The 57,650-nt window shown below is 34.5% G+C and overlaps 1 protein-coding gene across 4 annotated transcripts; it reads left to right on the top strand.

Annotated features, from left to right (window-relative positions):
• The first annotated feature begins 16,581 nt into the window (after positions 1 to 16,581).
• Positions 16,582 to 48,820, top strand: LOC114387670 (3-oxoacyl-[acyl-carrier-protein] synthase II, chloroplastic-like). Of its 4 annotated transcripts, XM_028347873.1 has the most exons (14): positions 16,582 to 16,880; positions 20,757 to 20,959; positions 21,039 to 21,242; positions 26,739 to 26,849; positions 26,964 to 27,059; positions 27,196 to 27,241; positions 27,328 to 27,407; positions 32,864 to 32,932; positions 33,229 to 33,316; positions 36,433 to 36,587; positions 47,822 to 47,902; positions 47,977 to 48,036; positions 48,147 to 48,306; positions 48,495 to 48,583. In XM_028347873.1, the coding sequence occupies exons 1-13, from the start codon at positions 16,751 to 16,753 to the stop codon at positions 48,273 to 48,275; spliced, it is 1,452 nt and encodes a 483-aa protein (XP_028203674.1). In that variant the 5' UTR covers positions 16,582 to 16,750; the 3' UTR covers positions 48,276 to 48,306; positions 48,495 to 48,583. The 4 variants fall into 4 exon arrangements, with proteins under 4 accessions (XP_028203674.1, XP_028203675.1, XP_028203677.1 ...); XM_028347874.1 differs by lacking the exon at positions 48,147 to 48,306 and having other exon boundaries at positions 48,495 to 48,820; XM_028347876.1 differs by lacking the exons at positions 47,822 to 47,902; positions 47,977 to 48,036; positions 48,147 to 48,306; positions 48,495 to 48,583 and adding an exon at positions 37,221 to 37,602 and having other exon boundaries at positions 16,584 to 16,880.
• Positions 48,821 to 57,650: the final 8,830 nt, after the last annotated feature.

Here is a 57,650-nt window from a genome sequence, read left to right on the forward strand (position 1 = left end):
CGACTCGTTAGATTCACGCTTTGCCGGTATGGACATTCGTCTTACACAACTTGAAGAGGATGTCGGATACATTCGTCAGAGTTTCGATCTTCCACCACCACCTCCGTCTTCTTAGATTTTAGTTTCTGATTATTTATCTTTTATAAGCCGTGTATTTTGGCTTTTAGTTTCTTAGAATTTTCATTATTATGCTAAGTACTTTGCTTATTTATCTTGTGGTTTTTTAAATTTCAGTCTTGGATGTTTTGTGGTTGTTGACATTTTCAGTTATTTGGATTTTGGTTTGATTGTTTCTTGTTTGTGAGTTTGGCTTATTGTGTTTAATACTCTGATATTTATATCTTGCAACTCCATTGTTATATCTGTGTTGATTTCCGAGTTCTTTGGCTTTTTGATGTTGCCAAAGGGGGAGAAAAGGTAGCTTAACAAACTTAGAAATCAAGTGATCATGTATTCCGAAAAATAGGGGGAGTAAACGAATGCACATTTTATCTATATACAATTGTTTGTTGCTTGCTTGAATCTTGATTTCAGGTATTGTATTGTCATCATCAAAAAGGGGGAGATTGTAGATGCAATTGGCTTTGATGTTTTGATGATGATCATGATGATGTGTTGCAATTGATGCAAATGGGCTTTTCAAGATTAAAATTCAAGACAATACTTCAAGATTACAAGTCACAACATCAAGATGATCACTAGAATATTAGGAAGGGAATTCCTAATTGAATTAGCAAAGGTTTGGCCAAGTGATTTAAAATAAAAAGTGTTTCTCAAAGGTTTTACTCTCTAGTAATCGATTACCAGAGGATGTGATCGATTACCAGTGGCCAAATACGTTTTATAACAGCTATAAAAATTTGAATTCGAAATTTTAAAAGCTGTAATCGATTACACAATCTTGGTAATCGATTACCAGCAGTTAGTAAACGTTTTAATTTAAATTTTAAAAGCTGTAATCGATTACACAATTACTGTAATCGATTACCAGACAGGATTTTCAGAAAAATAATTTCAAGAGTCACAACTTTTCAAAGGCTTTTCTCATGACCACCAATGGTCTATATATATGTGACTTAAACACGAAATTGCTCAGAGATTTTCAGAACAACAAAGTGTTTATCCTCTCAAAAAGCAATTTCATTTTATCCTCTTACGAATTCCTTGGCTAATTCAATTGCAATTCATTAAGGAATTAATTGAGTGCTCAATCTGTAAAATCCATCTCTTTCTAGAGAGATTTGTTCCTCTTCTTCTTCTCATTCTCTAAGGGATTAAGAGACTGTGAGTCTCTTGTTGTAAAGGATCTCTAAACACAAAGGAAGGATTGTCCTTGTGTGTTTAGAACTTGTAAAAGGAATTTACAAGATAGTGGAACTCTCAAGCGGGTTGCTTGGGGACTGGACGTAGGCACAAGGGTGTGGCCGAACCAGTATAAAACTGAGTTTGCATTTTCTCTTCCCTTAATCTCCTTTATTTATTATTGCTTTATATTCATAATTCAAGTTGCTTCATTTGAATTAATATTTAAGAAGATTGTCATTAAGGGAATTCATAACTTGATTAAAAAGTGAAATAGTTGTTTTTAATTAGGGGAAACGGTTTGGAATATCTTAATTCAACCCCCCCTTCTTAAGATATCTGAGGCCACTTGTCTAACAACCATATGGTACCCCCGCATGTCACCTGACTTCACGGGTCAGGATGACAGAAAGAGTAGAAGATGACATTAGTCTCTGCGTGTCAATGGGTTTGTTTGCCCCTGGTTGATGAAAGGTGCGGATAACCATACGGTACCCTCGCATGTCACCTGACTTCACGGGTCAGGATGACAAAGGGTGCAGAAGATGATGTAAGTCTCCGCGTGTCAACGGGTTTGCTTGCCCCTGATTGACAAAGGGTGCAGAAGACGATGTTAGTCTCTGCATGCTACCGGACTCTGAGTCTGACAGATAGCGAAAGAGTGTTTATACGGATAACCACTTGGGTATCTCCACCTGCCACCTAACTTCACGGGTTAGGATTAACATAAATTGTTTGTGCGGATAACTACTTGGGTATCTCCGCATGTCACCTGACTTCATGGGTCAGGATGACAGAAACCGTTTGTACGGATAATCGCTTGGGTATCTCCGCATGTCACCTGACTTCATGGGTCAGGATGATAGAAACCGTTTGTACGGATAACCGATTGGGTATCTCCGCATGTCACCTGAATTCACGGGTCAGGATGACAAAGGTGCAGAAGACGACGTAAGTCTTCGCGTGTCAACGGGTTTGCTTGCCGCAGATTGACAAAGGGTGTAGAAGACGATGTTAGTCTCTGCATGCTACCGGACTCTGAGTCTGACGGATAGCGAAAGAGTGTTTATACGGATAACCACTTGGGTATCTCCGCCTGCCACCTAACTTCACGGATTAGGATCAACAAAAATCGTTTGTGCGGATAACCACTTGGGTATCTCCGCATGTCACCTGACTTCATGGGTTAGGATGACAGAAACCGTTTGTACGGATAACCTCTTGGGTATCTCCGCATGTTCCCTGACTTCATGGGTTAGGATGACAGAAACCGTTTGTACGAATAACCGCTTGGGTATCTCTGCATGTCACCTGACTTCACGGGTCAGGATGAAAAAGGTGCAGAAGACGACGTAAGTCTCCGCGTGTCAACGGGTTTGCTTGCCGCAGATTGACAAAGGGTGCAGAAGACGACGTTAGTCTTTGCATGCTACTGGACTTTGAGTCTGACGGATAGCGAAAGAGTGTTTATACGGATAACCACTTGGGTATCTCCGCCTGCCACCTAACTTCACAGGTTAGGATTAACAGAAATCATTTTGTACGGATAACCACTTGGGTATCTCCGCCTGCCACCTGACTTCTCGGGTCAGGATTAACAGAAATCATTTTGTACGGATAACCACTTGGGTATCTCCGAATGTCATCGGACTCGCCGTCTCTGGATGACAAAGGTGCAAAAGACGACGTTAGTCTCTGCGTGTGAACGGGCTCGCTTGCCCCTAGCTGACAAAGGGTGCATATGATGACGTTAGTCTCTGCATGCTACCAGACTCTGAGTTTGACGGATAGCAAAAGAGTGTTTGTGGGTTACCGTCGGGTGTCTCCACATGCTACCGGACTCTTGAGTCGCTAGATAGCAAAGGGTGTTTGCGGGTTACTGTCGGGTGTCTATGCATGCCACCAGACTCTCGGGTCGCTGGATAACAAAGGGTGTTTGCGGGTTACCATCAGGTGTCTCCGCATGCCACCGGGCTCTCGGGTCATTGGATAACAAAGGGTGTTTGCGGGTTACCGTCGGGTGTCTCTGCATGCCACCGAACTCTTGGGTCACGGTAACAAAGGGTGGGGTGGTCGACAAAAGCAGGGCTTTTGCTCCTACGTATCCTCAATTTGTGATGAGGAACTTAAACCTACGTAGTTCTTGAGAAAGCGGTGTGAGACTAAAATAGTCTCTACCGGATGATGCTGACATCTCCGGAAAGGGTGCAGATGAACACATTGGTCTCTGCTTGTCAATCGGACTTGGGGTCTCTGAATGACGAGATGCGGATAACCGTAAGGTGTCTTCGCATGCTACCAGATTCTCGGGTCGCTGGATAACAAAGGGTGTTTGCGGGTTACCATCGGGTGTCTCCGCATGCCACCAGACTCTTGGGTCATGGTAACAAAAGGTGGGGTGGTCAATAAAAGCAGGGCTTTTGCTCCTATGTATCCTCAATTTGTGATGAGGAACTCAGACCTACGTAGTTCTTGATAACTGTGAGACTAAAATAGTCTCAGTGTTCTTTCACTAAAATGCGAACATCCTTTAGTAGAGAAATAAAACCTCCAATCGATCAGAGCAACATATAATTTTTGGAGAAAAACAATATGCCTATTGGGGAAGAAGAGTGTGCTGATAAAATCTTCTCATAACCACAAATGAGATTTTGGACGTTAGCGTTTCGTTTCTAAACGACCATTTAGAGGAAACACCGGGTCCAACTGAAAATAGAAGAAAATCACTCAAAGTGTATAAACCTCACACAGGCAAGTGTTTCATCCTAATTTCGAACCATAGATATGTCATGACTTGATTTTGCAAATCATTTCCTATCAAATCAAAGATTACATGCGTGATCATGGATCAATAGGACTTTTTTGGGAATGGTGTTTTGGTGAGGAATTTGACTCTGAGTGTTTGGGCCTTTTCCTTTTCTGTTTTTGTTTAGTGCGGGGCGAGAAAGTCGCTAGCGCACAAGATTTTGGTTGGCAATCAAAGGGAGGGGACCATTTCAAGTCTTGGTTTTCTTTCTTTTATTGTTTACTTGTGACAATTCTGTATTGTTCAGATATTGTCTGGTCCAAAGACCTTTTTGTATATTTTGTTTTCTTCCGATCTTTGATCGGGAATTTTTCTTTCTTTTTTTGCTTTCTTCCAATCTTGATTGGGAATTTTCTTCTTTTGCTTTCTTCCGATCTTTGATCGGGAACTTTCTTTTCTGTGTTGTCTTTCGAGGGCAAGGATGGACTTTCTCACCCTGGGTCAAGGTTTATGGTAAGTTGGGATTTTGGCTCAAGGCTTGTAGAATGGCTGGACATGATATATGTCAGGGTGTGGGTTTGGCCAGCGGTTCAGGGATAAAGGGGATGTCCTACATTATTTCCATGACACACATGCAACAATGATCATTTGGAAATCTTATGCAAAACTAGTCATGCACGTACCCATGTGGACACTCAAGCATCAAGTTTTTATGGTCAGGTGACACTAGGGCTCAGGATTCATTTTTTTCCTATTTAAGTCAACCCAGTGTTTCCAAAATATGCTCCTTTATCAATTCATGCATTCATCCGAGTCCATTTCGGGTGTTCGGGAAAATTTTCACAACATTCACCCTTCAGATGCATACACATTTTTTCAACAAAACCCTTGTGCTCTGAATGGCAAGTTCATTTCCTTTCAAAAGCATGTTGGCTTTTTAGCTAACCAATTTTATTTTTATTTTACTTTTTTTTGTTTTTTTTCTTGAGGTATTTTGCTACCTAATCATATGTATATTTTTGTGAGGTGTTTTTGCTATATACATGTGTATCCAAGGTATCTTGTTACCTAAACATACATACATATATTGTGAGTTATTTTTGCTATATACATGCATATCCAAGGTATCTTGCTACCTAAACATACATACATATATTGTGAGTTATTTTTGCTATATACATGCATATCCAAGGTATCTTGCTACCTAAACATACATACATACATACATACATACATACATACATACATACATACATATATACATACATACATACATACATACATATATATATATATATATATATATATATATATATATATATATATTGTGAGGTATTTTTTGCTACATGCATGCATATCTAAGGTATTTTCACTACCTAAACACACATACATATATTTTGTGAGGTATGACTACCTTCCGAGCTTGTGCTTGTTTTATTTAAATTCCTAGGATCATGAACAACTAGGTGTGTCCTACTATGACTTAGAAACAAAAGGTGATCAAATAACAAGCAGAAATTTAAAAGGTACTAGGTTGCCTCCTAGTAGCGCTTCTTTAACGTCTTGAGCTAGACGCGATATGACTTATCGATCACGGACCTAGTACTTTTGCTTACCTTTGGCTTTGGAATTGGTCGCCTGCTGGTCGACCACGGGTTGTAGGCAACGCTCCAGCTTTTGGAGGTGGTGGCGATGCGTCTATTGCTCGTTGTCGACCATCCCCAGGCTGTTGTGGTGTCCCACCCTGCGCCTGCCTGGGGGCGCAGTACTTCTTGATGAAAGCTTGGTTAGTAGGGGGCCTGATGACCTTGGTGGGGGCGACGTGCACTCCATAGAACTGACAGAGGCCCGTAATCAGAGCTGAAAACCCCAGGACCCTGTTGGACTTCTCCGAGTCCACTGGGTGTCTTGCGGGCGCGATCCCTACAAACAATAGATGACATCAGAAATCAGTTGAGCAATGTGCATACTTACCTATGTCACGATGGCGTGACCTTACTGGGGGGGACAGGCACCCTATAGGACTGACAGAGGCCCGTAACCTGAGCTGGAATCCTCAGGGCCCTGCTGGACTTCTCCAGGTCCACTGGGTGTCTTGTGGGCACGATCCCTGCAAATAGTGGATGACATCAAAAATCAGTTGAGCCATGTGCATACTTACCTATGTCATGACGGCATAGACCAACTGTTACTTCCGCAGGGGGAGATCGGTATTGTGGTCACTGGGAAGAATGTTGCTAAGTAGCAACGTCATCCATATCTGTGTAAGAGTGGTCATGTTGGTGCGCATGATCCGCACTCATCTCTTTGCAGCGGCACGGGTAAAATCTTGCCCTGGTATGTATAGTAGCTACGCGATAGCCTCCGTCTCTGGTTGTGCTCGCACAGTTGGCCTCCCTCCAATATCAGGGGGTGGCCTAAGAACTGATAAAAGCAAACTACTAGCCCCTCACCCGGGAGTGCAGGCCTCGATTAAGCATTAATGGCAAAGGACCTTGAGTTCTTTGAAGGCGCAGATGTGGAGTCCTATGAAGGCGAGGGCGTGCAGCCCTACGAAGGCGAAGGCATGCAGCCCTCTGAAGGTGAAGGCGTGTAGCCCTATGAAGGTGAAGGCATGTAGCCCTCTAAAAGGGAGGATGTGTAGTCCTCTGAAGGGGAGGACGTGTAGCCCTCTAAAGGCGAGGACGTGTAGCCCTCTGAAGGTGAGGACGTCTAGTCCTTCTGAAGGTGAGGGCATGCAACCCTTTTAAGGCGATAGGTACTAGTACCCAAGGGTCCACCCTTATGAGAAAGCAAGAGATCGACTCATCGAGAGGGTCGGTCATCCCAAATTTACAAGATTGGACATTAGAGGTAGGAAATATATGCAGTTAACATGATTTTTAGGGATGCTGATGCATGCAACCTTTGTCTTGAAATGCGGACTTCGTATGCAACAATGCAATGTAATGGAAAGTTGTACAATGTTCATGACATTCTTTCCCTATTTTATGGTTTTGATTTTGATTTGTTTGTTTTGGAAAACACAAATTGACTGTCGTTTTGAAAGAGGTGATAATTCATGTAACCTTATCCTATCTTTTGCAAATCTCTCCTGGAACTCCCTCAGAGTGTATGTTCTATTTGATTCAGTCACTTGACCATTTAGGAGTGATGAAAATGGAGTTGTTTAACGTTTAATCAATCCATTGAAATCCCAGGGTTTGTCCCCCGCTTTTTTTGTTTCGCTTGAGGCTCATGCACAGTGCCCCTCATTGCCCTAGTGTAAGGCTTTGAGGTACCAATTGTTATCTTTTGTCAGGACCTTGTAGCTGGGAACCTATTGGGCGAGAACTTCTAAACTTCCCCTAGGTTCGCTTGAGGTTTATGCATGGTACCTTTCATTGCCCCAGTGTAGGGCTCTGAGGTATCCATCATTGCTTTGTTTTCACAACCTTGTAGCAAGGAAGAACGAAAGAGGCGGTTGATTCTCACAAAAAGAATTTTTGAAGGATGAGAAATAGTTGAAGGATTTTTTCAGTTGACGGGTTAAGTCAAATGACTTTTATTCTTGATAATTCACTTCTCTAAAAAAAAGATAAACTTTCCGGAATGATAAAATGAGGTCACATGAACGTCTATATTTTTACTTGAAAACACAGTCAATCAAATGCTTTTTCCTTTTTCTTTTTGAACCTTTTTTTTCGCTTTACTCATCGTTTTACGACACCCTCACCAAATGTGTAGTACGAGTAATTTTTGATTGAACGGTCTTGGAAGTCCAAACTCAGGAGCGCAGGTCGCTTGAGCAAACAAACTAATGGCTTGCACCCACATTCTAGTGGAAGCAAAGATGTAATTACGAGAGGATGAGGGACAAAGATGTCAAATTTATCCATTTTATTTAGCATTGTAACTGTGGTTTACCATAATGGCATAAACTTGAAAATCCTGATGAGTCATTAGAGACATCTAACAACAGCTTTCAAAATTGCCCCATGTGTGGTGTCGTTTGTCAATGTTAGGATTCATAAGAAATTCTTCTCAAATTTCAGCCAGCCTGCCTTAATTATACTTTGCACCTTACGCTTCAAGGTCATACAGTGCTCAATGGAATGTCCCGAAACTCCTCCATGATATGCACATATTGCATTTGAGTCGTATCCTCGGAAAAATGAAGGTTGAGGAACTCTGGCAGGGGTTACTGCTACCATTGCATTATCAAGTAGATGTGGGAGCAAGTTAGCATATTACACTAGAATTTGGGGTGAATCCTACAGGCTTTTTGCTGCAAAATTCCTTTTTGGTTTGCGCTATAGGTGGTGTTTGGGCATTGGGCGTGTGGTAAGCAAGCATGCCTTGTGGCTGATTTGGGGATGACTTTTGTGGATGATTGGGTGATGGGTAATGAGAAGGGCCGATATTGGCTGAGCGATGACATTGTTGGGCTGGTGGGAAGTTTGGCCATGTAGGAATGGCAACCACAACATGGGTTCCTTCCTCTTTCTCATCCTCCTCATTTGCCCCAGTTTTCTCATTCATTAAAGCAGGATGATCAAATTTGCATCTTTTCATACCCGATTCGATCCTTTCCCCGGTGAAGACCAAATCCGCAAAGCTTGAAGGTGCGTACCCTACCATTTTTCATAGTAAAACATTGGTAATGTGTCTACTATTATTGTGATCATCTCTTTCTCCATCATTGGAAGTGCCACTTGAGCTGCCACCTTTGGGCATATTCTTTGAAAGATTCGTGCCCTTTTTTGCACATGTTCTGTAGCTGCATCCTATCCGGAGCCATATCAGAATTGTACTGATACTGCCCAACGAAGGCAACCATTAGGTCTTTCCAAGAATGGACTCGGGAAGGTTCCAAGTTAGTGTACCAGGTAACAGCTACCCCAATAAGACTTTCTTGGAATAAATGTATCAGCAGTTCCTCATCTTTTGCGTATGCCCCCATCTTCCAACAATACATCTTTAGATGGTTCTTGGGGCAAGTAGTCCCCTTGTACTTGTCAAAGTCCGGCACCTTGAACTTGGGAGGGGTGAAGATATTGGGTACTAGGAACAACTCTTCTAGGTTAATAAAGGCATAATCTTTGCCTCCTTCAATGGCCCTGAGCCTTTCCTCTAAATGACCCAACTTTCCTATTTCTGCCATAGCATGAGGGTTTTTAACCGCTGTGGAATGTGAGGGGTGTGGTTGTGGGTGATACTGAGGGCCCTCCAAAGTGTTTTGTAGGGGTATACCACCAACTGCTTGCCCTTCAGTGGCATATCCGAGGCAAGGCTCAAAGTCCACTAGATTATGGTGGGGCATTTCATGTGTCTCCCCCATGGGTTGAGAGACATGTGCATGATCAGTTTGAGGTTGTCGGCTTTCAATGAGTATGTGAGCAGAGTTATTGACATTCTCACTGGGAGTGTATGCCACACTGGGTGGTGTATAGTTGGGAGGCAAGCCATATGGTGGGAAGGTGTGCTTGTTTTGAATTTGCACATAATTGGGGCCACTCGTACTTCCCAAATCTTTGCCTACCATAGCTAAGGTTGGATGATTCATTTGGTTGAGGCCAGATGGGGGCATCAGGTTCACCTTAGCAACAGCGCTGGTAGCGGCAACTGCAATCGCATTTGCTTCCATTATCTTCTCCATGCTCATCATGGCCTCCATCATTGTGGCCATTTGCTCTTTCATGGCCTCCATGTCGACCTTCATCTGCTTTTGCACCTCCTTTACTTCACCCATTACTCTAGCTCTAGCACGGGTTCGGTAAGGGCGCCGTAAAGCGTGTTCTTTCCTTTTGATAACTATGATTAAGTTCATTTTTTTTTCAAGGAAATAATGCAATGAGCAATGCAACCAATGAAAAGCATGGATGTATGCGAATGATGCACAATTGAAGTATTGCGAATTTTTACGCAAGACATGGGGTTGAATCAATTTAGATTTTCAACATGGTCCATGACATCTTTGCCAAGGTGAAACTAGAAGTAACAAGGACATCAACAGTCCTAAATGTGTTTGGCAGTAGACGAAGCAACAATGTAACCCGATCCATCTTTTGCCCCAATTTTTGCAATATGGTTACTTCCATACTTCAACTTGACTTGATGAACCTTTTTCGTAAAAGCATGAGCTTGGTTCAACCCCATAACCCAAGGAATGGCAATTTCAATTGCCAATAATTTGACAACATTTCACAGAGATGACTGACTCGAGTATACTTAAGCTATGCATGGCAAATGTAATTATGAAATTGAGATGCCCGAAGAAACATCTTTTCTTAGTTAACCATGCATTAGGTACCATGTTCAATCATTTTGTTTTTAAGTGAAATGGGTTTATGATCCCAACATGGTTGGCTCATGGTACCGAACATATGCAACTAAGAATGCATCGTGAATTTTAATGCTTACTTTTTTGTTTTTGTTTTGCAGAGGAAAATGCAAGGATCATGCATGAGTAAACATGAAAATAAAAGTTATGCAAAAAGCATGTTAGATGCAGATGCATGGTGATGAAATGACTTATGCAAAATGCAATGCATGAAATGATAAGTGACAAATGTAGGAACGACACGTCCATTACGATGCCATGAAGAGATGCTTATGCGATGCATGATATGAATGCATTTACGGACACGAGATCCCGGAAAATCATCTTTTCTTACTTGCGCATTCGGGGGCATAGTGCCCCATGTGTGCAGTTAAGAAGGTGATATGGACCTTTCGGCTTCCCGTGACAAAAGACGAGACCAACATACAACACATGCGTGACGACATGATGCAGATGCGAAAAAGCGCAACAGGGGGATGTACATAGCATGACAATATCCTCAAATAATCATACAACAAAGGCGTACATGACATTTAGGTTATATGCATGGCAGTGTTTAAAAGACACGCAGCGTGTTCGCTTCATGCCCCTATTTTAGGGACCTAAACGGGAGGAACTAAAAGGATTTTAGTGATAATTCCCAAGGTGGTCATATCTCTCTTGATGGTTTCTAGAGGTATCATCCCCTTCGAAAAAAACATATTGCGGTAGTAGGGACTACCAGCAACAATATGTTATCAAAGAGAAAAACTCTAGATGAGAGTTCACTGTTATCAAGCAAGTCGGAGACCCAGCATGACCACAGATTCACCTCCACTCCTTATGTTCCCATGGACCCGGGTATAGGGCCCCTTTTCAACTCACCGTGTGTACAAATAGTGTTGGTGTTTGTGTGGATCAAATGAATAAATATCTATCTCATGCATACATTTCAAAAACACACTAAAAGCATCAAAGAGTTATATACAAGAATGTAAGAGAAATAAAAGGGAACCGACAAAAGAGGAAGTCATGATATTGCACAAGATTTGAAAGCCTAACTCTCTAAAAACAGTCCCCATTGGAGTCGCCAACTGTCACAACCTACCCTTCGGCGGGAGGGCGACACGAGGGCTCACGGGTGCGTCTTCCATGGGAGGAAAATGCGCAGAGTCGCCACCAACGTTTATTTGAGGAAAACGTCGGAAAAACCGAAAAGGTGTGGTCTACGAACTTTAATCGTGAAAGGTTCGGGAGTTGTTTTTACGCACGAGGAAGGTATTAGCACCCCACGCGTCCATCACAAGGGACGATAGCCTTTAATCAAGTGTGCAAATATGACTTCAAAATGTTTTATTTTCCTTTTTTTATGTCTTTTTGTGTTTTTATGCTTTTCATGTTTTTAATTTTGGTGTGGTCGACAAGGGTGTTTCCCTCGCTCCTATGTATCCTTAATTGCGATGAGGAAATCAAACCTACGTAGTTCTTTCCGAACTAAACGTTGGTTAAGTTGTTTTGATCTTTTTCCGCAAGATCGATTTTAACTGAACAAAGGTCATTTAAGACGTTGGACCATTAAACGATGTTTTGATTTTGAAAGGAGAGAAACGTTAAGACGTTGGACCATTAACGATCTCTTGTTTTTGAAAAGAGAGAAACGTTAAGGTGTTGGACTTAACGATCTCTTGTTTTTGAAAGGAGAGAAACGTTAAGGCGTTGGACCATTAATGATCTCTTGGGGTGGTCGACAAAAGCGGGGCTTTTGCTCCTACATATCCTCAATTGCGATGAGGAAATCATACCTACGTAGTTCTTGCAAAAGCGGTAAAGTTATGGGTCGATTTTATGCTTTTGAACGGTCCATGTTAATCAATAAAAGCAAAGAGGACCGTTTAAGGCGTTGGACCTTAAAACGGTTTTTAGTGATTTTTGCGGACAAAGCTTGATTTGTGAGTTGATTTTAGCCTTGATTTCACTTGGATTATTAGTCAATTAATTCAAGGAAATTTTCAAAGAAAAACATCTGATTGATTTTTCTTGATTATTTTATTCCAAGATATTTTGATTATTTTATTATTATTTTTCAAGATATTTTGATTATTTTATTATTATTTTGCCTTTTTTTGATTTAACCGTGGTTATAGCGTGAACGATCGGTTAGATTTTGTGTTAACAATGATTAAACGAGATTTATTAGATGAGAAAACGACTTAAATAAACGGTTAAAGCACATTAAAGCAGAAGAAAAGAAAACTGAAAGTAAGCGAAATTAGAGTGAAAGTACACAAAACAAGTAGGGACCATTAAGGGTGCATAGAATGAATTGAAAGATTCGATTTTGGGAACTTACTAAGACTAAAGAATGACGAAGAATGAACAAAGAACGGTGAAGAACGATGAAGAATTTCCACATAATCGCTTACAGAAACGTCTCGGAAGCGTTACGGAAGCACCTCGGCTTGGATTTTCTTCACGAAAACACATTTTTTCACCCAAAACAGCCGAAATGCATAGCCTAGGGGTCTGGAATATTTTGAAACAACCCCCCTCCCCTATTTATAGGGAAAAGGGGAGGTGCTTGCCGCCCAGAGGTTTCTTGAGGAAGATTTCTTAGCGCACCCCAATTACTAAGTTCACCCCCCTTTTCGTACTTTACGGAAAAGTTACGGAAGTCTTACGGAAGTGTTTCGGATTTGATTTTCACCTTTTTTTCTCTTTCCTTTCACCAATGTTAAGTGAAATATGTTTACCTAAGGTTTTTGGAAATTTTACAGAAGCATTACGGAAGCCGCGGAAGCCCCAAAAACAATTTTTTAACAATGTGGAGGAGCTTGCCGCCCAGTTGCTTCCTCCTTAAGCAACCCAACTTCCAAAATGTTTTGAAAGGGCCTAGATTCGAATTGCTATTTAGACCCTTATGTTGATAAGTTCACCCCCCATTTTTGTGTTTTTGGCTGTTTTCTTCCTGAAATCTCACGAAACTTTACGGATTCCACCGTGATGAGTGTTAAGCCTTTCGAAGCGATCAAAAATGGTTCTTGGATGAAATTAGAGTATAACAGTTTATTTACACACACCTCACTTTGCTAAATACACTCCCGTTTTCGTATTTTTGACCGGTTTCTTCTCGAAACATCTCGGAACTTTACGGATTCCACAAAGATGAGTGTTAAACATTTTGAGGTGATCAAACGAAAGTCGCATGCCAACAAACAAAGGTTCGTGGATGAAATTAGGGTATTACAATATGCATGATACATTTGACACAACAATATGATAACAATAAATCTACACAACCAAGAATTCTTTCACCAGCACAATATGATACCAATATAATATTCCTATTTTGGGGGCCTAAGGCTATGGCATAATTCTCACACCAGCACAAAGTCTCATTAACAAGTGCATACACACAACACCATGCAAACCAGAAACAAAACTATGGAACCAAAGCCTATTTTCTAGTAGTGTGTACTCGAAGCTCTACTACCATATACATAATCCAAAAGACCATAACTATATACAACAGGATGCACTACCATAGCTTAAAAACACATGTATAATTTAAGTTCCATGGTAGTAACCGTAAACCAAGCAAAAATAAAAAACAAACAACAACATTACCATAGCTTACAAACACAAGCTTCATTAGAGAATTACAACAACAACAACACTACCATAGCATTTACCACCATTATCAGTTTCAGAGAGCACATTTTCAGACATAAAGCAAAGGCGTTGCGATGCCATCACCACCTCACCCACATTTTTTCTTCTCGAAACCAAATAGGGCTTATTTGTCGCGAGGTATGGAGAAGATGAAATGCGGCTAAGGTGGTGACGACAGAACAAGAGGAGACTCGAGAAGTTACCTGCTGACAGAGCAAATGCGGCGGCGAGGCGAAAAGGCGCGAGGAGGCGAACAAGCAAGAGGAGGCGAGGAGGTGATTTTTTATGTCGACAACAGAGAGTGCGCGTGAGAGAAGGAACTCAGACAATTTTTAAAATAGGGCCCGTGGAGGCAATTCATATATTTTAAATGAAGGTTTTAACATTGATTTTTACTAAAAACTGATATTAACTAAGTGATGTTAACGTTAACATCGGTTTTTTTAAAAAAAATCGATGTTAACGTATCATTTACTAACATTGGTTTTTTGAAAAATTGATGTTACATTACTTCGTTAACATCGGTTTTTCAACAAATCAATGTTAACATCGATTTTTCAAAAAGTTAATGTTAACGAAGTCACATTATTTACAATTATGCCATTGCATTTTTGTTAACATCGATTTTATCGAGAACCGATGTTAAGGTAACGATGTTAAATTTATATTTTCTAATAGTGTAAATACAAGCTAGCCTAGAGTGGAAGGAAAGAGTTGGATGGATGACCTAACATATCCAAACAACCTTTAACACCCAACAAAATGCATTGCACTCTAACATGTTAAAGGTAAGGTGACATTACAGCATAGGAACATGGCAACAAGACATGAGGACACTATCCCCTGACATCTCAGAGTGGCAAACCAACCCTACTAGACACAGTCAAGGAGTACCCACAAACCAACCCTACTAGATAGAGTCATGGAGTACCCACTATAAGTACCGGAAAGAATGTGACACTTTCTTCATGTTTGCATTAGGGCAACAACTTGTGAAAGACTTTTCTTGAGACTCACTAACTCTAGAGTTCTTTCATAGGCGATAGTGTTCTCTGGCGTGAATAATTCCTAATAATTTTTTTTAACATATTTTCCCGTGTAATTCAAGACTATGCTTTAAATTATTTATCTTATCTGTTTTTTTAGAGATTTTATCTTATCTGTTATTATACAGTAACTAGCAAGGTTACCTTTTTTATTTATTTTGTGTAGAGTCCGAGTCTGCTATTATAACCTTAGCTAATACTATGCAATTTCATTTCCAACACCGGCAATACATGGTGGTCCAAGTTGAAATATCGTTTCGAATAACCATACAAGTTGGAATTTCATTTCCAATAATGATATTCGTGCAATTCGCCAAGTCCGTGTTTCGTAGTATTTATTTTGTCTGCTATTATACAGTAAGGTTACCTAATAATAATATGCCTATCTGTACGCTAGTAAGAAAAAAAAAGGAAAAGGTGAACGGTTTAGGGGATAAAAGGTGTACCTAAATTATAATATGCCTATCAATACATTGCATAAAGGCCTTACCAACATCTTTGTCATGGTCACCCCCGTACCATCTCCAAATATCTAAACCTAAACAAAATCAATTTAACTTTTTAGGGTAAAATAAATTTAATAAAACATATTAATAGTCTAAAAAAATTATATTGTTATATATAATAAGTTTGTTATTTTTTTATAATAATTATCTTATAGATCATTTTAAGATTATTTGTAATCATCAATATAAAAAATTTTATATTGATAATTTATGAAAAATAACTCAAACAAAATAATTTAGTTCCCTTAATTATTCTCTACATTTTTCCTACCCCTACATCATCAGTCATCAATATGAAACACGTGAGTGGGTTTCTTGTTTTATATTGGGGCAAGATTGTCAGGTTAATTAGTTGTAGAATTTTTACTAATATACTGAATTGGCAATTGGGCAGGAAAACATTGAGTTTAAAGGGAAAATCTATGTCTGAAACTGAAAAGAAACTCTGTTTTATTAAAGGGAAAATCTAAATGTTATGAATCAGTTTTCGTGACAAACCAAGAAAGGTGATTTCTGTCTAGTTTTCTTTTAACCAACCTTTATTTTGAAAAAAATGACACTGTAGATCTTATTTTAACAAATATTTATTTTTAAAAAATATTTTCTATTAATATTTTTTATCTGTTATTTTCAATTAATTTGAAATCATTTTAATATGATTTTTAAATAATTCATATACAACTCTACAAATTCTCAGTGCATGAAAATTTGTAATTAGACATGAGAACATCAATCTATGTCATTTAAAAATCATCTCTGAAAGTGAAAAGAAACTCAAAAACAAGAAAGGTGATTATATTTCTGTCTAGTTTTCTTTTATATTTTTATAATTATTTTAACCAACATTTATTTTGGAAAAAAATGTCACCGTAGATCTTATGCTTTATGTGATTCGTGGGCATGTTCTGTAGTACACCAAAAACATATGGCAAATGTTTTTTTTAACAGCAAAATTTAGTAAGTGTTGTTTATTAAAGCAGTTGTAAGTAGAGAGTGGTAGATATAGACAGGTTTAATATTCATCAATATTTTTAGGCAAAGCAACCACCATTCAGTGTTCATAAAACCAGCGTCTTCTGAGTTTTCATAAAATAAATAGAACGTGACCTTCATCGCAATTTTCTACTTCTCCTTCACTGTCACTAACTCGCTGTCATTCTGCACTTCTCATTTCCTCCATATGACTTCCATAGCCTCTCCATTTTGTACGTGCCTGGTTGCCACTTGGAGGAACCACCTGGTTGCCACTTGGAGGAAGCACCTTCCCAACTCCAACCTTGTGAAGCATTGCAATCTTGTGCCTCGTTCAGGTAATTTACTTATAGTCTTTAGACGAGTTAAAAAAAAAATCAAACCACAACAATAACAGATTTGGATCTCAAAACACAACAAAAAACAAAATCAAAACACATCCAGATCTAAATCAAGCGACGGTGAGGGGGGACCTTGGCCAACGACGCACCAAACTTCATGGTAGAGGGACAACGACAAAAAACACTAAGAAAAGTGAATCTTGAAATGCCGTCAGATCTAGATCTGAAAATGCATGCCTCGTTATATATGATGCTCTGCGGTAGTGTGAATGAGGGAGAAGCCTTGGGCAGTGAGTGGTGGCACACTAATTTTTGAGGTGGGGGGTTTAGTTTTGTGGTGGAGCATGCGGACGTTGGACAGAAAAGAAGGATAGAGATCCTCTAACTTATTGAAATTGCATTAAGTTGAAAGTTTGTATGCATTAATTGTAAGGCTTTTGTCATGAGTGATATTCAAGTGTGCAATAACTTCTCCATTGTGGTATAACAAGAGGCAAGGGACAACAATTCTTAAAAAGAAAGCTTGAAAAATCCGTACTCTTTCCCCACATGTGGAGTCCAATTTAACAAATCATTGCGTTCTTGAAAAACCTGATAAAATCGAAAAAATTATTCGGTAACAAGACACAAAACACATACAAATAAAAGTTTAACGAAATATACCTTATTAGTTATGAAATAACTAGAAATTTTAGGATGGTTAGGTTGCATCTGCATAACAATGTCTTCACCACCCACATTTTCATCATTATTATCTCGCATACCATTATTTTCATCATTAATCTTGTACCATATTTCTCCATCCAGCTAACATTGTAATCTCGTCAGATATAAATGTATTTTAATCCTTTGACCTATATAATCAATACAAAAAATATATTTATTTAAAAAATACACAGCATAATGGAATCGTGATTCCATTGTGTCATATTTTATTGTGTTACCTAAAATATTACACAATGGAATTGGTGCAACAAATTTTGTTACACAACAAAATCATGATTCTGTTGTATTACATAATGCATTGCACAACATAATTTTGATTCCGTTGTGTAACAAAACTTGTTATACAACAAAATTATGATTCAGTTGAGCAATAACAAAACTGAAAAAAATAGAATCGTGATTCCGTTTTAACTATGAAAACAAAAAAAAATTGACAGCGTGTGAATGCAGAGAATGAAGAGAGGGAGAGAAAAAAAGGGAGAATGAATGAAGAAAAGGAAAAAGGGAGAGGAGAATGAAGATAAGGGAGGAGGGGAAGGGTGGGGGGGGGGGGGGAGGGTAGTTTGATAATTTCTCTTGGCTAGTAGAGGCCAAAAGCAATATTGTTGGGGCCATAGTAATTGTTAAATGGTTTTAGTTTAATGAACTTAATTAAAATTGGATTGGTGATGAATTTAGAGTTTTGGACCCTACCAAAACCCAATCCAACCCACGTACAATTAAATTACTAATATAGAATCCTAAATTAAGCACACCCCATCCTCAAGATAATACATTGTTTATCTTAATGTAATACATTATTTTGAAGTTTATCCTTTTCTATTTATTTTAAGATAATACATTATTTTATAAATGATACTGTAAGTATATATTTATGGTTTTTTTTTTGTTTATCATATGAATAATACAATGTTTTATGAAGAATGATTTTTAAAAACATCCTTATTATTTTTGAATTTGAGGTTTTTTTTTCAAAACTTAAAGAGGTGGCAATTTTTAATGGTCCAACCTTATAACCAATCTAATATAATCTAATTAAAGTTGGATTGAATTAAAAAAAATGTAAACTCAATCCAATCTAACTAAGTTAAGTTTAATTAATTGAGTTGAAAAATAGACATAATTCAATCCAATCTGGACCACTTACACCAACCTCTTTGTTGTTGGTCCTGGTTGATGAATTACCACAACATAACATTATTTTTAATTTATAGAAGTTAAAAATCGTCAAAATCTCCTTTTAGCAATTTTACACCACTAGTTCTAGTTTTGTAGTGGTTTAAAAAAATCTAGATATAAATACATTAGATGACCACTACTATATAAAAGGACTTTAACATCGGTTATGGAGAAGTTTCAATATCGGTTCTAAATACCGAAGTTGAAATGAACGTCATTGAAAGTAGGCACTTTCAACATCAATTTTAAAAAATGATATTAAAAATCAATATCTACATTGGTTCTGACTGAAATTGATGTAGAAATATGGTCAAAATTGTATATGATATAGTACTTTCTACATCAGTTATGAAAAAAATTGATATTGAAAGTCATATACAACATTAGTTTTTGATAGAACCGATGTCGAATGTGCTTACCACATCGGTTTTGGCCAAAACCGATGTAGAAGGTGTCTTTACAGCATCCGTTTTAGCCAAAACCCTGATGTTAAGACACATTTTACATCAATTTTAGACCAACCAATGTCATTTTTTGCAAAAAAATTAATAATAATAATCTTCAAATTGCTACCATTGCTTTTGGAGAACAATTTATATAGACAAACACTTTCAGGGACCAAAGCAACACAAGTTGTCACTTTTCTAGACCAAAGGATATATTAGTTCACCCATTTTCTACAAATATTTATGTTCATATGCATATAATTCTTGGTTTAGAAAAATTAGAAAATTCTTATATGTATATGAACATAATATTTGTAGAAAGTTGGTGAACTAATATATCCTTTGGTCCTGGAAAGTGACAACTTGTGTTTTAGCAGTTTTTCTTGAAAGGAAAACCTATTCGAGAACATTCTCTTGTTCATCGAAGATTCATGGAGCGCAAACACAGATCCTAGACTATTACTTCAATGTGTATCTTTTAATTTTACTTAATTACCATTGAATTAGAAAAACCTAAGGAAAAACAATGAGAATAGGCACAAAATTAGTGCGGCAGCGAAACAACACATTAAATTAGTGTGAGAGAGAACAAAACCTTAGGAGCATGGTGGATTTTCTTGAAGCCGTGAATGCGGATGACCTATGGGACAAAGAAGAAGGAAAATGAATCATAGAGTGTTTAGAAAGAACAATCAGAAAATTTTTTAGAATGAGAATTGAAAATCGTATAGAATGAACAAAATTATGGAACCTGATTGAGTTGATTGATGGTGAGATGGAGCATTTGGTGAGAATGAATGAGGTGGAGGTAGTCCTTGAGGCATGACTTTTCTTTCTTCAAAGAATGTTTCTTTGTGGTGAGATTCATATCTAATTATGGTATAAGAGAAGAATAAGGCAGTAGGCAAGACACTGTTTAGAAAAACTAACAACAATTTTTTAATAACCGAAGTTGTGTATATTTCTTAACATCGGTTATGAGCAAATCGATGTTAACGAACAAAAAATAACATCGATTTTAATCATAATCAATGTTAAGAGATATACACAACATCAATTTTTATAAAACCAATGTTAACAAAGTCATTTTATTTACAAAATTGCCGCTGCTTTTATGTTAACATCGATTTTCATAAAATTAATGTTAAATTGATGATGTTATAAATGTATTTTTTAGTAGTGGGCTTTAGAAAGTGAGTACCAAAAAATTTTAAAAATTTACCACTTTGGCAACCAAAATGGGATGTCTATCTTCAACTTTTATCGTCATGTACTTCCTAGCACTTTCAATTTTGATGTAACCTTTAGGATTATTGTTTCTTAACTTATCAACTATGCATCTATTTACTTGTTTCTTAGTGGAAGGCATTCACTTCCATTCAACATTATTGACTTTCTTGAATGGTAGGAGTTTAAACTATTAAGTTGTGTTGGCATGAAAACCATTCTCTGACCACAGTTCAAATCATAATCAATTATTCATATAATCATTGAATTGTGCCTTGCATTTGTAAAATTTAATGTAAAGCGATGGTTGTAGCTTTGCAACCTACTCAAGACGCTACAATAATGAGAAAACCTACAAAACACAGGCGAGTAGTTGTGACAGGCATGAGTGTGGTTACACCACTTGGTCATGATCCTGATGTCTTCTATAGTAATTTACTTGAGGGTGTTAGCGGGATAAGCAAGATTGATACTTTTGACTGTGAAGAATTTCCAACGGTACATAATATTCTATTTCAAATTGCATTCTTAGTGGTTGTGTGGTGTAGTTTTTGTTCTCAACAATTTATGTCTCCAGAGAATAGGTGGTGAGATCAAGTCCTTTTCAACTGATGGTTGGGTAGCACCAAAACTTTCAAAGAGGATGGATAAATATATGTTGTATTTGCTAACGGCAGGGAAAAAGGCCTTGGTGGATGGTGGAATTACTCAAGACATAATGGATGAGTTAAATAAACAAAAATGTGGGATTTTGATTGGTTCAGCAATGGGTGGCATGCAGGTAAATAACTTAACAAATATAATAGAATTTTTTCCCCTACTAGAAAATAAGCTTTTAAAATCGAATATTTAAGACTTTCAACATCGGTTATTAACCGATGTTGAAAGTATTATCGTTATAACGTAAAATAACAACATCGATTATTTAAATAACCGATATTATATAATAAGAATTACACAACAAAAAGGTATATATGTTCATACCAACGTTGGCAGTTAACATCAGTTTTTTACAAAACTGATGTTAACTGCCAATGTTAACGATTTTAAACAAAAACCGATGTTAATTGCCAATGTTATTATACATTAACATCTATTTGTTAGAAAATCGATGTTGTTAGTGTAGGTCAACATCGGTTTTTTTAAAAAACCGAAGTTTTTTTAAGGAATTTTTTTAATACACTGTCTGTTTTTTCAATAAACCCAAAAATTAACTTGTAAATTTTAAATTAGACCACACAACACAACATATATAATTTGCATTCTGATTTGAAACAATTTTTAGCAGAAAAATTCCATGAGAAATTTATTAATAACTATGAATTAAAAGAATATTTAATGTTAAAAGGAGACATGAATTGTAAAAAATGTAAAGCAAGTAAACTAAAATTACAAAATTTCCTAAACATCCTAAGTTTCATTTCTAACTTTCAAATAATACTTTGCCCACTGGATGCAAAACACCTTCAATCTCTCTAGTTCTAATGGTCTAGCATCATTGAAATACTGCATGATAAAATAAAACATAAGTTAATAGTATAATATCAATCATAACAAAATCAAATTTGTTTGAATTAAACAATTACCGTTTCCAATTATTCTTGAAACTTCCTAAGATTATAGTTGACATCTAGTGCATCACGTAATAGCCACACTCAGTGCTTCCTTTTTGTCTGTTACACTAAATACATAATGAAATTTAGATATTCAACGTTAACTACAAATTAGTCTACACAGACATAAAATATAAGTAGAAAAACATTGTTTAAATCACTTACTTTAACAACAATCCACCTAGCACCAGCCTTGGATTTAGTTTGTGGAGTATCATCAAGTCCTTTCAAAGCACTGTTGAATACAAACATGGATGCTTATTGTACAATTAAAATATTGATGTTCTCGACTAATGCTAATGCAAATGTATTGAAAAACAACACTGACCTATTAATTATTCCTTTGAGGTAGTTGTTTGGCCTATTATGCAACGAACAAAATCAGATGACAATATTTACCTTAGGCAAAATGATGACCATTTGCCAATATTCACTGTAGTGGAGACCAATATAGGTTATTATAGTATTATACATTATTTAAATTCATTTCTTCAGTTTAACTTACCCATTCAGGTAGGCTCCTACGTACACATTCTGTTTTGAATTCTACATTCAGTTCTTCATGTAACTTTTTGATTCAAATTACAATTGCCCAAATCTCTAGATGGACTGTGGCTCGAGGAATCCATACACATCGGAATTTCCCATTCGCATACTTGTCTCAGTCATATGCCTATTGTTGTTAACACAAAGTAAGTTATGTATAAATTGACTTACAGAATTCACAACTGTATAACAAAGATGCTGAGACATTGACCACCGTGTGCTATATCAGACAGATCTCCATGCTTTATGTACAAGGGGAAGTCTTCATTAAACACCCTGAACATGGTAGCATCCCACATAACCTGCAATGGCTTTAGAAAAAGTTGTGGAATGGTCAATGTCATTACATATATGGGATCATCGACCTCATGATCCGGCCTATCTGCAGGTTTTGCTAGTCCCACAGCTCTCTGTTTATCCAACATAGTTAACTAACATAATTTAATTACAGTGAACACTAATTGAAAAAAATTATTTGATGACACTGAAATATTTGTTCTGATAAACGCTTGACCAGATGTGTCAGCCAAGCAAGGAAGGTGTTAAGTGTCTGCCCCACTAACTTAACCTCTTCAGTGGGTATAGGAATGGGAGCATCTATATCTCTAACCTCCTCAACACCAACCTTCACTTGATCATGCAACAAAGGAATGTTGTGAACGGTTGTGGATCCCTCATAAACTCTTCCTAGGGCAACCAGGCAGGGAGGATTTTCTTCAATGTACAACCCACATTTGTCTGAGTCACCCTGTCTGGATCGTTCCCTGAGGGATCAACACAACTCTCCTTTGTGCTGACACGAGCAGCTGAAGGACCAACCTCAGGCTCAAGAAGGTAGTGCTAGTCCCTGTGATTGCATCTGTGATTGAAACTAGAACTGCATCTGGCTGAAGGACAACATTAGTTGTCGAGTCACTTTTTGTGTGATTGACTCCTCCAACTGGTCCCTAATTTGTTGTGCTAGCTACTCCAAGTCTTTGGGAGCCATGGAGAAAGACGTGTGGGAGGTCCTTGGAGCCGGTCCAAAGTATTTCTTGATCGTCACACCAGCTCCAGTAGCACGCACACGACCAGGGTGTTCTGGTCACCCAATGGCAGCAGTCAGGACATCCTAACGTCCATGGGGGACAAAGGAACCCTATGACGCTTGCAACGAATCCGGTACAAAACATATTTATTCGTTTAGTCAATCACACAATAAACATAAATAATTATAATTATTAATGGAAAGTGACTTACAATCTTATCAGGAATTTCCTTTGCTGCCTCAGACGTCATCTGACCAGGTTTCTTGGTGCGGGTCATCTTCCACTTCACGTGTTGTCTGATGGGAGATGGGGGATCAATCATGGTGCCAGTGCTTCCGGATTGAGCATCTTCCTCCAATTTTTTCTTTCTCTTCTCATTCATCAACTTGTTTTCTAAATATTCATAACCCCCACGAGATAACACGTGAGGGGCTGTGTTTTGCTTCTGGATGGCCTGTGTCTTTTTTTGCACATCCTGCAAAAATTCAACATTAATGAAACTCATGATTACAATGTATTATAATAAGTGAATTTAAAGTTGAAAACAATGAAAATCACAAATTAGTTACCTCCCACGAAGGGTCTCTGCAGGTCTGACAAAATTGGGCCCACTTCTCCTTGCTAATGTCATACTTTTTGCATACAGTGTCGTCGTCACTTTCCTTGTCGGCTGCAAGTGCCCATTTTGACATCAAATCAGACTTGAAATGTCTCCATCGCTCCCCCACAGTCTGAAGTATTTCTTTTTTTTTTCCTCTGATCAGATGCTTTAGGTATATCAAATTCAGCTTGACAAACAAAAATTTACATTCTATTGTTACTAAATTACAATTTTATTATCAATGAATAAAATGAAAGATTTAACTAAAATACCTGAATATCCTCCCATATCAAATCCTTCTGAGCAGTAGGAACTTACTTCCATTTCTCATATGTGACATCGACCTTATCACGAGCGACGATCCCCAAATATGTTCTTAACTTCTTACTGTGGGGACCGTCGGCCTTCCCGGTCGCAGAATCGACATGGACCAGCGGTCTCTCTACCCCAACTGGTGTAGTCGCCAATGATCTTAGATGTGTGACTTTTCTTGCCCGCTTCAAGGTAGACGGTGACTGTGATGCTGCACCAGGAGGAGGAGGAGGAGGAGGATAGCTGGCTGATGTAGCCATTTGCATGTAAAGAAAAAAACATTAGTTAATTAAGATTATCACAAAACTGAATAAGTTATGTAAATGAATGAACTGAAATGCAATACATAATAAGAAAATTGCATTAGACGATGTTAATTAATTCTCCTTTATCATGATCATTACGATTAGCATGAATGCCGTCAGCTTCTTCCTCTTTGACGATGTTAGCCGACAAAGGACTAACATAAGTATCAATGTATAAATCATCATCTTCAACATTAACACCAATTGTTTTCTCGTGTAGAACCACTGATCACCTTTCATCACAAGGGTCTTGAACATAAAATACTTGTTTAGCTTGTTCTGCCATGATGAAAGGGTCATTCTGGTAAGCGAGTTTCTTTAGATCTACCAATGTAAATCCTACATCATCGATCCGTACACCGGTGTTATTGTCAACCCATTTACATTTGAAAACACAGACAATAAATTTGACATAGTTAAGCTCCCAAATTTCTTCAATGAACCCAAAGTAAGGGATGGAAGCTACACATGGATTGTCATCATGTACACTGGTGAAGTGTTGAGATTCAGCCCTTAGGGTGACCCCATTGTTTTGCATTGTACTTTTCTCGTCTTGTGCTTTTGTATAAAAGGAATACTTGTTTATATCGTATCCTTGCCAAGTTATAACATTTCTTTTAGGCCTATCTGCTAGCTTTCTTAATGTTTCAGAAGCATTATCATCAGCAAAGATTCTATCTTTAAACCAATCTAGGAAAGTCTTGTTATGCTTTTTCAAGACCTAGTTCTTCGAAATTTTTGGATTACTTTCACTAAACCTTCATGCCGAAGTATGTATGGCAAAACTTCATTACTATTATTCAACACATACAAGTGAGCTTGTTGCAAATCTTTTACAGTTGGAGTGATAACATGCAGTCCTCTTGAACCCTTATCGCTCACTCTTTCGTCATGCCCCAACATCGATTTTTTAAATAACCGATGTTAACCTCAACTAGTTAACATCGTTTTTGATAAAACCAATGTTAACTAACTCGAATTATTTACAAAAATGTCACCGTGCTCTTGTTAACATCGGTTTTTTGATTGGTAAAAATGCCAACTAGTTAACATTCTAGTAGTGTTCATTGTTTTTGATTGGTAAAATGAGAATAATGAAATGGAAATGTGTTACACCTATTATGTCTTAATTCGATTATTTTACCTTCATTTATCTTTCTCCCCAATTTGGAAGGAATAAGATGAATTAGAATTTTGTTTATTCATTGCATCACAACACATCCAAGTAAATAAAATAAAGGTTTTATTTTAGGTTTAAATATCCTTTTGTTCCTATAAAATAAAAGTTTTTATCTTAGTCCTATGAAAAATTTGTTTTGATTTTAATCCTCTGTTAAAATTGATTTTAGTTTCTATTATTAAATTAAAAAAATTAAATAATGAATAACAAGTTAAAAAAACTTATCACATCATCCAGCTTAATAGGATAATTATGTGTGATTTTTTTAACTATGTTTTTAAATCCTCATTTATTCAAAATAATTGATGATATCAGACCGGTTGATGAAGGATTTAAAAATAAAGTGTATAAAAAAATTATGCATGATTACTCTGTCAAACTCCTTAATGATGTTACAAGTCAATAAGTTATCAACGTCATTGTTACATCATTAATTAATGTTGTTACTTAATAACAAGGACTAAAAAAATTATATCTTTGAAGCAATACCTAAAACAAAAACTTTGAAAGACTAAAAGAAATCCTATTTTATAGTGATAAAAAGTTATTTAATCCTTCATTTTGTTATGTTCCATTTCATTTTATCATATCCCTTTCTATCAATATTCCAAATTTGGTTAGGCCATCACTGTATTCTACACGATACTGGCCTTTTATTGACTCTTTGCCCTTTTCTTATTTGTGTTGAACAGATTTGTTATGATGCTGTTGAAGCTTTTCGAGTCTCATATAAGAGGATTAATCCTTTTACTATACCCTTTGCAACAACAAATATGGGTTCTGCCATACTCGCAATGGATCTGGTTTGTGTATAAAATTTAGCACATGTTATGGACACCATATACAGAGGCCTTGATTTTTAATTTGTCTATATATAGCTTCTAACCAATTATTTATTTATCATATGAAAACTTTAGGGGTGGATGGGCCCTAATTATTCAATCTCTACAGCGTGTGCTACTAGTAATTTTTGTATATTGAATGCTGCAAACCATATCATTAGAGGTGAAGCTGTAAGTATCTCACTTCAGCATTTGCTTATTAGATGGTAGATTTCTCATATTTTACCAATCTTTTATTTCTTAAAACAAGTTTAGTGTAATTATATAGTTATTTTATTGAAAACATTAAAAATGTAAGTAATTGCAGGACTTGATGCTTTGTGGTGGCTCAGATGGTGCTATTGTACCAATTGGTATACTATTTTAACTTATTCTTTCTGATGTGCATGATTTTCTTAGCATAAATATGATGATACCTATCCAACAATAATTGGTGTAGGCCTAGGAGGCTTTGTGGCATGTAGGACACTCTCACGGAGAAATAGTGATCCTTCTAAAGCTTCACGCCCTTGGGATACTGTAATACTACAAAACTCCTATTGCTTTCTTGTTTTTACTATTATTATGGCCTACGTGACACTATTTTTATTTTCTTATATTTTCTGGCCGTTATAAACTGTGAGAAATTGCTTGAATAATTTATCACAGTAACACCTATTGCAGAAGCACCTTCAAACCCTCGTCAACTCCCAATCATCCTTCAAACCCTCCCATTTAAAAAATTGACAGCAAAAAAATTCCTTCGTGCAACCCAAAGTAAAAAGTAAAAAAAAAAAATACAAACACAATAGAGAAGAAGAGGGCTTCATGTTACGATCATCCACTCTAACCTCTAAGGTGAAGCAAATTAAGAAGAAGAGGGCCCTGGTTGCCCATGTGTGCAGTGGCGCCTCTGTTGTGTCGGCCCACTGCGTGGAGGGAGTGATGGTGGTTGCCGAAAATCACCTCGGAGACGGAGGGGGAGAGCATGGTGCAGTGGTCATAAGAGAGGGGTATTTTTGTTTGATTTGAAAGAATGAAAGGGTTACAACATGGCAACTAATTTGTTAGTTTGAGGATTTTCGTTTCTTGCATGAGTTACTTGGGTACGAGAGATAGGGGTCATGGCAGTGAAAGTTTACGTAGATGAAGCAATTCAACTTATTTAGTCCTTTACAAATATCATTTCTTGCTTGTTAAAAGCTGCCAAAAAATGAATCATAGTAAAATAATAATCAATCAACAATTGTCACATCATCATTTTTAACAGATAAAATAGACACAACAGACTAAAAGCTATGTAGGTCAAAAAAGTTGAGAGATGTTGGGTGGTCTTTGAAAAGTTTAGGAACAAAAATCATAAATCATGAAAAGTTTATTGACAAAAATATAAGACTAAAATATGTTTATGATATTCAATAATATTTAAATTTTGTGTTTGTTCCTGATAAATTTTTTATTTGCATTAAGTTCATAATAAAACAATAATTTTTTTTATTCTTAATACTTTTTTAATTCTAGATAAATTAATCGATTTTTGTTTATTTTCAAATAATTTTTTATATTTGTTATTAGTCTTTTTCAAAGGGACTAATAAAAAATGAAAAAATGAATAGGAAATAAACACAAAATTCACTTATTTATTATGGACTAAAAAAACATAAAGAACTAAACACAAATTTTTTATTTTATTAGGGAGTAAATAAAAAAAAAACTTTTTTTATTAGAAAAAAAAAATAAAACTCAGGCAAGTATTATGGATCATAATCATATTTTATTCAAAATGTAATTTATTCCTATTTTTTAACTCTAGATTTATTTTACACCTCAATATAAATGGACATTTGAAAGATGATAACATTATTGGAAAAAATTAACTATTTTAGACCTTCAAGAATGTCAATTTAAAATATAAAATATTAAATGTCTCTTAAGTATTTTTTAGACTTGTTATCATAGAAAGAAAATGAATATACAAGAATATAAAAATTTTAATGGTTAATTTTGTTCTTTTATTATGTTTCTCATTTAAAGAATGAGAGTTGAATATTGACACAAACTAACTAGGCCATTTTTGCACAAAAATACTTGTTTTTGATTTTTCTTCCTCAAGCTTCTTGCTTGGAAATCAAAAGTGGTTTTAGGAGTAAGGTATATCCTTCTAATGTACTTGGATAAAATAATGATATGATGAAACATCTCAAAGTTAAAACATTAAATATTGCTTCAAGAGCTATTCTTAAGATTCACATGTTTTCTTTTTCACAAATTATGGTTTTATCTTTCTGATGTAGAGTAGATGATTGTTGAAACTAATTTAGAAAAACCTTAGAATAAAATATTAAAGTTATAATTTTCTAAAACAAGGTTTTCCCAAACATAAAAGAAATAGCAACCACTAAATGTAAATGAGAAATAGTAAGGAAGGATACAACACACTAAATATTTTAAACATATGCATACTCCACTAAGTATTCTTTACTTGCCTCTATAGGCAAAACTTCCAATATTTCCTAAGCCTTTGTAGGCTTTACCTAAGTATTCTTTCAAAAAACATATCTAGGATTCACACCCTCAATAACAAGTGCTACAAGATTCGCACAACACCTACTTTGTTCACACACAACTTCAAAAGTAGTAATCTCTTGATTATCCTTACTAATTTTTTCTGCTATCTTAAGAGGATGGACACTATACCTTTAGGGACACTTTCTATCGAGGCTTATTTGATGAAGGTGTTTACAAATACTTTTTTAGATTTGGCTCTAACATAGAGTGTTTTTGCTAAAGAGGATTCTTTTGATAGGGATATTCTCGATTGACTCTTTTTTGACTTTACCCTTTCTTTTTGACACTTCTTCCTTTCAATTTGTTACTTTGAATTTGCATCCTTATATAAACATTGGAGTTAGTTGTTTACGGTCATTAGAGGTATAATTCGAAAATCCAAATATTGTATGATTTCTCCAAGTTCTACAACTAGTGGCTAACCTCAGATATTCTCATCCAAGTCTTGTGCAGCTTTGGACTCTTCTAGAGCTGTTTCACTATTCTCTACTCTTTTCTACATCTTTGTTGATAGCTTGAACATTTGAAATTTGAAATGTATCCATTATGTTTTTTTGGTCTTCTATAGCATGTGAAGTCTTTTAAAAATTGACCTGCAACATGTTCTCTGGAGAGATGCTTTGATTATCATAGTGTATTGTGCTTTAATCTTCTAGTTGCTTGTTCTTGGCTAGGACTTGTTGTCTTCTTTGAGTTCATTTCTTTTGAATTTCTTCAAGTCTTCTAGAGAAATTCTAGCTTTAGAATTAATGCTTAAGTAAATTGGTGTATGCCTCATGACTTGTAAGTTGTGATGTGTGCTTCTGAATAATGTAGACATGTTTGTCTTCACTAAATTATTGTGCAACACATCTTTTGATGATCCCTCAGTGATCTATAGCTTCTAATGTATACCCCCTGACTAAAGTTATCCTTAGCGACATGCACAGTTGCTAATATATGCACTTTGACTCAGAAAACATGATTGTCTTTCCATTTTTTTCTCCTTCTAGTAGTTTTGCTTTTGAGTATGCAGAATCTGTCTGAGAAAAGGTAATTACAACTTTTTAATATATTATTTTAAAAAATTAGTGAGCCTCTTTGTTTATATATGTTTATCAATCCAATGTATGGGTTGAGTTCATACTTCTTAGGCATTTATATACTAATAAGTTTTTAAGAAATTGAAAGAAGTTTTTAAAAAATGAAATCACACCAATCAAAAGTTTTTTTTGTCTACTGTTTTGAGGAACTATGAAGAGACTTAATTGAATGAATGATGATGGAAAATTCTACTAAATTGTTATATGAGCAAAATTTACAACATTAGTTTCAATATTTCTAATAGACTTAAATATGTATGTGATCTTTGATATATACACTTTTTTATGTTTGCTTTTTGATAAATTTTTTCTTCATTTTTGATACTTGATATTTGAAAAAATTTGTCCTAGGTCCTTGTTGTCAGTTATGATATGAAGTGCAAGTTAAATATCTCGAAATACGGGCAGCGACGACTCAAAAACTATCAATATTTGTCTGTAGTATTAAATTACAAATTTTGGCGGTCTAAAAGCAGCCATAATAAATTAAAGCAATAAAAAGCACAAATGCAAAAGAGGTCACCTTCTCTCACTGACGTGGTGAGTTTTTATTGGGCCAATTTGTTTCCTTGGGATTCGTATCAAGAAACAAACGCATTTCTCTAGTTTCGTCTAATGGGTGGGGTTTGGGTAGGGTCCTATTGTACCTATTCGCATACCTGTGTTTAAAATAATACCTATACTCGGCCTCATACCCGCGTAGGTAGCAATTTTAATACTCATCTCTGTACCCGCTAGGTTCTTAGATACTCATACTGCGATCTACACATTACTTATATATATGGTTAATAATAATAAACCAATAAAAAATTAATTAAAACAATTACTTCAATTATAGTAAAATTTCATTCTTAAATAATTCAAGCATAACATTAAAAGCATACATATATAATATTAAAAATAAACAAACATAACATTGGTTTGTCCAAACTCAAGTCATAAATAAACAAAATTACAAAGATAATCATTCAACATAGCGATTGTTAAAGTTAATACTTTAATCACTTAACAAAAACTCTAATTAAAGGCTTAATATTTTCCACTCTTTAATAATGATATTGTTAGAGATTACAAACTTAGAGTTTCGTCATAAAAAATATAATTATTTTTCATGACTAATTATATGTATGTGTGTGAGCGGGGCAGGTTGGGTACTGTAGTACCTGTACCTGTACCCGCACCCATCCTCACATAAAGTTTTGGGTATATACATGCCTTGTACCCCTCTCCAATATTGTGGGTACCCATAGGTCTAGGTACACTTTGCCATCCTTACTTTAGTACCAGCCTCATGCTTCTCCCTTACCACCATCTTCAGCATCGAGCAGAACTGTCTCGTCATCGTTGTCCCAATTCAATCTCGACGCCAAGCAGACCGACTTATCATCACCCCTAGAATCAGTCCAATGTCAAAATCATGATTTTTGCCTCAAAACTGAAACCAATGTCACTGTCGACAACCCGTTCATCAACTTGAGTCCCTTGCAAAGGTAGATATGGCCTTGAATACGATGAATATGCTCTTGGACATCATTACGAGATTCAAATGATGGGTCATTGATGAAGAAATCAAAGACAATCATGGGGGAGGGAGAAGAACATGTTATGGGATTTGAGATCGGGAAGGTGGAGGCACGATTACATTGGGGAGGATGAGGTTTAGGCATGATTGCGAATGATGAAGGTGGGTGCATTGTTCAATGATGGAGGGTTGGAACTGCATGCAGTGTTTGGAGATGGTGCATCGTGACAAGGATTAGGATTTAAATGTTTTCATCTATTTTTCTTCCATTGTGATTTGTGGTTTTGGTTTGTTGGTGAAAATTTATGATTTACTACTTTTGGTTTGTCGGTGTTCTAATGGATGTGGAGTGATTCACAAATATGTTTGTTTGTTTAAATAATAAGAAGGGCTGGTGAAGGAGCATAAATCTATTCGTCTGTTTCTTTTTTTTCCCCTTTAATTGATTCTGATAGTTTTTAACCGCTATAAATTGTAATTTAATTTTTGAAACAAATACGAACAATTTTTTAGTTGCCAAAAGTTGTATCTCAAAATATTTAAAGGACACACCATAACTTAACTGATAATAGGGACCTAGAACAAAAATTTTCAATACCAGGGATCAAACACATTTTTTTAATCAGGGAGCAAACACCAAAAAGGTGTATATAGCAAGGAGTATAAACATATTTAAGCCTTTTTAATGTTTAAACAACTTTTGACAATTATGGATGCATGAATCAAATTTTACATGGATACTAAACAATTAAATTTCTTAAACTGTGTTCTCTATCTTATCATGTATTTTTATTAACAATTAGTTTTCATGTGTTGAATGTCAGAATCGTGATGGATTTGTCTTAGGAGAAGGTGCTGGTGTTTTGCTTTTGGAAGAATTAGAGCACGCTAAGGTACTTACATTTTAATTTAATAATTGGAAAAAAAAACCCATCTTAGAAGAACTTCACATCATGTTGTAGAATATTAATGTTATTGTAATATACAAATATATGCAATTAATTGATAATATCTATCTCATCCTTCAATTATTCCAATGATATAAAAACACATTGATACATTCATTGTCCTATCCCATGTTAGAACCTTACTTTAGGATTCTCATTGTCATTGGCATAAGATATCATTTCTTTCATGTTACATCTTATTGTTTTGACATATATGATTCTAGTAACTTTTTATATTTCAGAAAAGAGGTGCAAATATATATGCAGAGTTCCTTGGTGGAAGTTTCACCTTTGATGCTTATCATGTTACTCAACCACATCCTAATGATGGTAAAATGTCATATATGTATGTTCATAGAGAACTATTATAAATTATAGACTAATATGTTGATGATAATAACATGTGTCTTAAAGTTCCTCCCCCGGTTTAGGACCAAAGTCAAAACACCTCTTCCACCCAAAATATAATTCTAATATACTATAGTTTGAGTTGTTTGATTTGAATATCAAAGGTTTTTAAAAACATAACATGGAAGAATTTAGAAGTTTCAACAATTGAAATCTAATATGAACTACAAAGCCCACCAAATAGAAATCTAAGGCTTATTGTCATTAATCTAATGCACCACTTGCATCAACATAAATAAGTGAATGAGCCACCAAATCATTAGTCCCCTAAAATCTAAGTACAAAATCTCAACTAATTCTAGCAAGAATTGAATAATAATATAGAGCAAAATTAAATTGAAGAGAAACTCATGTTTTGTATATGTTAAACTCTGTAAACATTTTTGCACATAAAAATCTCATGTTTTCTTTGGCTTAATGATCCAAGAAACCACATGATTAAATTGAAATGCTCCTTAAGCTTAATGTTGTTTCTCTTGTTTAATTTTTTAAAAACATTAGACAAAACTCCACATTCTCCTTCAACACACCCTAATTTAGGGAGAACTTTCCTTGTGTCATAGTTATGCAAAAGTTTGAGTTTGTTATTTGAAGAAACCTAGATTATAAGATAAGTATGATAAATGAATATACGCAAGCTAAAAAAATCATTATGTTTTAGTGTTGTTCCGTTTTGGTACATTAAGTTTTAAAAGTTTAATTTTGATGCTTAATATTTTTGAATGTTTCATTTTGGTCTTTTTTTTCAATTTTGAAATTGTTAGTGTAATATAGTGGCAACTAAGCACCGTCACTGTGTAATAATATTTTAAAAATTATAAACTAACAAAGAACAATCTCAATGATGATGAAGAACAATTACCATATCAGATCACTACCTCAATCCCTAAAATAATAAAAAATCACAAACTCAAAATCAATAAAAAAAAAACCCTAAGATCACAACCTCAAAATCACTTGCCCCAAAATTCGTGCTAGGGACAAACTCATATTGACTTCATTGTTTTGATATACATCTTGTGGCACTTCACCACATTTGGATTGTGTACATCCTAGTGGATATGGATTTCTTGGTGGATTTGTTGCTACATCGATGGATCTGGATTTTGTTGTTCTAAGATTGAGTTGTTGGTCGTTGATTTGGATATTTAATGGTGGATTTGGTGACGGTGTAAGGGTTAGGTCGGGTGCTTGCACAAAGGATGGATGCGTGGAGTGCGTCGGTGGGGCTTGGTCATCCAGAGATTTAGTTATGGGGAAGATGGCGACGTGTGACGCAACATCAATGGTGGTTGCAGATCTAATCTATGAAAAGGTCATGGACACACGATGGTGATGTCTCGGGGTTGGTAGCGTGCGATCAGAGGTGTTGGCCCAAGGTTGCTAGCACACACAGGTGATGGGTGGCGATGACACATGATGATGATGGCCAGGGCAGTAATATACCAAAATAGAACAACACTAAAACAAAATGGATCAAAAGTGACATATAGCCAAAACACATTTTAGAAGTAAAACTGAAAATCTTGCCAATATATTGTCTTAGTTATTATTGTGAATTTATTGTAGATGCAAATGCCTTTGGTGTTTTGATGATGATCATGATGATATGATGCAATTAATGCAAATGGGCTTTTCAAGTTTAAATTCAAGACAATACTTCAAGAATACAAGTCACAACATCAAGAAGATCACTAGTATATTAGGAAGGGAATTCCTAATTGAATTAGCAAAAGGTTTGGCCAAGTAATTTAAATTAAAAAGTGTTTTTCAAAGGATTTACTCTCTGGTAATCGATTACTAGAGGATGTAATCGATTACCAGTGGCCAAATATGCTTTACAACAGCTACTAAAAATTTGAATTCAAATTTTAGACTGTGTAATCGATTACACAATTTTGGTAATCGATTACCAGCAGTTAATAAACGTTTTAATTCAAATTTTAAAAGCTGTAATCGATTACACAAATCTTGTAATCGATTACCAGACAAGACTTTCAGAAAAATAATTCTAAGAGTCACAACTTCTCAAAAGGCTTTTTCATGACCACCAATGGTCTATATATATGTGATTTACAACACGAATTTGCTCAGAGTTTTTCAGAACAACAAGTGTTTATTCTCTCAAAGAGCAAAATCATTTATCCTCTTAAGAATTCCTTGGCCAATTCAATTGCAATTCATTAAGGAATCATTTGAGTGCTCAGATTGTAAAATCTATCTCTTTCAAGAGAGATTCATTCTTCTTCTCCTTCTAATTCTCTAAGGGATTAAGAGACCGAGGGTCTCTTGTTGTAAAAGAATTCTAAACACAAAGGAAGGATTGTCCTTGTGTGTTTAGAACTTGTAAAAGGAATTTACAAGATAGTGGAACTCTCAAGCGGGTTGCTTGGGGACTGGACGTAGGCACAAGGGTGTGGCCGAACCAGTATAAATCTGAGTTTGCACTTTCTCTTCCCTTAAACTCCTTTATTTATTATTGCTTTATATTCATATTCAAATTGTTTTATTTGAATTAATATTTAAGAAGTTCATTGTTAAGGGAATTTATAACTCAATTAAAAAAGTCAAATAGATTTTTAATTGGGGAAGTAGTTTGGAATATCTTAATTCAACCCCCCCTTCTTAAGATATCTGAGGCCACTTGTCTAACATTTATGACATAAAATTATTGCTCATTAATTATAATTTGGATGATTGCACCATAGTTTTCATTTTTGATTACCAAAATAGAATGTTCTTCATCATTACCATCTTATTCTCCATTCAAATGATGATATTCGAATATTTTTTTAAGTGAAAATATGTGGATTTTTTGCAATAATAAACAAATTCCATTAATAAATGTGTTGTAGAACTATAAATAAATATACATGATCATAAATATGTTATGAACTAGACCTAGCTTTTATCCTTTAAATCTTTTGCACTTTTGGCATGTACCTAAATCAAAAGTTTGTTAACAATAGCTCTATGTATCCCAACAAATTATACCTTATCATGTTGTACTTATGTCTCTTTATTTCACATTTAAATAGGGGTTGGTGTTATTCTTTGCATGGAAAAGGCATTAAATCATTCTAGAATATCAAGGGAAGATGTGAACTACATAAATGCACATGCCACTTCTACACCAATTGGAGATCTAAAGGAGTATAAGGCTCTAATTCATTGTTTTGGCCAAAATCTTGAGGTAAACTTTCTTTCATTTTGTTGGTAACTCAAGGTTAAATTTTCAATAACTAATTATAGTAATCAATTCGAGATTGTCAAATGAAGGAGCCGATTGGGGCAAAGAGAATTTAGAAGCCCATTTATAATTCTAAAGATCTTTATAAAATTAATTAATTAAATTTGCTTAGTATAAGGGCCACTGAAAATATATGATTGAGTCAATTAAGATGGAAACATGATTGATAGTTAGAATTGAGGTTGAAAATTAAGGAGAAAGGAGATCATGGGTTCAAACCACCAAGTTTGTGGATTCAATAGTTACTAGTGAACTGTTGTAGAAAGATTATTCTATAAATATCCAAAATGTAACTATGAAAAGGACCTTCAACTCAAATTCAAATCTATTGCCTTTATCTTTTAGCTATTTTCTATAATTTTCTAGCTATATTGTTTTTCTTGTTCATTCTAATTGCCTTTTTCATTTTTAATTTATCCTTTTTAACGTAAATCCATTATTGAAGAGAAGATTTCCCTCTTCACCATAAATTGTTCAAACTTTATTTTGAAATCATGTTGAAGCTCTTGGGCAATCCAATTGGTTAAATTTAATGCGACAACAAAGTTCAATCATGTCTTTGCATTTGCACTCTAGTAGGTGAAATAATCTCAAAGTTCAAGTCAAAGGTTGAGTTGAATCAGCCCATGCATTTGCACACTGGTAAAACTACAAAAGATATGGAACCAACACAAAAGAAGACGTGCAACAAGAAAACCACCGAATCCATGACACTTGGTATGCCTACATCAATGATGTCAGTAACTTCTTTGACTCCAATGTCAACTGTCTCTGCTCCACCTGTCATTTCTACTATTGAAGCCATGATGGTCGAAACAAAGGCGTATACTATGAGGACTAAGTCGTTCATTAGGAACTAGATCAATTAGGGAATACATGATATTATGTACTAGGTATCAAAACAACTTATTGATATCGTCAAATCTATGGTACAAAATAAATATCATAATTCTAAGGATATGGATCATAGATTATCTAAATTAGCAGAAAGTTCAACAATAATCCTTTACACTGTTGGATAAGTGGCCTTAATAACTTAAGACGGGAGGTGAATTAAGTCTTACAATTCCCACTAACAAACTTTTAACCCCTTTCTAAATGATAGGCTCAGAATGCAGAAGAAGAAACAACAATCAATTTAATAATGTTCTTTAAACATGCAAGACAAAATTGATTGCAATAACATAAATGAGATAAGGGAAGAGAGAAATGCAAACTCGATTTATACTGGTTCGGCCACTTTCCGTGCCTACATCCAGTCCTCAAGCAACCCACTTGAGATATTTCACTATCTTTGTAAAAATCCTTTTTACAACTTCTGAACATCCAAGGAATCCCTTTCCCTTGTGTTTAGGAAACTCACAATTCAAGAGACAACCAGTCTCTTTATTACAATTGATTTTCTGAGAAGAACAGAAAGATTTCTCTCCTTTAGAGTGGATAATACAATTTGAAGTTCTTGGATGAACTCTTAATAGATTTGCGAGTGTTTGCCCAAGAGTTGTTGAGAGAGAATTTGACAATGAAATTCTCTTGGAATATCTCTCTCTTGCTTTTTGAAATCAAACACACACATATATAGGCCCTTTGTGCCTTTTCAAAATGGTTTGAAGAGATGTGTCTTTTCAAAAAGCTTTTTTCTAAATTTTTTCACTGGTAATCAATTACAGGTTTCTGGTAATCAATTACATAGTTATATTTTGAAGGGTCATGACATTTGAATTTGAATTTCAAGAGTTTCGTTGCTGGTAATCGATTACAAACATTTGGTAATTGGTTACATGTTCAAAATTCAAATTCAAAACCCTTTTTAACATTACCAGAGCCTTGAATGTCTTGGAAACACTTTGTTTTGAGGCAATGCTTGATCTTTAGTTAATCTTGAAGCAAGGATTTATTTGTTGAAGCAACCTTGTATTAATCTTAAAGCAATGTTTCTCCTTTGAAGCAACCTTGTTTGATTCTACTTTGGCATCATCAAAATCATGTATCCATACATTCACATTCTCCCCTTTTTTTATGATGACAATCATTATCAAGTGATTTCTTTTCAACATCATCAAAACATGCATGATTTACATACACAAGAATGGAATACATAACCGAGCCAAGGTGTAGGACAAAACTATGAAAAACATCAAAGCCCTCATAATGGAAGTTTTTCAAGAAGTAATCATGCACCCTCAAATCAACCGAATATGGTTAAGCCGAATACAATTTTGGTAGGACCTTTAGTAGGAGTTCAACCAAATGTATTTTAGGAAGTACCACTTTTTTTGAGACAAGGCAATCTTGTTCAGGCACCACCATTGGGATAGGTTAAGCCGAATGCAGTACCTATGCCAAATGTCCATATGACCATGCCTTCAACATGATTTGTTTCATCAGTCCAATCGAATCATATGCATGTACCATTTGTTAATGTTTCACCTTTAGTCAATTAAATTTCAAAAAATAATGGTATAACCAGTCCAGTGTCTGTGGGAATGGATTGTTTGGTGATCATGCAACTTAAAGTAACTTTTTTTTTTCGTGGGCATGTTAACTTGGCAAGTAGACCCTTTAATGTTGTAGGAAACATCGACATGTCACATTTAGGACAACCCAGTTGCAAAATACCAATGTTCTACTGAACAATGATCCCTCATGGAATCAATTTTTGGTAGTTAATCCATAAGGGGGTGGACATCAATTTGGGCTATCTATTGCTACTTCTATGCCAATAGATCCAAGTATCATAGCAAAATCTTTGAAGAAGTATTTTAGCATACAATTGAACCTGATAAAGGGTCCAATTTATTAGAAAATGTATGCTAAATGGGTGGAGAAAATGATATCTTTACCAAAGGGATACAAAACCCCTAATTTTACTACTTTCTTTGGAAAAGATGACAAGTCTACCCTTAAACATATTGACTGATTTACAACTCAATGTGGGGAAGCAAGCCAAAATGAGTACCACGAGTTGCAATTGTTCCTTTTATCTCTTATTGGAATTTCCTTTACATGGTACATGCCATTGCCACCCAATTCGATATAAATTTGGGCTGATATGAAGAGATGCTTTCTTAGTCAATTTTATAGACCTCAACTAGAGGTTACGATTATTGATTTGATGGGTTTAAAGAGATAGTCAAATACTTTATTTTACTTTATTTCAAAGTCTTTAGTTATTTTATTTATGAAAATACTTATGAACTTTTTGCATTTTAAAAGACAAAAGCTAAACTCAAAACTTGAAGACAAAACTTCTTGCATAAAATGAGAAATTAAGTAAAATTGTGCACCTTATGACACTTCAACAACTATCACAAGATACACCATTAGAACAACTCAACACATTTATATATACATATCTATACAAATCATAGAAGGATAGATATCTTAAACACCTAAGTTGGTCAACACTATACAACAAAAAACATTAAAATAAAAGGAAAGGGGAGAATCATGTCTTTACATCCTTGTATGCAAATCCATCATACTTCCAAAAGAAAGATCCATCGCCTAACCAATTTCTTCCATGAACACGAAGTTCAAGAGCACCACAATCACAACTAAATGTGTTACAATAAAAGGGTAAGCTTACAAAAAGCAAACATACTCAATAATTAATCATTATATAAGTTATATCATTGTTAAATCATGTTCTTTGAGAGTAAAAAAAACTAATAACATTCAACCAACATAAGCATGACATCTCATGTACAATTATCATGAATCATAATCAATTATAAATATCATAGCTAACCATCGAGCATCATCATGCCGAGTTTATCAATCATCATCACCAAGTACACTAAACACAACAACCAAAGACAAACTTTACTCCATGGAGATTTAACCTAAGTATATCCCTTAACATAGTCGCCTTCCTAACCATTTGCGGAGACCCAGGCTAGCTCTATGGAGGAGTGGTGGTTTTTATCAAAAATAGATAAGCATGAGTAGCAACTTACCTCAATAAGGTATACATTAACCTTAACCATTATAAGAGTTCACCCACTCATCTATTTTGTAGGCCCATTCGGCGTTAGCCACCACATAAAACCTCCAGAACTAGGTTGAGGGTCCACCAAACATCTATAACTTATGTGCCTACTAACAAAAACTAAACTTAGATTCCTTCAGGTTCAAGAGATAACACCTTTGTACCCACCATCTCACTCGTGGTCAATCTCAAGAATCTAAGTTTTCAACACCAAAAACATCCATCTCATATACACTAGAAGGGCCACTAATCCTATTGGGAGGTAGCTCACAACACTCTGACAAACCATTCAAAGTCAAAACATAGGAGTAATACTTGTGAAGATATCCAACTAGGTGAGACCCCTAGGTCGCTTTAGTGTCTGTTTAGTTTGGTGTTAAGGAATTAATTATGAGTCCAAAATTGATTTTGGATACATTTCTGTTGGATCAAGTGGCCTCGGAATAATTAAGAAGGGGGGGCTGAATTAATTATTAATGAACCTTTACTAATTAAAAATCTATCCTTCTTAATGTTACTAGGTTCAATTAGGCTTTTACTATAATGTTAAGAAAGTAAAGAACAGAAATAGAAACTTAACCAAAAGTAAAAGCGATAATTAAAGTACACAGCGGAAATTAAAGAGTATAGGGAAGAAGAAGACAAACACAAGAATTTATACTGGTTCGGCAACAACCCGTGCCTATATCCAGTCCCCAAGTAACCTGCGGTCCTTGAGATTTCTTTTCAACCTTGTAAAAACCTTTACAAGCAAAGATCCACAAGGGATGTACCCTCCCTTGTTCTCTTTGAACAACCAAGTGGATGTACCCTCCCCTTGAACTGATTCACAAGAGATGTACCCTTTCTTGTTCTAAGTTAAAACAACCCAAGTAGATATACCCTCTACTTGTACCACAAAGGATGTACCCTCCAATGTGTTAAGACAAAGTTCTCAGGCGGTTAGTCCTTTGAATCTTTGTGAAGGGGAAATAAAAGATATCTCAGGCGGTTAGTCCCTTGAAATCTTTTGTTTAAGGGAAAGGGAAGAATCAAAAGAATTCTCAAATTGTGTCTTTTTGAATTCTTTGAAAAGGGAGAAGGAAGACACAAAAGAATTCAGACGGTTAGTCCTTTGTTCTTTTGGAAAAGGGATAAGAGAGACACAAAAAAAATTCAGGCAATTAGTCCTTGTTGAATTCTTTTTGGCAAATGGAGAAGAGAATGAAAAGATATAACACACTTTTGTTTTCTGTAGAAGAACAAGGTTTGGAAAACAGAAAACTTAGAAAGCTTTTTGGCAAAGGAAGAAGAAGAAGAAAGATGAGAAGGAAAGGTTTCAAGATTTCTCAAAAGTTGTTCAAGAGGTTCTGAAAAAGTTCTAAAAGTTGTTTGAATGCAAGTCAAGGTCTTGCTTTTATAGACTCTTCATGTCTGGTCAAGAAAACCATTGGAAGAGTTATAAGGTTGAGAAAATCTTTGAGAAAACCATTGGAAGAGTTACATCTCTTGACCTTTTATTCAAAACTTGTCACTGGTAATCGATTACCATAACCATGTAATCGATTACACAATGCATTTTATGAAAAGATATGACTCTTCACAATTGAATTTGAATTTCAACGTTCAGATACACTGATAATCGATTACCAATATATTGTAATCGATTACACCATTTAAATATTATATGGAACGTTGCAAATTCAGTGAAAAGCTTTTGAAATCAAACTTTATCACTGGTAATTGATTACCAGAGAGTAAATACTCTGGTAACTTAGAAAATTTTGAGAAAGACTCTGTTGAAAAACAAAACTGTGCTATGTTTGGTTTTTGAAAGATCTTTTCAATACTTCCCTTGTGAAGTCTTCTTGATTTCTTCTCTTGAATCTTGAATTCATCTTCTCTTGAATCTTGAAATCAAACTTCTCTTGAATCTTCTTGATTTCTTCTCATGAAACTTGAAATTAATCTTGATCTTGAACTTGTTGACTCAATCTTGAAATCATTCTTTCGGGCTTTTTGTCATCATCAAAACTACTTGATTCATACTTGAATCATCATCATGAAACTTGCTTTAACAATTTCCTCATGTTTGTTTTCATGTTGGAGAAGAATTCAAAATTGATTTTTGGTCTAGAATTAATTATAGGTTGAAGCAACTTTGAGTAGCTTTTGCGTTGGATTTTGTGATACCCTCTATCCCGATATACATATGTATATAATATCATAGATGAAAATGTAGAATTTATTAAAGAGATTTTATTTTCTTAGCATAAAAGAGTTTATGTGGGTAAAAGGTTCACATCCACGTTAATCATCAAATTAAAAACTTATCAAATAAGGGTATGAAAACATCTCCGACCCAAAGCAAGGTCGTCTAATTATTTTTATAAAAGGCAAACAGGTTAAGTAGTAGAACATCATAAAGTATAATGTTTAGAACATTATGAAAATAATGTAGAAACCCATTCCCTAATGTCACATCCTGTCAGAGCATTGTGTCCCAGTGTCCTCTAGCACGAGGTTTTTTAATGTCATCCACCTAACCATCTACTCCCATGAATACAAGGTTTGAGATCACCACAGGATCCAAACACAAACAAACAACACACAGGAAGTTAGTTATCATATTCCTAAACAAGTAGAGAAAAATGAAAGCACACACACACACACACAATCATATACACACATATAATATAAGTATAATAAGTTCAACTTAGCATAACTCACATCATTTTACCACCTATTGCATAGGATTACTTGTCCCAAGGACTTAACCACAAAATCACATTCCACACCTTCACATTAATCATGTGTTTAGAACAACACATCTCAAGTACAACACAAAATCTCACACAATTCATTATCCACTATCACGTAACAAGTCACAATGATCATTACACAGGTGTTATGCAACAGATACACTAAGACTCAATCCTATATGCAATATGGTGCCACATTAGTGAAAACAACACCAAGGCGCCTATGAGTACATAACAAAACACACCACACAATGGGTATGTCAGGTCATTCTCACTAACTAAAATCATAAGGTGACCAGTCAAGGTCACTCTAGTTTGTGAGAATGCTCCAACCATATGGGATCAACATAGGCTTAAAAGAGCACTTAAACCGAGTGTATTTACCCCCAAGGACTAGACTCTGAAGAATCCGTTAGGGCCTCACCTTCCTGATTCAGGTCCAACCCCTAAAACAACTTTTGTTGCATACACTGCTTATGAATTATATAATACCCACGACCTCACACTTGTTTTCAAACACGTTTAACACATTGCACTACAATTTAACACCTCAGGTTCCTAACTTGGAACCCTACACTTTCCTTGTAAAACCTCACACATAAACACTTTTCTCAAGGTAAACACTAGTCGAGTTATTGTATAATTCACAATTCATATCACATCAAGTATTAACCAAACACTTATTCACAACCATATTCCATGTCCATAATTTAACATCTCACAACGTCACAATCCACCATCACATCTTCACGTGTACCTCACAAATTAACACATTCTCAACTTGCCACTTATACTCAATTTGAATCACAATTTCATAATTCCAAAACGTCATGTCATTACGCCTCATAAATCATATATACATCACACAATAGTAATACTTACATGACATCAAACACACACACACACACACACACACACACACACACACACACACACACAAGTTTGTGTATGTATCATACAATAGAAACCTTTCAACATTTAAGGTATATAATCATTCACTTATTCATTCAATTAATAGCAACCACATGTACATGTATAGTAAATAAGTATATCCTTACATTTCCTCCTAAGTTACTACAACCTTTGTAGAGTAAAATTATAAGTACAAGGGATGTACTAATCCTATTAAGTTCATAATTATCTTGTTTGAAAGCTAAGACAATTATCTACAACTTTTATTTAATCACAAAAACCGATTTTACCATTAACTATGTCTAAACCTAAGCTAAACATTGGATCATTGCTTAATCCTGACAGCTCGACCTTTGCTCAGTAATTTGACTCTTTAGGGGCTATATAGCTCTGAACTGGGTCTAACCAACGACATTTGTTAGCTAACATCCAGGTCTACAACTTTCATGAAGATGAAAAAACCTAATTCAATCATTTTCTTAGTCATTGTTTGGCTATAGGTTAATTCACATTGTCAGTAAAATAGCATGGACTTAAAACAACTGATTTTTACTATGCATGAGCATGCTCTCATCAAGCACGGTCATGTTTCGCTAAAAACCTCCATTTCGTGAAGTAAAAGAGGCACGATTCATACCTCAAAACACACCCTAAACATGCAAGAATCAAGAATTCCAAAATTTCTAGGTTTCTAACATTCAAAGCCAACCACTTAATTAGACCACCCAATTCGCATCAGGACATCAATTGACCCGTCAAACATGAACAATTTGTAGTTATCATATACAAAAAAAATTAAAACGCATAAAACACCCCAAAATTAACCCTAATTTGATCCTCTAATGATCCCTATACTTGTTCACTCTAACCTCAATTGCAATAAACTAATCCCTTACCCCTAAGTGGACTTACATGTGTAGTCCGACAACAATAGATGCATCTCTAGCGGTTCCCTAATATTTCTCAAGTTTTTCCTCTATTTGCTTTGTTAGGATTTTCAAGCGTTAGAGAGAAGGAGAAGGGATTGAAGCCTTAATTTCATTGTCTCCATGCGAGGGATATTTCTCTCTCTATAGACATTATTTTGCAAATCCCAAAAGTGGGAATGTGCAAAAATGAGTTCTGAAGGTGGTGTAGAGATAGACTTGTGTGTATGTGGGAAAAATAGAGGGTACTTTATTTCTAGGATACTCTGAGCCTATTATTTACTTTATTTTTCTTTATTTTATTATTTTATAAAAATGAACTCTATTTTACTCTTTCATTAAATAAATAACCAATTAAAACATTCCTTTATTTTCTAAAACATCATTTTACTTTATTTATTTTCTAATACTATGAAACCCCTATTTTAATTAACAAAAACCTTTTTCTCTCATTTATTTAATTTCTAAAAACTTTATTAATTTTTAAATAAAACTTTTTTTATTTATTTTACGAAAATCAGGGTGTTACGGATTCAAAGCTTTGTACTAAATTTTACTCATAACTTGATTTTAAAATAAAACATCCAAACATAAACCACATTGCCTTCAAAATCATTTTTAACCAAACTCAGTTTTACAAACTCAATTCCATTTAAAATCAATTTTGTCAACGCTCATCCAAATGCACACTTAGTAGGTTGGAATTTTAGTGTGTAACTCACCCTCTTAAGTATACCATTTTTTTACTAAGAACCTTCCCAAAGGACATGCTAACTCTTCTAACACATAGGGACGATTCCAACACCAAAATCACGTCACATACATCATCATCATCATCTCATCTATAAATATTCACCTTATAAAAAAACATAATCATCTCAATATTAATATAATAGTATTCTCAACAATAATGGAATCATTTCATATTTTTGAAAGATTACTTGGATATTGGAAATAAGAATTTTTCCAATCCCATCTTTCTTTTAAAATCTAGAGCATCAAGTGTTAAGTCACATTCTTGTTCATTTTAGGATTCATCCATAACAAATATTTGATTTTACTTTCAAAACATTTAGGATTATCTTAAGTTCTCATTTGAAATCTTTAACAACTACCACTTTTCAAAACTTTCATTTTAAAAAAATTGAGTTTTGGTTGTTGTAACAAATTAAATGTTAATGTAACAAATTCCAAAAAATTTGAATCAAGAAAAACAACACTTGGTTTTGATATAATTGATTACAACATGTCCATACTCGATAAAATAGCCTTTAGGACTCATTAATCAATTACAAACCTTTATAATCAATAAAACAATCCCAAAATGAAAAACCAACCATGTAGCTCAATTTTAACTAATTACAAAGCCATGTAATTGATTAAAACAAAACAAAACTGCAAAAGAAATGATTTTGCCAACCAAAAATCATCTTTCACCAAAACAAACTCATTTCTTTCAACTCAAAAGCTTCAACAATGAATGTAAACTTCAACAAGGTAGATTCTATCACTACAATGCATCCATAAACAACTCACAACATTGAATTATCATGCTCACATCAAGAGTTTCATATTTTTACATGATACCACCAACATAATACATAGTAATTACTATATCCTACATTCAAATCAATAACCACTCCAACACATCTCAACTCATCCAAATCAAGAAAGAGGTGAACTTACCTTACCTTTAGGGTTCCAAGATTTTTGAGTTTGGGGAAGAAAGAGGAGAAAGAAAACCCTATATGCTCAGGAGTTTTTCCTAAACAGACCAACTCCTTCACCAAAACAACAAAAATCAACAATAAAAAAAATACCAATTCAGATTTTGACATCAAAACCCCAAATGGGTCATCTCAAGGAAAATGGAAAGAAAAGAAAAGGGGAGCTCACCCATAACAACTTGTCTTGAATTGGAGGACAAACCCTTTCTTTGATAAAGGGTGATAGTGGTAGAGGAATGGGAAAATAGAGCCCTTGGGTGAGTGTGAGAATGGAAGAAATGACAATTTAGGGATTTAGGAAACCTTGGGCTTCTATCCCTATTTCAACATTTCTAAAAACACCCTTCTCTTTACTTATCCCGATGACCCAACTCCTTGAAAGCCGAAACACAAGTCCAACACTATATATCCCACCACTAACAAACAACATAAAACTTCCATTTAATTTTATATTTTTCACTACATATAAAAAATACATTTAGTTCCCCATGCTCTTCGATTAAAACACTTCATCATGCATTAAGAAAATCACAATGTTACAATAATCTTACTTGAACAAGAAACAAATCATAAGATAAGGAAATATGATACCAATCCTAATAGTTAATAAATAAATATGGCTACCAATTTTTATGTATTATTATAATATTGGTCATTGTTGTGTACAACAAAAATATTGGTTACTTATTTTGAGTAATATTTAAAATACAATTGAGATATTATGAAATATTTTTCATATAGTTTAACAAATGATAGTAATATATATATCTTCTTCATTGCCAATTAAATGTTAATTCTAATCTTTTGGCTTTTTATTTGTTTCAAGTTTTGTTGTTGCTTACAAAATTGTTATACATACTAAGATATTTTGTTTATGTAGCTAAGAGTGAATTCAACGAAATCTATGATCGGTCACCTACTAGGGGCAGCTGGTGGTGTGGAAGCCGTAGCAACAATACAGGTGAAAACTAATGTACTTTTGTTTCTATTTTTTTTTTCTAGACTTAAAAGTGTTATGATTTTTCTTGTATGCAGGCAATAAAGACAGGGTGGGTTCATCCCAATATCAATTTAGAAAACCCAGATGAAGGAGTGGTACGAATCTTGCTGCATCATTCTTTCTTTTGTTTAGAAGTGTATTGTGTCCCATCATTTATAGGGTTCACTAAAGTTATCTAATTTGGTCAATTGAAAACAAAAATCAGGATACCAATGTTCTTGTCGGCTCTAAGAAAGAGACACTAGATATCAAGGCGGCCATGTCTAATTCATTCGGCTTTGGTGGCCAAAATTCCTCTATCATATTTGCCCCTTTCAAATGCAATAGATTTTAGAAAATATTACTTGTTTATTACTTTAAAGAAGGTACGTGGGATTGAAAAATATATTCTCTTATTCTTTTTTGAGATGTCATTTTCGTGCAACAAAATTATATCATAATTTCTACATCATTTTGTAAATCTCTCTTATTTGCATGAATTATTTATTTTACTACATGAATACAACTATGCTTTTTTTTTATCTATTGCGAGTCTTATTTTTTTATCTTGCAGAATAACCAGACAATGTATTGGATACTCACACTACTCCTTTGGTTGAACAAAAATGATTATAGGGGGGATTGCTTTCTTGGATGATCACTTATGTTCAAAAACATTGAAGTAATCCTCTAGAATCAATATTTCTAGACTTGTTTGTTCAAGGTTTTAGTGTCTATATAGTCATTGATGAAAAATAACACTTGATGGGACATAGACATTGTTTTATTTCCATGTACGAAATGGCCATATAGTAGACACAACAATTTTAATGCTTAGAGTTAGATAGCATTTTCATTTAAATTTATGCCATTGAATTTAATGACAATTTTGTCTTTTTCAAAGTGAAGCTAGGTACAGATTAGTCTAATATCGTCTAAAGTGTAACGGCAATGTGACATATAACTATTAAAATACACGTATCGAGTTTAGCGATATAACTTATTAGAAGTTTAAGATAAATTAAAATAAAATATGTTAGCTTGTAATTTGTGTTGTAATTTTAATAGTAATAGATTGATAACTAACACAAAGTTTTCTATAATTTTTTTCTACATTAATTAGTTTCTAAGGGAGCATTGGTAGAGAATTTTTTTTTTACTTTTTCAATAATCCTAAATTGAGAAATTACGATTCTCACATTTGGTATCTAATTAATAAAAAATATTACCTGAAAATTATGTTCTGGGGAATTATTTTTGTCTATGTTTTTGCAAAATCATTCCCAAGAGGGGGAATCTAACTTTCCTGACTAGAAGAAAAAAATTAATTATGTAAAATTACTTCATTATCTATTTTTACAATTATAAATTAGCATCCATTAGGGTTCTTCTTTACACAAAAGCTCCAGTCCGCACTGTTAAACATTGCACCGTATTACTCCCCTGCATTGCCTTTTGCCAACGTTATATAGTCAATTTAGGTTTTTGTTTAACTATTTTCTACTTTATTTATCGTTTGTTCACGTTATTTTTTTCATAAAGAGATAATACATATCGTGTATATATTGTCATGTTGTATTATTACTGCCTTCAATTTATATATTGTGGTTGCTTACATATTAACGTGAGACATTAATTTAATTAGATTTTTGTTTATAAATTGTGACTGCTAGTGTTTTCAATTTCTGGTATTTTCCCCAATTTAGAATTATCTATTCATGATTCCAAAAAGTTTTCCTGACGCATACAATTGTTTATTTTGGCAAACTGTGATAGACATATGACATTGGCCTAACTTTGTAATTTGTTTTATTTACTTTAGCACTCTTTATGCTTAGTAAAGGTTGTTTTAATAAATTTAGTTTATAATTTTTTTTTTATCATGTGAGGCATATTTCAATTGCATAATATGATCCCCAAACATATAAGATAATGTCAGTTCTTAATTTTTTAAGTCTTGTTTTTATATTTTGACCAATGCTATTGGATTGTGATCAAATGGTGTACTTGTATATGATTAGTTTTCATAAGCCTTTGTAAATTTAATGTTATATTTATTAGAAACCAGATTGAATTTTAAAAACCACCAAAAAAAATTTCAAATTTAGAATGCAACCCCTAAAATAGCACAAATCACACTAGAAAGGAAGGGGTTGAATAGTGTGTTAGTCAAAATGTAAAATCTTTCAAAGATGGAAAATGTTAAAATAACAGTTTGTAAAAATCCTCATCCAGTGATAGAGGTGGACTATCGTCCAATGAGTTGAAAGCTTGTATTTTAATGGAAAATCTTATGTGCAGGTGTGATTGTGATAGACAATGAAATATTGTTAATAAGTTAATGAAGGACAGTAAAAATACTTCGTTTTATATTGGTTCACTCAACCTGAGCTACGTCTAGTTCTCCTTTATCAACCAAATAAGGGTTCTACTAATTAACCTTGACTGCAACTAGTATTCTTTCCCTGTCACTTCTGGCTTACAAGTATTCTTAATGTCACTCCTGACACACCCCTTAGACTCCCCCTAAATCTAAGAACACATAAGTATTATTTTGTCACTAAATCACTCTTGACTTTCCAAACAAAAGTTTGAGGTAGAATCAAAGATTCTTTTACATCACTCAAAGAGTGAATTTACAATAATGCTTTTATCTCTCACTAATACTTTATATATACAACGGATAAACTCTCTTAGGCTCAGTGTGTCTTTCAATTGTTGCTCCTCCCTTGTTTCTTAAATCACAACTCTTTTTCTTTCTTTGTGCTTTCATCGGCGTTCTTCAATCCTTTGTGTTGTATTTATAGGTAGAGCAACGCTAGCAATTTTGGAGAAGATCTTGGGAAATGAATGTTATGACCATTGTGTTGATTGATCCTTATTTCTGAATTAAGAGGATGTTGCGTGTTTCTGTCTGATATGATCAGAACTTTTCATTTTTATCATTCATAACTCAATATAACCATTAATCAAATAAAAGAAAATAAAGGATGATTTTGCATATATGTTCCTTTCAAAAACAATAATATATAAGGTGGAATAAATATATAATTCAAATAAATGCTTGTTCCACTCGCTATTTGGATGCATTGGATGCATTTTTCACGCTTCCTGTTTGCGAGTTATCCATTTGTGGATAAGTCTCTTTTGGTGTTGTTTCCAATCATCAATTCTATTGGCTTTACATGCAACAAAGTAATTAACAAAAAAGTTATATCGTTGTTTTCATCAAAACCATAAGACATGTCTGGGTTGTCCAGTGATGAATTGTCTAGTATCTAACAATCTTTCCCTTTTTTATGATGACTAACTATATAAATTTTGAGCATTGAATGTTTCAAGTATATATAAGAATAATAGTTGGTATGAATGTCAACATATATCAAAATGCAATGTGTGGTAGCTTATCGAGGGCAAATTCTAAGGTTCTTAGAGATGTTATATCTCTTTGAAATGGATTAAAAATGCTCGGTACAATGTCTTATTTGGTAAAGTTGATTGAAAATAAGTTTTTTTTTAAAGTTATAAGTGATGTTTTTTTTTTTTAGGTTACTAATATTTTTGTGATGCTGGCTATATGAATAGGCACTACTAGAAATATGACTTTTTACGACAGTCATTTTACAACGGTTCTTTTAGAACCGTATTAGAAAACGAATCAGTGGCATTTTTGTAATTATCGTACTGAAAAAGCTTTGTACGACAGACATTCTAAGACGGTTATTAAAAACCGCCTTAGAATGTGGATTGTTTATAAAAGTTACGACGAGTTTTATTAAAACACCATCGTTATTTCAGTGGCTCTTGGTCTTCAACCTTTTAATTTAAACCCTTCACTTACTCTCTCTTCACACCGCCGAGTCTTGCCTCCTCTGTTCTCCCTCACCAAAACCAAACCCCTCTCTCTTTACACCCCCTCTAAGCTCGACCCCTCCACCGTCCACGGCATCACCAAATTGTCCGATCTCACTCCGGCCGAGTTCCGCTCGCACGTGTACATCTTCGGGCAGTGCCTTCGCTTGAAGTGGTTCTTCATGCAAATCACCGATTTCAGTGGCCGAAACCGTCGGTGGAGCTTATTCCGTTCGCAGCCTACGAACGGACACGAGAACCACGTCACGTGCCGCTGCATAGTGGTCTCCGAAGGCTTTTCCGCCGGCAGGTACATGGCTTTCCTGCCGTTTCCGTCGCCGCACCTCTCCGGTCTTTGCTCCACTCCCCTTTCCGACCTGGACAAGTATATCTATATCTATATATATATATATATATATATATATATATATATATATATATATATATATATATATATATATATATATATGTTGGATCTTCACTTTAGTTGTTACTTATTGTGTTATATATCTCGAATTCTAGTTGAAAGATTCTTTGTTTTTGAACTTGCTTTGATTGATCCTTTTTTGTGGATTCTGCTGTTGTTTGTCTACTGATTCACTGCTTTGGACTTGAAATGAGTTTTTTTTTTCGAGGTAGGAAGGGGGATAGGGTATTTGCGTTTGTTTTGTAATAGTCAAAGGGGTTCTCATAGTGTTCTCACTTCAATGATTGATTTTTATTGTATGGTTGGATTTCTAGCTTGATTGCTTGGATAGTTGGTTTTTGTGGCTGATATGCCGCTTTACTTGACTTGATCGGAGAACAGATCTTTTGATGGTACTGGGTTTGATGTAAATGGGAGATGTAGTGGAGGGGTTTTGGTGGATGATGGGCTTGATTGATGTCATGCTTCTGAATTGAATCTAAGGATGGATGGATGGATTGAGTTTTGTTTTATTTGTGTAGATTGTTGTTTTGTTATTGGGTTCATTTGGTTGTTGATTTTTTTTTTATGCAGCGTGATCTCTGCCGCAAATAAGTTGATCTTGTTGTTATGTGGTTTGTTATGAGGTTTTGAAAGTCGTGGTCAAGTACTAATTTGATTTTAACTGGCTCATGTTTCTTTTGTATTTTCTCATTAAGTTTAGTTTGTATTTTCTCATTAACTTGCTTCTTCTATATGCTTAACTACATATCTGCAAGACCTTGGTAATTTTATGTTATTTTACCTTTATAATTAGCATTTTATGTTATTTTACCTTTATGTTATTTTACCTTCATAATTACTACACCAACATCATTTTGAATTTAATCCGTGAGGTGGTTTCTTTGGAAATAATAAGAGTTAATGCACTTAGGTAAGCATCACGTGATAAGATGCATTTAGTGTTCAATTAGTAGTTAACTAGGAAGTTGGGCCAAATTAATATTAACCTAGGAAATCGTTTAATGGATGGCTTGGAGGCTAAGCACATGAAAAGCAATAATGAGTCTCGATTTCTTGAATGCAATGCACTTTCTTGGGCAAGTCACAATGTAATGCACTTTCTTGGATTACACAATTCAGATGCCCACCTACCGCGTCCCCACCTAATATATCATTAAATTTTTTTGTTGATTATGAGTTTAATAATAATTATTTACAGATAATTAATTCAATGGGTTTTAAATTTTTTTGAATATATTGAGGATTCTAATACGGTTCTTCATAGAAACGTCTTAGAAAGAGATCATTTTAAGTCGATTCTTCGTTAAGGACCGTCTTAGAATGGTCCCTTTCTAAAGAACCGTCTTAGAAAGGAACGCACTTTCTAAGACGGTTGTTTTTGGGACCGTTGTAAAAAATCTTAATTTTCTACAACACTGGCAACAAAGACGATTGAAAATCATCTTTGAATATGCTCTAGAACCGATGTAAAAACATGCTTTTATAGTAGTGAGGGAATGATTTCTTGCACCTTAGTAAGGGCAAAAGAGTGAATGGGGACAAGGTTCACAACCAACTACACCAAAATAACTTTTCAACATGAAACATTCTTCAGCCAGAAATGTTATAGAAAGATATTTCAAATTGTTGAAAGGATGATGAACAATTTTGAGAGGCAAATCCTTTTATCTCATCAAAACTCAATGTGGGATAATTACTACATGTTGCTTACTTCCCAATCACATTAGAAGAGAAATGATTGAATCTTTAGATCATGAATTGATAGAGGAGGAAGAAAATAGAGTACAACGTGATATGATAACTCATGTGGAGACATTAGATGCTTGGACACTTTGGATAGTTGAACTTGCTTAAGAAATGGTCAATAGATGGACGAGACAACATTCACATCAATTGGAAAATAAAATTTTTTGAAACATTAATACGTTTGGTTTACTATTGGTATATTTTTAATTAGTTTTATGTTTGTTATAAAACAACTTTGACTTTTGTAGATTTCTTATTATGTTGCTATTGCTTAATAAAATTTATCAATTGTTTCAAAATTGATCAATTATGAGTCACTTTTGATTGTGCTTAGTAAAATTTAATTTTTTAATCATTTTATTTTATTGATTGTTATTTTTTTATGCATAATAATAATAAAACATTCTCAACATATGTAATAGTTTTTCTTTTCATAAGAACCAAAGGTTAAATGTATTGACCATCAATGGACTACTAATAATGATAGAGTCCTAGTCGAATGTTTGGTTGAACATGGCATTGCTTGGAAATGAGACAATGAACTTAATTTTTTTTATTACATTTTTGGTATTTTTTATATAATTTTATTTATTTTAATATTATGTTTATAATTTTTCTTATAGTCCCATCCTGATGATAAAGGACTCTACAACAAGCCTTAATTTTCCTTACTTCGATGTTCTTGGGCATGCAGCCACAGGAGAAAATGTTGAAGACCCTTTTATTGCTGTGGAAGAAATTGATAAAGAAGTTGATACTCAATTTGCTAAAGACATTGAAGACCAAGTTGACATAATGTTATTCCTGAAACCCAAGCTGCCACAAATGTTGGACAAGGTAGTGTTAAGAAAGGTAAAAAAGAGAGATTAGTCAAAACATTCAATGGCTGAAAGACTTACATGTAGTATTGATAAGCTTGGTGCTTTCTTCGAGAAAACCTCAAATACAGCTGAGGAGTTGGCTTAATGTTTCAAAGCTAAGTCTTGGAGTCAATAAAGAAAATATAGTTTCTGGAGAGTTGAAGAAAATGGAATAATAGACTATTCAACAAAGGGTTCGAGTTGGTCATTTGATATGCAAGAATATTAGCACACTTGACTATTTTGTGGCAATGGATTATGAAGAGAAAATGATATTGGTGAAGGATATAATGGTTGAATATTCAATATGAGAACATTATTTTTGCTTCTTTTTTTTTAAACATTATTAGGATTTATTTTTGCTTATCAAGTTGTTAGGATTTATATCATTCGAGTAAAGTTTTTTAGGTTGCATTCTTTAGGATATTATGTTTATTATTATAAGGTTGACTTTAATTTGAACCTATCAAGGAAAATTTCATGGAATACAAATTTTATTAAGGTATTTATATTTTACATTTTTTAAATTCCTAAGCATTATGTGATGTGTTGTTATATTTTTTTCTCTTTGTTTATTTTTTTTTAATTTTAAAAAATTGCCCAAGGGCCAAAGTAGCAAACAAGTAACATCGAAAATTTACACTACAAGAAAAAACGATATTATCGAAGTCCAAATTTTGTTGGTAACAATGAAAATCCTTCGATAATTAAGATTTTCCAACGGTTTTCCAATGAATGAAAATTCGTCTGAAAGAAGATCCATCTATAATTTTAATATGTCGGTAATTTTCGATAGATTTTGCCGAACGAAACACCCATCGGTAAAAGGCACTAAATTTTTTTATGACTTTGTTCGCCAGTAATGATCAACTTAGTTACCAATGGATTAGCCATCGACAATTACTTGAAATTTGTTATCTGTTTTACCAATGAATAATGCGTCGGTAGCTTTCCGATGATAGGTTCTGTCAGTAATTACTAGACTTCATTGACTATATTATTGATGGATTATCCTTCGGTAATTCTATTGATAATAATTTTTTATATTAATTTGTAAATTTAATAATCATGCTTATTATACAATATTTTATCCTAGAGCTATAATTTCCGACACTTACTAAATCAATATCTTGTGGAATAAAACTATTAATATTGTTTACATGCAATAACAATAAAAAGACACTCAAATATTTGTTCAATTTGTTTCTTTTTAAGATAAATATACTTTTACTAAAATAGGTCACAAATTGTGAACTTGAACTACAAAAGAAAAAATACAAACAATACAAGGCAATAAACCTTCCAATAATAGTTGCCAAAACACATCGTAGCTAGTAACAAAGGCAACAAAAAAAATCCCCATCTCCATTTATCTTGAGAAAAAGAATCCAAATGAGTTATGTCTGTTATAGTTGTTCAATTTGTAACTACTTGTCATGTAGTTTGTTGATTTTGGCTCCCAAAATTGATCCCCTAGTTGCAGTGAGCATGATTGCTCTAGAATTTATTGTTGTAACCTGAACCAATATAGGATATTACTACTCTGAATTTCATTGAACCTGTATCAAATTTCTTCCATATAAAATAAAACCATAAAAGGATAAAAGTGTGAACCTAAGGACAAGAGAAATGATGAGCTTTATGTGGTTTTTCTATTCTTTTCTTTATGCTAGCTTATGTGCATTGGGTGAGCATGTGAAATAGAAAGAAAAATCGATAATGATTTGAGGAAATATACCTTAAAGATATGTGCACTTAAAACTTATAATATTCCAAATGTAGTGTAACTTCATCCTATTTTTGTAATGTAGGCTGCATATATTTCATGGAAGCAACATAATTTAATCCTTAAACTCAAATCATTTGTCAAGGAAAATGAAATTAAAAGTTATAGTTATCAAGAGAATGTACTTAAAACTTATAATATTATTCCTTAGTCATTGAAAGTGAACCAACTTTTTTTTTACTATTTTCTCTATATCATTTTTCATTACATGACTTATTTTTAAACTGCAATATTAACTCAATGCCATTAGTTAAAAACAATTAGTTGTCTTGAGTTAAAAGTTAGAAACATGTTATTCTTACTTACCCTAATCTTTTATGCCTAAATTAATAACTAGTTAAATAATGGTGCAACAAATCCTAAATTTACATTTAAAGATAAAACCAAAATGTAAATATAAATATATCAAATCAATATCAATCTCACATGCAAATGAAAATAGATCAAATCACTCTAACATAAAAGGCAAATTCAAAAACCAAAATTACACCATTGTCCCATTTACTAAATAGAATAAAAGGAAAAAAAATGCAAGTTCATATGTTCAACAAATAACATCTAGCTTTCTCTAAAAGAGGTGAATGAAAAAAAATAATGTATATTTGTTCTCAAAAGACATGGCTACAAGAAGGAAGGATCATTACTTGGATATGATTAAAAACCCAGTATTATTGTTTGCCTATAAAATTTGGCATAATAATCAAGATACCTAAAAAGGATACAAGAATACAAATCTCAAAATTACTGGTGCAAGATTATACCAAAAGAAAATTATACAACGTTAACACCAATCTAGGGCTAAAAAACACAAGCAAATCAACTTCAACACATACAGGTTGCTATAGAATGGACCATGGTCTAATGCGCATTACATCTATTCTAGGTTGTTTAGAAGGTAAGCAGTTCAAGTGTTCAATAATTGTATGCACGTGAGACCAATTCTGGAAAATTTTCAACAATAATGAGAAGCAACATTCATATTGTAGTCAAAATAATGGGGAAATCGATTTGTTATAGTAATTTAAAGAAAGATCACTACAGACCTAATATTACATT

This window comes from Glycine soja, chromosome 15 (genome assembly GCF_004193775.1).
Source record: "Glycine soja cultivar W05 chromosome 15, ASM419377v2, whole genome shotgun sequence".
NCBI classification, from domain to species: domain Eukaryota; kingdom Viridiplantae; phylum Streptophyta; class Magnoliopsida; order Fabales; family Fabaceae; genus Glycine; species Glycine soja.

Bases quoted from the DNA above. Each gene is read 5' to 3' on its own strand.
- LOC114387670 (XM_028347873.1), top strand. From the start codon at position 16,751: ATGACTTCCATAGCCTCTCCATTTTGTACGTGCCTGGTTGCCACTTGG. The intron at 26,850-26,963 runs GTTTGTGTATAA...TGAAAACTTTAG, and splicing joins CCATACTCGCAATGGATCTG to GGGTGGATGGGCCCTAATTA. The intron at 47,903-47,976 runs GTGAAAACTAAT...TCTTGTATGCAG, and splicing joins AAGCCGTAGCAACAATACAG to GCAATAAAGACAGGGTGGGT.